The following is a 71,930-nucleotide window of genomic DNA, read 5'->3' as shown; positions in this document are numbered from 1 at the left end:
TCATATACTTCATGTTGAAGATATATACATCAGTCATATGTATAGAAGTTGAAGTTGCCAGTTGAACTTGCAAACAAAGACTTGAGTAAGCCGAAACTTGGCAGTGATGCGACAAAATTATGAGAGTGTTGACCTCAGGAACATCACGGTTCACGAAGAAAGATTGCATGATGGTGATTGGTGATGCTATCCCGCCAAAAAGCCATCTAAAGGGTATGATTGCGGAGTAGAATTGGAATGTTTAGTGGCAAAAATTGAGTAAAGGAGAAAGAAAGGCAAGGATCATCATCATACAAGACTTATTATGGTGTTTTTGGGAACCGGCTATAGATTTTACTTGCTTGTGCTCAGGGCTCATGATATGCATACGAGAAGGGAAGATAATGTGGCTAAGAGGATCTCAACGTTTTGTCCCATTGTTTATGTTGGCTGGTGTTCTGCATTCTCAGTGCTACCTCCTTACATGATTGATTTGTTCACTTCAATGGGTATGTATATCCCCACATATCCAAATTCACCAAACTTCCAATTCATTTTGTCACTAATGCTATTGGAATAGGATAATATGATTCACTCACTAATAAGAATTTGGAAGGTGGATCCACATATGGTATGGTGGTGGTGTGTTCACTATGAATTGGGCCACAAGAAATATGTTTTAATTACCAATTCATGGAGATTGCAACATAATATGAATGCTAGAGAAAGCATGTCTCTCTACTAGACCAACTTAAATTTAAGAGCATACGAAGAATTCATCTCATCAAATTGTTTAACTTTCAAGCCTTTTCCTTTTTGCTACATTGCAATATGTAGCTAACGCCTGAATAATTCTTCAAGGTCTTTGAACTCTTGAAAAGTGAGACGGAACAAACTAGTGGATCATTAATTCAAAAATAAAATATCATATTATTTAGCATACATTTTTTAGACCGTAAATATACTCTATTAAGGAAAATTATATTTGAGTCGAGTAAAATTATTAGTTAATTTAATTAATATATTATTGTAATCAAGATCTTGACTTCAATTTTTGTAAACATACAAAACTTTTTTTATATGAAAATTACCTTTATGTTCAAACATAAATAAAATTACGTTTTATAAAAGATATATGCAATTTAAAACAATATTATATGAATATCTATATTTTTTTTCAGGGAGAAGTCAATACAATCAAAGTCTAGAAAATAATATTTACGGTAAAAATTGTCATCTTTCTTGTATTATTATTATTATTATTATTATTATAGAGCTTCAAGATTTGAATATTATTGCGTCACACCCTCGAGCATATTTGATGTGGGCCTTCAGATTTTGCTTTTGAAAATGGGGTCAATTTTATTTTAAAATAGATATATTAACATATTCTATATCTTCGTTTGAAAATGAATCAGATGTGCTGAAAACTCAAAAAGGAAACAAAAAGTCAGATTATGATGCAACTTGGATAAGGATTTCATGTTTAAATTTGCTATTTTGACGAAGAAAGCGTCTAAGTATCACCAAATTAATAATTATTCACCGTCAAAGAAAACAAACATTTTCAAAGCATGTATGGAATGAATATTTAATAATACTTATCATTCGCATTTACCCTGATTAAAAAACGGAAGAGTACACTAAAAGTAAGAACCATCCACGTCACAATAAAATATTCTGTATGGATAAAATAAAAATGAATAAAATTTTTAATTTTCAAATTCCTTTTAACTTATTTTTCTTGATAATAAGTTTTAGTATGTAGTTATATAAATAATAATTTGATTCTATACAGTTTTTGTTTAAAGATTCATAATTTTTTTCCTATAATTATTGTTATTATTTTCATCATCACCATTTATCATTGGCATCATTTTCATTAAATTTTTTTATTTAAATTTAATATATAATATTAAATATTAAAACTTTAAAACTACCTAAAAGTACCAACCGATGTTGATTTAAGTGGCAAACAGCTTGGTATCATTTAAACAAAGTCTCGGATTTAAGTTTTTGCATATACAAAAAAAATTTTAGTAATAAACTCACTCATCACATTTAAGTGTGCGACCTAAGTTAGACCCAAATTAAACCAAACAGAAAACTATATATATATATATATATATATATATATATATTGAAATAAATATAAAACTGAAAATTAATTTTAATTTAGAAAAAAACTTAAAATTGTCATTTATTCTAAACAAGTCCTTAGATTTTGAATTTGCGTGATGAAACAAATTAATATTATGAAAACTAAGAAATATTATATGCATTATAAAAATATATTAAATGTTGATATAAATAAAATATATAATTAATTTTAAAAGTATATGAATTTAAAACTTTTCATTTTCAAATATTTGAAAAATTAGTTTAATGTGAAGTTTATTATCTTAATTTGATTAGAAAAATATATTTTAAATTAACTGAATAATCAATTAAAGCAAAGAAGTGTTGATTTCATTTATTTAGAACCTTAGAAGGTAAATTTACAAAATATAAAACATACATAAGTACACGAGCCGGGGAATTTGTATAAAGGTTATTTCATTCTCAAATACAAAAAAATTATAACATAGGAATCAATATAAAAACTCCTTATTAATCTCATTTAACATTTTAAGTTTTTCAAAAAGTCAATTCATGATAAATAAACATATATACAACTTGAGATGAAGACACTAGAAGGTCAAGAAATGACTATATTCATTATTGTGCGTCATGTTAGAAAGAAATTTCAAAGTCACAAAGGTTGAATTAAAATGGTAAATATTTTTATTTAATTTACCGTTCTGATTAGTATTTTATGAGTAATTATTAAAGAATATTAAATAAATTCTGTTTGCTTTATTGCTTTTGGTTTGATGTATTTTTAGTCTTTAAAAATATGATATTTTAATTTTAATTTTTTTTGCTATTAAATTTTTTTTTTAACCTTTATATTTAACAAAATAAAATGATTTTGATCCTTCACTAAAGATTAAAATAATATTATTTTTACCATAAAAAATAATACTGTTTTTATAACTTTTAGATACAAAATATAAATTTTTATAGAAATTAAAACCAAAACTATCTTATTTTCAAAGACTAAAAATATATTTAAACATTTCTTCTCTCTGTACTTTATAAAAAATACATCCAAATTCAAATGTTTTTTTAATCCTTCAGGTTTGCCCCTGTTTAACGCAATTTGTCTTCCTCAGTTACTCACACCCATGTGCCTCAAAAACATAAAATGAGAAAGCTGTATGCGACAACAATAACATGCCGTGGGGGCATCGTGAAAACAACATGACATGTTTGTCAACACCATCCTTTAATTTTCCATGCTGCTGCTGTGTCAAAAAAACCCAGTGGAATCAAAGCTAACTAGAGGCTACCTACATATACACATATATAGCGTCCAGAGAAAACTATAATAGTTAATGCATCAAAATGAAAAATTGGTCAGAACCAGAAAGCCACATGTTTTGACCAGTTCTCTACACGTTCAATTTTGTACCCACTTTTTTTTTTTATAAAACCTGTGTTGGATTTCGAAAACTATTAGTGTATAGCATTTGGTCATTTAATAAGTTTTAAGTTCATTGACTAACACTTGCGTTTTATTTGGATCACCGGTACCAGATCGAAAGGAGTAATGAATTATATATATATAAATGATTTAGGGGTGTGTTTGGAACAATTTATGGAACTTAATTAACTCATCACATCCTGAATTTGAATAATAGTTTTTAAGTTTAGACAACTAAGTGAGTTAAGTCGAATCACTCTTTATATTTTTAAATTAGACTCTCGTTCAAAAATTAAAATGTCTTAAACAATTTAGAATAATACGTACAAGTTGATTAGGTACTTGTAAAAGATTGACGTTGTCACCATACACATACTGAGTTCCATTTCTATTATCGTGAATTGCTAGAATGCAGAAGTTGCAATTTAGGTTCAAATCAATCACAACCATAGAATTTACCTTTTGCGTTTGGGATTTGGGACTTGAGATTTGAGTTCAACATTTTATTTTTATGAAATAAGTCCTGCTTAATTATTTGATAAATATAGATAAAAAAAAATCACTTTGTTTAAAGAAACCACCTCATCAATGATAAATTTAAAATATTTAATTAAATATATTATTATTTCTTCCCATTAAAAAAATATTATTATTGTCATTTTTCTCCACAAGATAATATCATAAATATTCTTTTCACATTAACCATTTAATATTGTTAACGTAAACATTACGAACGTATAAAATTGACAATTCATACAATCCTTTTTTGGCCATTGTGACTATCATTTGATGTCATAAAAAATATTCGTTAGAAGCAATGTCGAAGTGAATATTAAATGCTTTATTTTCAACGTCAGGTTTCTTAATATTCACAAAACTGCATGGAAAGTCGAGTCAATTATCTAAATTTATAGAGCGTTTAGCTTAATATACGTTCTTCAATTCATAAATTTATGGTTGATATAATTATTACTATTAGAATTTATGAGTAAAAATTAAGTAGTAAAATAAATAAATTTATTTTTATAAACAAGAAATAATTTTTATTTATTTATTTTGCATAAGTTCTTTTATTTAAATTCTTTAAATTTTAAGAGTATAAGTTATTTTTAATTTATGAAAGATTTATTTATTTTTTATATTAATTTTTTTATAGGTATTTTTTTTATAAGTTTATCTAAATTGAACCATATAATAGACAAAATTTGAATTAAAAAAGTATTTTTGTCTTTCAAAATTTTGTCTTCTAACTTTGTTTTAATTTATTTTATTTTATTGACTTTAAAAATATTTTAAATAGATCTTTTTCATCAAAAATTCTCTTTTAATTTTTATTTCTGTGTTACATACTTCTTTATATCTCCAATATACATTATCTTTAACCTCTTTTCTTATTCTTTTTCCTTTTTATCATCTTTCTTTCTTCTTCCTCTTCAAACCACACGTAGTGGAGAATGACAGTGTCATTAGTGTCTGTTGCTACCTTGTTAGAGATTTTAAGCTAAATGTCTTATTGATCTTGCCAGTGGCAAAGGGGATGAAAGATCAGGTGAGTTTGAGAGTTATAACCTAAAAAGTTGGAGTGATAGGAGGACATTTTAAGATGGAAGACTTCTCGAAAAAGGTGTGATAAGTCATGATGAACATCTCATATGCAATAAGTGTAAGTTCAAAATTAGAGAAATTAGCGATGAGTTAATTGAGTAAAGAGGAAAGGTCGTGTACTCGAATTTTTTAATGACATTATTATTGTAGTAGTAGATGCAACAATGTTTCTCTTTTTGAGTAGTGATGACATCATCCTTTTATTTTATAGAATTTAGAAAGGAAGAAAAAGAATAAAATAGATAAGAAAAAGAACAATGAAAGAGAAAATGAAAAAAAATATATGGAAAATAATGTAAATTGAAGTCATGAGAAAAAGATAAATAACACACTAATAATGTATGCGGAAGAAAAAGTTAAAAAAATTCAAATGGAGCTAATGTTTTTAATGAAAAAATTTTATTTGAAACATTTTTAAAAGTTAAAAGATTAAAATAAAATTAAATAAAGAAATTGAAATTTACATTGTAATTAGAGAATAAATACACTAATTTTACCATAAAATAAGATATTTTATAAAAACTATTATACTTTTCTTTTGAAAATTGATTATGTCTTTCATGAAAATTAATGTGTTCCTCGTTTAAAGATTAACTAATATTTATTATAACAAAAAAATAATATTTATAATTTTTTGAAACTAATGTATAATAGTTGTAATTAAGAATTAATTAATGTATATTAGGTTAAACTTTTCATTGATGAAACTAAGATCTTACTCTTATTGTCAATTTTTTAATGTATTTTAAAAAAATTATTAGTTAGCAATGGAAACATGGGATTTTATTGAAATTATTCTTCCTTAACGATTATTATTATAATGATATTATTATTATAATGATATATGCCTGTGAAATAGTTACATTTAGTGACAACTCTTGTATTGATACCATATGGTATTAAACAAATATTATGTCTCGTGTATTGATACCATATATTAAAATATCTTAAAATTTATTTTTAAATAAAACTCTATTTCGTCTCTTTTCTTTTTAATAAGTAATGATTTACTATTAATTTTTTAAAAATATTCATCATCAAATATTAAATATTTTTAAATATTTTACAATAAAATATTTTAAAGATATATAATTTTATGATCTCTTACAAAATAAATTTATTTTTTAATCATAAAATGAAATATCACATGAAAAACATCTTGAAATGATATAACTTAAGTGCATTTATTTCATTATGTTAAATAACATATTATATATATATATATATATATATATATTAATATTATAAAAACAACTGTAATTTTATCGAATTTACTTCTGGTTTTTCAATTATATTAACATATTTTGTGAATACATTGGAAAAAAAAAAGTATCATAATGCAAAAATAACTTTTGAAATAAAATAAAATAAAAATCTTAAAATACAATAGACAAACTTCTTGTTCTAATTAATTTAATTTTATCAAAATAATTTGTTATCTTTATAGTTAGTAAATTTTAATTAAATTCTGTGACATAATTATATTGGTTATTATTATTTGTGAAAAAAATTATAAGTAATCAAACTTTTTCTGCGATAAAACGATATTTTAACAAAAGAAAGTCTCTTTTAAATTGTTTTTTTTTTTACAAATATAATTAACTATCATTCATTATTCTTTTTATCAACTTATCATTCATTATTAATGTTTAATATCAAATCATCAAGTTTAAACATGTGTATTCTATTTGGACCGGTCCAATAGATAAAAAAAATCTAGATAATTGTTTAAAAGTTTTATTAACCTCTAAGGGCCGAAGATAAACAGTTAATAATAAAAAAATTATTAAAAAAATATTTATTATATTTTTATAATTTTAATATAATAATTATATATTTTTTTATAAAAAATTTATATTTATAGATATTTAAACTTAGTGGTAAGAACTAAAGATAACAAAATTCTTATTTAAAATCCTTATTTAAATATTACTGATCATCCCTTAGAACAAAAACTATAAATTACTGTTTATCTAATGAAATTGGCATTACAAGATAAAATTTGTGATTGAGATAAATTAAATATTTAATTGATAAAACAATCCGGCCACATTGACTAAGCCACAATATTCAACAGTCCCATCCTTGTCAGATTAAGCCCTGATGAGGTTTTTTTTTTCTAATTAGAGTAAAATTAAAAAGAAATTATTAAAATAGGACATTAGCAAAATAATAAATATTTACTACCCAATAATTATAATTTTTTAATATAAATATTCACTACTGTACTGATACTTGTATTTAAAATAAATAAATAAATATTGATCGAGAAAATGTTTTGCTAATGTCCTATTTTGATAATTTCTATTTATTATTATATCAAGTTTAGCAATTAACTAATTTAAACTTTTAGAACTCTGATTTTTATAAGTGGTTTTTTTATTTAATAAAAATATAACTAATTATCAAAACAAAATTTTTAACTTATTTCAATAAATTTTGCAATCAAATTTAAATAATAAGTTGGTTTACTTGGGTTTGCGTCGCTGGATACAGAACATGATGAGAGAGAGGGAGGTTTCCTAAGAATAATAATTTTGGCATATTCAAGACATAGAAAAATATCTTATAATTTTGCAATAATAAGAAACTATAAATCATTTTGAATTAACAATGAACATGGACGTGCCTTCAACTCTTCAACTACTCCACCGTTTATATGATGTAAGTTTGAGGATTGACCCACCAATCATGCATAATCCACCATCGCCTTGGACTAATCAAAAGATGAAGCTCCAAATAATAATAATAATAACTGACAAAGGACAATAATAATCAAATAAATAAATTATCGGATAATTACATTGTTGAAATATTGGTTCCTAAGTTCTGGACAAGAGTTCATTATTTTTTAATGATACATTTTCTCACTTTCTTCTGCTTTTTTTATTTAGTTCTTTTTTGACAATTCCTTATAATAATAATAACAATGTGATGAGACAAAGGAGCGGCACTATAAGAATAGGTACCATTTCAAGGTTTCATTCACCAAAACACCTTTTGGTTTCCACTTTCCAGTGAGACAGAGTGCAGAGCAGTTTAAGTTATTACCAATGGCTACTAAGGTTTACATTGTGTAAGACATTCTCTCTCTCTCTCTCTCTCCTTATTCTTCCTTTTTCTGTCCTCTATTCTTCTCTTACTTCTACGGTTATGTTTTGATTTCAACAAGCTAAGACTCCAATTGTAGAGTTATCATTTTATGTATCCATGTTATTTATCTGAATTCTGGGTCTACTTCGTTTTTCTCCATATATAATGATCGATGGCATGATTTTTTATTTTCTCTCCTTTGTTGATTGGTTCAGCCAATTTGCTTGTTGTGGTGTTGATCTCCTCTTTCATCTTGATGCTGTCTTATAAATTTTGGTGTCCGTGGTGATATGCTTCCTTTTTCACAGTTATTTCAAAGTATTGGACTGAGTGTACTTGTTGAATTTTTTGTATAGATCTGCTTTTATTTCTTTATCTTGTTCTCTTCTCTCTCTTTTTTTTTTTATCTTTTGGAAAAATGAGGGAGAAAATTGGGTGTCTATAAGAAAATTTTTTTGTCCCTTGTTTGAGTAACATAATGCTTGCAGATAAAATATTGTTTTAGATTCTTCTATGCAAGCCACAGTTGGCACTTGTCAATTGTCATTATTGATGGTTGCTCCAGCTGCATCTCTGATAACTAAAAGGATCGGTCTTTATTTTCTTGGCTTGTTGCAATTCTGCTAAAAGTTGAATTTTCAGAAATTTTTGTTCTCAAATCCCAACATTTACTATTGGTATACAAAAGAAGAAAGCTTAATAAAATGATTTTTTTATCATAAGAATGTAATCAATTTCATCATGTTTTGTCTGGCACTACAATGGTTATAGTTAATGTATTAATGATGGGAAGGAGTAGTAATATTTCCTGAATCTCATCTTATATTTCGGGTTATAGTGACTGATCTTAGGCATTGCTAAACCCAATTTAAACATTTTCAGCATAGCTTATTTGTTTAGTATCATAAGACCAATCTCATCTTATAGAATCTCCTCCTCCTGAAGTTATAACTAATATGTACTATATTGCTCTGTCATGAATCTAATTGAAATTTGCATTACTTGTTTAGTTATTATTCTATGTATGGACATGTTGAGAAGCTAGCTGAAGAGATAAGAAAAGGGGCTGCTTCCGTGGAAGGAGTAGAAGCAAAACTCTGGCAGGTTCGTAATGATAGTCTCTCTCTAGTGCTTCTATCAAAATTGGCTTCTTGCACCAAAATGTTCAAATATTAATTTGTCTTTTAAGATGATTTAACCATTTTATACCCTTCATATCCTTATAAGTCAGAACAAATGGGAATTTCCTTTGTACACTCGCACAATATATATATATATATATATATATATATATATATATATATTTATTTATTTATTTATTTATTATGTATATAGGTACCTGAAACATTGCCTGAAGATGTCCTTGGGAAGCTAGGAGCACCTCCAAAGAGTGATGTTCCAATTATTACACCCAATGAACTTCCTGAGGCAGATGGTGTGCTGTTTGGTTTTCCCACAAGGTTTGGAATGATGGCTGCCCAATTCAAAGCATTTTTAGATGCAACTGGAGGACTATGGCGCACACAAGCACTATCAGGAAAGCCTGGTGGCATCTTCTATAGCACTGGTTCTCAAGGAGGTGGCCAAGAGACTACCCCGTCAGTTTCTCAATTATTCTTTCATGTTTCCATATCACTAGTTCTTTTGTATCCACTCAGCATTGGATATGAAACTAACACAAAATTCAGAGCCAATTTAGTCACTTTTCTATATTGTTAAGATGTCTATATTAGTTAGAAACATAGCTAGAATATTCCTTATAAAGTTTGAGTAAAACCTCCTCTTTGAATTAATTTTTGCAAGTGAATTAGGCCTAATTTTTTAACACGATATCAAAGCTTATCTGAACACTCCTTACAGAAGTAAATCTCTTCTTATAAGCTAATTTTTTAGAGTGAATTAGGTCAATTTTTTTAACTTATAATTTTTATCTTACAATTTTACAGGTTGACATCTATTACTCAGCTTGTTCATCATGGAATGATTTTTGTGCCCATTGGATATACATTTGGTGCTGGCATGTTTGAGATGGAGAAGGTTAAGGGTGGGAGCCCATATGGTGCAGGAACTTATGCTGGAGATGGCTCAAGGCAGCCTTCAGAATTAGAATTGGCCCAAGCTTTCCACCAGGGAAAGTACTTCGCCGGCATTGCAAAGAAGCTAAAGGGATCCCAATGATTTTTATTCTCCATACATCTCCCACAGCATATTATGTATCCAGTTACCATATTGTCAAACAAAATAAGATGTTGGTAGGAAAAAAAAAGGTTGAGAAAATAAATTAATATTTCAAGTTAAATACAATTGCTGTCATTCCATAATGTATCTTGTGCTATGATAACAAGAATATGGTAATTAATATTGAAAGCTTGGTGTTAATCAAAACTTATCAGTCATGATCATTATCTAACTATTTTGATTTTTGGTAAATTGATTATCTATCTAATTTCATCAGCCATATTTCAATGGTGTGCAAAGTTGGAGGGAATAATTCATTAGAATGAAAGAAGGAATCAATAGATTCTTCTTTGTTTGTTATTGCTATGAATATGAATATATGATGAACCATTAATAGTCAGACGCAGCCGTAGAATAATATTTTAATCTTCTTCCTTGTCCAACCAGCTGGCCATTTCGTAAATCTTTTGAATGCAATGACAATGTACTTGCTAAACTATTAACAACAATGAAGCGCAGTTTGTAATGGGATTTAAATCATAACCATATATCATTATAAAAAATGAAGGAGGAAAACTAAACTAAAATTTATAAGTTAATATTGTGGATAAGCAAAAGCTGTAGAAATCAATCAGATATCTAATAGTATATCGTATTGGTATCTTATATTCACAAATAAAAGTTTTGGTTATGTACTATTTTCCTAACCATAAAGTATGATTTGTTTCAATATTGACTTGAAGCTACATTAACCATGCAGGGAGAAAAAGTGAGAAGGATATAAAAAAAATATAATATATTAAAGAAAGGAACATTGTTTTGAAATAATGTCTTTTTTCTTTGGTGGGAAAGGATATCCTCCTCAAGAAGATGGCATTATAGGAATGTCGTATTTATGATGCAATACACTTGAATAAAAATATTTATGATGCGACAAAAATGGGGGAATTATTGCTACATGTGGTTGATACAAAATAATTAGGTTAGACAACTCTCTTTCTGTACAAGTTGCAAGTTCAATAGCTAATGATGTTACATAATTTTTACGTTTCCTTAGCTAATAATTTATCTTTATTTCAATGATAGTTTATCATTCCATGCTGATACATAATTTTTAAATTTTGTCTTCAACTTGACTCTTAGAATATGTTTGGACGAAGAAAGGGGTTTGGAGAGAAAAGAAAGAGGTCGTTAACTTCTTAATTTTAAATTGGGAGTGATAAAATAATCTTTATTTTATTTCTTGTTTAAAAAAATTCAAATAAAAAATTATTGATTATATTTAATTATTAAACTTTTCTTTCATTTTCCTCTAAAAAGATATGAATATTTTCCCATCATTCTTATTTGTAATTAAGAATTTTGGTCATGAAAGTTAAACATCCATTACCTTTAATTAATACCATATTGTTCTTACACAATTTTTGGGTCCAACTTACAGAAATTTTACGAAGCCCAGTTAGGAAAAACTTCTCCACTGTTCTGGACCGAAAAAAATTATTGTGGGCATTTATGTTACATTTTCATTAATTATTAAATAATTTTAAATTTATAATATAAAAAATATTGTTAAATGTAAAATTAAAAATATACCTAAACTAAAAATAAAGACACAAAGGTGCTTACTTACTCCATCTCATTAGGCTTCATCATGTTCAAACCCGTTTTGTGGGCACTTACCCACACTAGATTCAGATCCTCATGAGTCAAGCCCAAACGTCATATTAAAAACTTCAAGTGGCCAACCCAAACTCAATATATATCTTTGACCCAAAACCAAACCCAATAATGTGCTAGACAAACCTGGACTCAAAAAAACAAAAATAAAATAAAATTAAAAGGAATGTTTGCAGAATTTATCTCTGTTTTCACTTTCAGCCCCAAGTTTGGCATACCACATTCCTAATTATTATTCTTATAATTTGGGATCAATAATCACTGTCAAGTAACATTATGCTTAAGTCATTTAGGTCCTTTTCAAATGAGAACATTTCATTAAGGTCAAGCATGAAGCTTGATTACACTAAAAAGGGTAAAAAGTTTTCAAAGGAGAGTTTGTTACCCCAGGTATGAGCTATGGGAGAATCTGGCAATGGTACAAGGACACCCTTTCAAAGAATTTAAGCGATATTTTGATGTGTGAATGGATTACAAAAATCATAAAAGAAGGAACCCTTTTCATGTTGGAATGAAAACTTGCATTACAAGATTGAAACACGGGCTTTCATATTGATTAGCCTAAACAACAAAAGAAAAGTTGTGTATCAAAGATAGATGTGTGAGGAGTCATAATACGCACGCTTTATTAATATCGCAATGATGCTTCATGTCTTTTTCTTTCCTACTTTATGAAATTCCTTTATGTATCTTCATTTATATCAAGTAACCACACCTTTATAAAGAAAGCCAAGATTTGATATCCATGGATTACTCCAGAGAGAGAGAATAAAAATGATAAGCGTGTGCCAAGAGATACTAGCCATTACATTTTTAATTGCTAAAGTACTACTTTTTCATGATTAGTCACTTCTCATACACGGATTCTTCAGCTTTAAGCTTATTTCTCTTCTCATTATTTAAGTTTAATTATTTAGCCCTATCATTGGTCCACCGTTATTATATCTACACTTCATATAAGCTTTTATACATGGTTAATTTTTTTTCTCCCTATCCATTCATCTTTCACTCATTCTTTTTTGTCTTATATATATTATGCTCCATGGAATGCTTATTGTAATTATCATTATGTTAAAATTTTTAATCTGTGACGAGTTCGGTATACTTAAATAATTTACGAGGTTTCTAAAAGGCATACATGTATAAGCAACATGCATACTTTTATGTGTATTACGTACCCATAACTAAACTGAAAGCATGTTAATATACTTGCAATGATCTCTTTTTCTTTTACTGTCTGCAATGATCTCGTTGATCTAATTCGGTCCACATAATATCCCTGAGCACTCCTGCAATATTATTTCCTATGATAACAAAGAAATAATAACGACATATTTTTTTACAGATTAGTAAAAAAAATGTGCTAAACAATAAATTATTGATAGAATATTTCCTTCTTGTGAAATGACTAAAACATGCATACACATCTATTTCGATTAACTGAAAGAGAGAGTATTCATTTCATGTATTGCATCTTATATTTGTCATGTGTCAGATCTTTCTTAAATGAATATTTTCATCATGTGTGTTACATATTTACTTTACTTTATTTAGTATATAATAATATCAAGCACTTTTTCTAAATAACAATATTATAGTGATCGTGTGATTCAGAATGTTTTTGTTTTAGAGTTATTCATATCTACCTTTTCCTTTCATCTTTCTTACTTCTCATTGTAATAAATTTTTTACAGTTGTATACATTAATATCACACAATGATAGAAAATTTGTATTAAATTTTAATATTTGCATATTTAAGTAAATTTTTGAATACCATGGGATGGGAATTATATATTTTTATGGGAAAATTACATATTAAACCACATCAATTTTCAGAACAAAATGATTAAATATTTATATCACATGAGGTGGAAATTTTTACCTCATGCTGTTAATTTATATATTATAAGAATAAATATTTACTTCATATGGTATTAGATTAAACACATTATTTTTTAAATGAAAAAAATAAATATTTAATTAAATTACGTGTGAATAAAAACTTAAAAATATAGTTATATGTAATAAGAAGTAAACACACACGCATACAAAGATAAATAAATATTTATATCACATGACACATGACGTTAAAACATTTAAATGAAAACATTATAAGTTTTAAATTCGAAAAATAATTTTTCACATCATATATGAATGAATATGTTATTTAAAAATATATTAACATATAAATCACGACTATATATGTGAAAATTTTACATAAGATGATTGGTATCTAAACAGATCACAAGTGAATAAAAATTATACATAAAAGTGCATTGATATGTGAATTATAAGATTAAATATTTATCTTATGAGAATAAAAGTTAAATGAAAATATATTAATATATTGATTATAAGATAAGTATTTGCTTCATATATTAGAAAATAAATATCTTCCGTAACACCATATTAATATCTAAATCATGTAAATAATATTTAATTATTTATAAATAAAAATTTTACAGAAAATATATTAGTATATAATTTAAATCATATATATGAATAAAATTTTGTTATATGTAGAAAAACATCGCATGAAATATTAACGTATAAAAAAGAGGTAATGTTTAGGTATATATAGTGCACGGTATTTTACATTTCTACTCATAATCCAAAAGATGGAAAACCTATGTACGAAATACTAATGTGAATTAATACCAATGAGGAGCACTTTGTCATCGCACGAATAAAGTAAGGACTCATTGGATTGAGTATATATATATAAATAAGGGTAAAATTTGCTGAGGCAAGACATTTCAGGAAAATTAAACATCAGACAGGTAAGAAACAACACAATGGTTTTAGACAAAACTAATAACATGATAAAGGAAAATATGGATGAAAAGCCAATTCTTATTAATGAAATTATGGTTGATATTGTAATATTTAATTTCACAATATCATACCCTACCTTGGGACGTGAATATTTCCATGCGTATTACTATTAAGTACAGAATGGTTTGGAAATGGACTTACAGTAATTGAATAATAACAAATTACGATGGGTATTTTGTTAATAATGTGAGAGTGCGAGATCACTGACCAATCTGTATTTTTATATAAATTTCTGTATTTCTTCTATATACATCAACTTTTGTACTGGAAGCATTTCCATATTCTTACATACATAAGAATTGTGATTTGGAACATCAGAATTAATTGGAAAATGTTTTGTAAACATTTATAATGTAAGGAGCCTATACTTTAAGTGGAATAGATAAATAAATAAACAATACATGTGATAAATAATGCAGTAAAAAATAAAACGTATTAAATAAATGTTTGCACTATTAATTGTTTGATTATTTATGAATTAAAGTTAAAATTAATTTATAAGGATGAAGCTGGAGCATAATGATTCACTCCTATAAAGACAATGATTTGATACGTGCTTGAAAAGCCACCGCCGCGTGCCGTCATGGATGATTTATAAACACACTATTTGAGGATAACAAAAAGAAGTAACCCTAAAACAGGGAAGTGCCGAGTAATTAAGACACTAACCACCGTCCCATTTCACTCAAATAAACAAATAAAAGAGTAAATTAACCCAAAAGCAATGAATATTAAATAGCAGAACATATGATCCACTTTGTTCATTTGTTTTTCTTTAAATAATAAAATTAAAGTGGGTACGAGCCCTTTAATGATTTGAAATATATACTAGAATAACATTTGGATCAGCAGGAACAAAAGGCGTTTTAGCTGCGAGCCCCATCTGCTAAATTCAGGCATATAATATTTTCTCTCCAACAACAACACCTCGAAAACTCTATAATCTAATATGTAAAATGCCGCTGAATTTAGCACTTGTTCCTGCCGCTCAATGACTTTAATTAATTAATTAAAACACTAAAACTTGGAGCTATTAATCTAAAGGCAACTATAGCTAACTAATCTATATATTCTCTTCCACTAGTCACTAATCAATTTTCCTGTCCATCTTTGAAGAGTCATTTTCCTTTTTTTTTTTTCTTTCCCTTTTGTTCTCTTCAGCTTTAATTTTCTCTTTACCAATCTCGTCTTCTTCTTCCTTTTAGTTTATACATACATATAGTTATTATAGTCATGATCAGTGCTCCATTGGCAGAGTCTCTTTGGCATGAATTAGCTTTCACTACCGGCCAATGAGTGTGCCCCCGAATGTAGGTGTCCAGAAATCAACAGTGGTCTCATTAGCCACCGGGAAAGTGCTTGAAATCGGTACCAAACACAGCCCTCGGCTTCTCAGATCTTGTCTAGGCCCTTCCGAGTCCATCAGATTATCACAACCCTTCAAACACACAGATATACAAATATTTCAAAATCCTCAACAGAAGTATTTATATTCAGTGCATGTACTCGGATTCGCTACAGTCAAATTCCGACACATTTGCTGCATTTAATGAAGTAGTGCGACATAAAATATTGAATGGACAAGTATAAAATTTTCCAACAATTTATGTTGCGACATATCATTCCCTCTAGTGATTTTGACTGTAGTGAATTTGGAGGCCAAGTGCACGTGTGAGTTGCTAGAGCCAAGAGATAAAAGTATTTGGTGTACCTGCTGCTGTTGAACGGGAGCCCCATTTTTCATATATGGAGTGCTCAAAACCTGAAATTAAGAAACGATAATTATATTTAAACGTGCACTTAAGAAAATTTCTAATGTTTAAACTTCCCCTTTTGAAGAATTTAAATATATGCGCCTAGCTAATATATAATTAGGGTTTTCTATAAAACAAAGTTAGAACAGTGGAAACATACACTGACTTGGTCATGAAGGAACTTGATGTACTCGATGGCTTCGTGAAGAACTGATGCCGTGTCCGTCTATTAAGAAAAACAAGAATATAATATCTGGTTAGTTTTTACCCTTCAACGTCTTAAGAAAGGTAAAGGTTTAAATTCAATCATATCACAGTCAAAACTGCTGTGGATAATAAACGAAAGTGAAATTAAGAACATCCAAAAAAACATTCACCTTTCCGAAAGGTGAAACCAATTGCTGAAGAGCAGTGATGCGGTCCCCCAGCTTTTCCTTCCGAACCTGTCCATGTACACATATCAACTTGCTGAATTCTAAAGATTAATTATTATTAAAATTGAACTAAGTAGTCTTGCACAGTCAGAAAACTTTGATAATAAAAATTAAACTTATAATATTACACTACCTTAAAAGTTGGTAATGGGGACGGAGTCTCAATTCTTGGCCTCTTGAAGGCAGGTTCAGAAGAATTTTTCTTCGTTGCTGATGTTGTGTCTGGAGATTCTTCTCTTTTGAGCTGCACTTAAACCAATTCAACTTTAGTTCCCCCAAAACCCTAGCTTGCTAGCTATGGATTGTTTATAGTTTATAAACTTGGAAACAGTTAATTATTTAATTACCTTGTTTAATTGAGTATTTGGGCAATTGGGTTTCTCTTCAAATTTTGGCGTCTGATATTGTGCTTGTGATGAAGCAAAAACACCTGCTCTTAAGTCATTGAGTGCCTCAGCTGAAGCATTCCAGAAAGGAGTATTGTTCGAAAAGTGCAATCCACTAAGTTGCTGCTTTGGCATTGAGGGTTTCAGAAGGGAAGAGACTTTGGACCATGTTGGTGATGGTTCATTGGAACATGTCCCATAGTTTGTTGTAGATGAATAGGACATGGTGGGGTTGGTGAAAAGGGAGTTCTGTGGTTGTGGCTGAGGCTTAGGGTCAAATAAGCTTTGTATCAATGTTGAGGGGTAACCATAGGAAGCAGACCCAACTGGGAAACCACCAGATAATCCAGTGCTGGTAACAGAATTCAGACTTTGCTGATCCAAGGAAAACTCTTGGTTCATTGGCTTGTAAGCATCAACGGTTGACACTTGGCTTCCACCATCAGATGAGAAATTCTTTGGGCTCCAATCATTTTGGATTTGTGAATTATTACCACCCATGCCTGTTTCTTCTTGAAATACAGAATGGAAACTGCTCTCTTGCCTTCTGAAGAGAAAGATGTCATCAAAAGATAAGGATATGGCAAGGAGAATCCAATATGGATAGAAATAGTGAAGTACAATACTCATACATAAGTTGATAAGATGAAGTTCCTCTTCTTTCAAATGAAACAATGAGAAAAAGCTTTAAAAAAAGAGATAAACTTTTTCTTCCTTAGTGGAATCTTTGGACCACAACAACAATACCATATATTTGTTTTGTGAAAGATATCAAATTCTGAAAACTTACAACAGAGATTGATTCCAATTCGATGAAGTAGAAGATGACATGCCAAAACCCATCATTTGCAAGGGGGAATCGATCAAGATGCTACCAGTTCCACTAGCCGAGTCACTCTTCTGTGCCTTCTCAGCATCGAGAAAACCCAAAAAACTATCCGAAACCAAGTTGTTACTTGCTCCTTTCAAATCCATGAAATCAGTTTGCCAGGTGCTGTAGTTACCAGCATCAGCTGCAGCCACGGAACAGGTTGATGATGAACTCATCATCAGAGGGAATACACTTCTTGCTGAATTAATATTCCACCAATTTTCACCACAAACCGCAGCAGCTTGAAACTCCTCAGCCATGGCAAGATTTGATGCTATATGTTTATCTACAGAATCTGTGTAGTTCTACTGAATTTGCTGATTTGTTTGTATGAATATCTTTGAGCTCTTCTTCTTGAGTTACTTGCTCTCTATAATAATGGCTTCAGAACCACACACTACAAGCTTATTGGGATATAAGCTGTTAGGGGGTTGGGAGGTTTTATATATGAAACGGTTAGAAGGGTACGGAGTGGCGAGATTAGTGAAACGCGGTTGACATTACAAGAGGATGATTTGACAAATGAAGCAAAGAGAAAGAGAGAATTTTGAATCCAATTCTAATTCTCATTTTTAAAATAATAATTTGTATATGTATCTATGATTAATTAATTGTCCCTGATTTGTTTTCTCTATCTTACTTTTTGTTTTAAAAAAAATATGGAACAGTATCTGATGAAGAATGATGATGATAACTTGTGGACAATTTGTTTCTTATGTATAAAGTCTTGTGGGCATGATGGTATTGACTATAGTGGTGACAGTGATGGGGTTTGATCTACGTGCCATATCTTGGATGTACAAGATCATAAGGTTGAAATCCCTTGGTTTCTAAAATGCGGTTTATAAAAACAAATAATTTGTGAACAACTTTTTGAAAAGTCAAATCGAGTAAAATGGAAATATAAAAATGACCCAAAATAAATAACTAATAATTGATCAAATCATATAATTAATTAACTGTTTATTAATTATTTAACGATTGATCGATTTCCTACTTATTTGAATTTCACCCATTCATTTTTTCATGAATGGTATTCAATTATCATAATTCAAAAGGGTGTGATAAACTTGAGGACCATTTATTGGTCCAAATGTTTATCATTGAAAACGTTGTAGTACAACTACCAAGATGAATTAAAAAAATTAAAAAGAAAAAACAGTAGGTAAGGGAAATGCACTAATATTTCAATTTTTAAATAAGTACTGGGCGGCCAAATCGCTTTACGTAGGCGCGTGCGCGTCACACGGGTTAGTGAAACTAAAACACAAGTATGTAACTAATACTTGACCTAACATAACTGTAGCAGGGACCAAATGCATATGTCAACAATGACATTGTTCCCTTGTAGAAATTAGCTGATAGATAACATTCCACACTGAATGAATACATATTTGGCTTTAGGTAGTCAATTTAATAATGTAATTGTTTAGATACTTTCAACTAATGCAGAATACTTGTGTTTCATGTCAAATACTTAATAAATGTAGCACTCCCTTTTTGGGAAGAAGAAAACTGAGAAACCTACGTAATTAGATCAATGTCAACCCCTACTATTTGCCCTCCACCTTTTGTTCTATGTCTTTCAGATTATATTGCGAAACATAATCTCATCATTTTGACTAAGGTCTATAATTTGGGACATACCTTTGTGTATATTTTATTTGCACAATTATATAAATTAATTATAAGTCATATAATACCACTTTTAAATTTTAAACATAACATGATTATGTAACAAAAAAATGTATATAAATTATTATCAAATACTAATAATGATGATGATATATTCTAGAATCGTTTTTTTGGAAATTACTATATCTTAATAATATTCTTAGTTTGATAGGTGACCACTGAGTACATTTAAATTGATCTAATCCAACATAAAGTATAACAATTGAAATTAAAACTAATCAAATTAAAACTAAAATAATTTTTATTATATCAAATCTAAATTTAGATTAAAATTTGAATATAAATTCAAAATTTATAAACTAAACTTCTGCCATGTAATTTTATTTATGTAATTATTTACAACTTTTGATTTATAATAGTAGATATTCACAAAAATAATTATTATATCAATTACATCATCTCATATTTTGTATAAATTTACCAATTATGAATTAGTTTTTTTTTTGTTATTTCTTGCTCTTTTTATTACATCTTTTGTGTTTCATGTTTGAAGAATAAATTTACGACGAAATAGGTAGAAAGAACAAAATATGAACAAGATATTTTGAACTAACCCACAATATAATTTTAGGTTTTTCCTTAAAATGTTATATTGTGTATTATAATTAGTACATTTGTTTTTATTTTTTGTTAAATGCTGGGTTGTGTATAGTGTGATTATGACATTGATGATATGTTGATCTTATTTGTGAAATAGTATTAATTTAGTATTTTAAATAATATTAATAAAACAAGAAAAAAATTGAATCATTCAATGTATTTTAAATAACTACTAATTAAATTTAATTGAATTATATTTAATATTGTAAACTAATATAAACCAAATCTTAGTTTTTTGTACGTATCAAAAGATTTGATCAAAACAATTTTTTGCTCAAAAACCAATTTGAATCAGACCGTAAGCACTCTTAAATTTCATAGATTTTCCTGTGAAAAATACTGTTTGAAGATGAAAATTGTTAATCAATTCAATCTACACAATTGATATAAACTAAATTTACTCCAGAATTTCTTCTATAATTTAACGTAATGATGTACTAACATTCTCTTGTTTGTCTTTAAGAGAGGTAAACTGGCTGAATAGTACAATTAGATTTATGGGTCCTAAACTCTTGTCCTTTGCATAAACAAATAGCATGCAATAATATAACTTATCTGTAAACAATATTTTACAAATTGATAACTTAGATTTTTTAACATTCTCTTTTTTTAAAAATAAATTGATATATGTAGTTATATAAAATATTAGGTAGTGTTCCATATATAACATAATATAACAGGAATATGAGATTAAAATTGTCCGCATGATTACTACGTAAACCAATAAATTCAACAGGCGAGTTGCTGAGAAATTAAAATTCTAAAGTTGAAAAGTTGCTCTGAACCATCTGAAACAAGTATACTTTGTTTAGTTCAAAGTAAACTTCACCCATTTGAATAATCACACAGTTTCTTACAGGTCAATATCCTGCCAATTTCAAAGAAAACAGAAACTTATGGATCTGACCTAACTTCTGTTATTGGATCCAAATCAACTCACACCTTTTTTAATTTATTTTTCTCCTGTTCTTGTCAATTTTATATTTATATTTATATTTTATTTTATGTTGAAAATTTTGTTGTATAATGATATTAGTTAGGAATTAATTATCAATGGGTTTCTCGTAGCACTTAGTAGTATGTGAAGACAACATTACGCACTGCACTTGAGATGTGTACTTTGAAAGCCAATACAAATATATTCAGTACGCACTCTTCATAATATATTTTTTATTATTAATTAAAATTTATTAAAAATTATATAGATCTTATTCTTAAATTAATTTTAATAAATAATAAAAAATATGTTAAAGAATTTGTTACTAACGTCACTCTTTTAATTTGCCGCTGCAACATGAGTCTTTTGCTAACTTGGATGCATCCAATAATCCAGTTAAAAACTCTACAAGGACGTTCAATTGCTCTTATATGCAAGTTCATCCCGGTTCTTCTAGTCTCTTTTTTTATTTAATTGCTTTAAAGTGAGGTAACGTATAAATTAAGAAAGTACTTAATAATTTATTTATGGTTAAAATTAATTATAATTACAAAATATATTTTTTAATTTTTTGTTATTTAAATCACATATATTTTTTATAGGAAGTAGTATTGTTCGATTTAAGCAATGCTACTATAAATCATAAAGTTTTCAAAACTGTATTTAAATATATATTTTAATTTTAATTTATGATACATAAATTTATAGTTTTTAACTAAAAAATGTTTAACTTTTTTAGTTTGTACATTGCTACGATAAGAAATAAAGTAACATATGTCATTTATTAAATATTTTGCTTTCAATTCATAATATATAAATTTGTACTTTTTTATTTTACATATCTTCTATTTTAGAAGCGTTAAGTTTAGAATAATTATATCTAATAAGATTATAAAAAATATATAATAAAAAATGTGATCTCAAATGTATATATGCAGGCATGAATTAAGTTACTTTAGAACTAAGTTTAACACTAATTATTATAACTCTTTATAAATATTAAATAATTTTCATCCAACTATAAAATATTATTTTTATATTTATTATATATAAAATTTTAAATAAATAATACATCTATAAATATATAATTTTATAATTAATATTTATTTATATTTTTAAAATATATATTATACATGAAAACAAAGTTACTTAAAAATTATTCATTTGTATGATTATTTTGTATATTTAATTTATTTAAAAAAATAATAATAATTGATTAAATTAACTAAATTCAATATTTATAGAGTCATTAGATAAAGTAATTCGATTTTTTTATGAACATACACAAGGATGAATCAAATTACATTGGTATAAATTATATAAAAAATAAATTATTTAATTATAATTTTATTATTATTCAATTTTAACAAAATTTAATTCAAATATATAATTATGGTAATATTTAATTATAAATTAATGTCATATATGTAAAAACAACATTTTGTATCAAATATTACATATATATATATGTTGTATTCTTATGTAATTCCTTATGTTGAACACTCGATATATAATTCATTTATTGATAAAGTATTTGTGCTTTGTATTTATTTAATTTTCAAAATAATTATTATTTACAAATTTCATTTTATTTCAAAATTTTCATTTTTTTTAACTAAGAAGATATTAATTACTTTTAAATTTTTTATTTGTCATTTTTATCAAGTCTAATAATGAAAATATTAATGAAGAGAAATATTTATTTAGTTATAATAATTTTTCATTTAAACAAATCTTTAAAAAAATTTAAATGATTATTATTTTAACTTAAAAGATCGATAGAGTGATTTAAGGCAACATTACATTACATGTGTAATCAATTTATTTAGTAAGATGTTTGGTGTTTGAATATTTATCGTGTTCGTAATTTATTTAGATTAAGGGCAATTATAAATTACGAGTTAAGATTAGTCTTGAATGTTTTAAATCTATGAATATTTTGTGGTTTTTTGTTTGCCTTAATATATATATATATATATATATATATATATGTATATATATATATATATATATAATTTAAAATAAAATTTATTTATCCTCTAAAAAATTATTAGTGTTGTCAAATTTAACTTAAATCACGATTTTGTTTAGATCAGGTTGCCTTGTTATATTATGAAAAAATTAATCAAAATAAATAAAGTATTTAAAAAAGAATTAAGTAAAATAAAAAAATAATATTTAAATTTACCAGTATATTTTACTAATTCACTGTAGTTTTCATTCATTTTTTAATTAATGTGCTTCAAAGACACGTTTGAAGACCTTATAGTACTATTTATTAGTCTCTCTAAATGTAATAAACAAAGCAATTACTGGTCCAATGTATTCTACAGACGGGGAAAGTTGACGTCACGCTTATGACCTCGTTGAAGCGGTAAGAGTCAACAAGGGACCCACAAGCATGCGCGCGTGCAACAGGAACGTGGGGCCTCTCTCATACCACCACCAGTCAAAGGCTAGGGTTGACTCTTTAGTCTCCACAGTCACCTAGTTTTTTTTTTCAAAAAATAAAAAAACAATTCAGCCTACCTAGTTACCAATTTATTTCTATTTCTATTTACGTTTTTTTTTTCATTTAATACGACTACCTTTTTTGCATTGGCAACAAAAGTCATTTCATATTGAATGTATTCATGTGATTCTTTTCCATAAAATATTTATTTATAAAATATGCAAGAGAAGTTATTTAAAATATTAGATACGTTGGTTGATGTAGTGAATTAGAGATTACTTAACCAGGAACCAACAAGCAATTATTTAAGGGTGTTTGGTATAAATAATTTTTAAAATTTTATAAATTATATTTTTGGGAATATTAAAAATATATTTGTATTTTAAAATATTTTTTAAAATGTTATATAGTTTCTTTTATCTCATATTTAATTTAAATATTATATTTTTAAAAGTATTAATACTTCTTTCAAAAATATTTTATTTTTCATGATATATGATAATTTCTCTGATTAATTTTTGAATTTAATTGAAATGGATTGATTGTGAATTTTTTATGGTGTAATCTAATTATAAAATATCATATCAATTGATAATGATGCTATATGATGTTGGTACCTAAGTTGATTAATAATAGCAACCCAGGTTACACAATTTTAATTGTGATGGTTCTCCAAATAATTTCAATTATAACAAAGTTTTGTATAAATGAAAATAAGATAGTGAGATAAAATCATTGAGGCTTAAGTTTAGAAATATTTGTATATTATACTCTCTTATTTATTTTTTTTTTGCTTTTATAAGGATATTTTTTTTTGTATAATATTTTTTTAGGAAATTTAATTAATAAAAATAAAAAATTTTAGTTTTCTAAAGACATTTTTAAATCATTTATACCAAAAATATGAAAAGTTTAAATTCTTAACTTGCAGCTCTTAAATATTTTTAATAATTTTCCAACCAAATACCTATTAAAATCAATATAAAACATATAGTATTTTATGAAAACGGATTTCCTTGTTTTAGTTTTTTTTCATGAAGAAAACAAAACTTAAATCGAAGTTAGTTTGTTGGTTCTGAAGTGCACTCATAAAAAAAAAAAGTAACGTAACTCAACTGCCATTTTATTTAGTTGTAAGATAACTTGAAATACAGTGATTTGATTAGATTTTGTGTTTATTATTTTTAATTAAATTCAAATTTTTGTATTAAACATAAAATTTTATTTTTAATTAAAAAAATACCATAAATATCTAAATTATTATATATACATTTGTTTCTTTTGATGTGATTAAGAAAGATGTAGAATGAGAGGGTCTAATCACTTAAAATTTTAATATTCTTTTTATTTTAGGACCAATAGATTGTTTTTAAATAAAAGCGTATATAAAGTAACTAATATAAGTAATATGTTAATACTGCCGTATCTTATCCTTGATAATATTAAATATTTTTTCTTTAAAATACTACAATTATATACGATGAGTTAATAGGTATGAAAAAGTTTCATATTAAGCATAAATAGAAAAGTTAAATAATATATAAATGAAAAGGATTATAATTTAATGCTTTAATATTATTTTATTGAATGTGAAATTCAAATTTATTTATACAATTTGCTTATGGTTCATTAATAGATATCTTCTTTATATTTTAGTTCCTCATATAATCTAATAAGAAATATCAGAATCAAATATTTATTTAAGTGATTAACTCAAGACATGTATTGAAAATTAGTGATAAATTAATGGGAAGAGATCATAAATTTAAAAGTCTAACTATCAATGTAGGCATTGATTATTTAGAGTCTATTAGAAAAAAATATATAGATACGTACAAAGAAAAAAGTTGAACGGTATATAAATAATAAAAATCTATAACTTAATCATTTTTGAATTTAAAGTAAGATTGAAGTATATTTATATGATTTACTCAAAGTATATTTTACCTTTGGATACTCTAACGATATATTATTAAAGAAAATAACTTAGTGAATACATTTTTATATACGTAGGAGAGTAGGTACGGAAAAAAAATTAGAAAGAGGAGGCACCACATATATTTTTTATTAAATTGCATCCAAAGCTTTTTTTTTTTCCCCAAAAGACGTATCGACCCCGTTACATATACAACCTGAGCATAAGAGGAAGTCATTGATTGTCTAGATGATTCCGTCACTTTCTTACTCGTTGTTTAGGACTTTAGGTGATGACCCTCCAACCCTTTTTTGGAGCTTCTTCGTTGTCTTCTTTTGTTCCCAAAATGTTCCTTCCCTTTTCAGAAGATAAAATGACCATTCTGGACCCCTTATTTTGTTAACATGTCATCACCTGTTCAACCTTTACTACTCAGTATAATGTACCACATTTAGTAATCATATAATTTATTATCAGTAAGAAAATGTAATCCTTACATTTGTGTAATTATGCTCACTACAATCAAGTAACAAGCCTATCATTCTTTTATTTTTATTTTATGCCAGATCCGAAATATATATATAAAGTTGGAATAAATTTAGTTCATGAGTATGTCATATACAAGCACGTATTTACGAGTAGCAATGTAGCCTATACGTTGATGTCATGCTTATGTCATATTGAGGTGGGCAATATGACAAAATTGGAACAGGAACTTTGAGACGAAATTGAGAAAACAATACACTATAGAGAGCTAGTGATAAGAGGAATTTTTTCAAAATATTATTTTCTACATTATATTTTTTTACCTTCATCTTATCTATATTTCTTACTTTTTTTATCGTATTATTTCTTTTATTCATTACTACTTATTGTTAATGTTTTATCTTTCTTCTTCCTGTATTATTTAGAAAAAAAAATACAATAATAATGTATTTTTTTATTTTATTAACAAAATGTAAAAACAAGTTTAAATGGATTTTTAAAAATTTATTTTAATTTTTCTCCTTTAATTCTTTATTATCTCTCGAACAAACAGACAACTAAGTTGCATTATTCATATTTGGGCGTAAAATTTTCGAATATGAAAAATTTATATTTCACACAACAAGATGGATCGCGTGTTATGGAGGTTGGTATCTGTAAGAGACGCGTATCACAGTATGGGCGTGATTCACCGCCATTTTCATGATAACAGGGAATATAACATTATTAAAATATGTCAAAAGAAAAAGGAGAGTAAAGAGAAAGAAATGGCCAAACGAAGATAAAAGAAAGAAAAGAATGACACATTTGTGGCCACGAGTTTTGGACTTGTGGGGGCAAGTGATAGAAGTAGTATAAGGCGGTTTTTCAAAATAATCCCATTTTCATTCACAAAATTTATGTATCTTTTATGAAAATAATATTTATCTTTTTCCCTTTACTCTTGTTTTTCACAAACACGTGTTTTGTAAGCTTGGTGCGAGTCAACTCCAACTCCAAAGGTTCCTCTTATTAGAAGAGCCGCCCACTCATATTATAATAGTCTAGGTATCCTAACTTACTTTGTCTTGGTTGTTGCACATTCAAAATATAAAGGAAAATTTAAATATACAGAGCCATCTTTGCACTCACTAGCAAATAGCTAATATTTTAAGAGCTATGCGTTTTGGATATGTATGTTACCATAAACTCTAAAAGTAGCCCGAAATTGTTAACGAGAGAAAGAGATTATACATAGAAATCCCGGAATGGAAAAGAAACCAAAATAGTTATGCAACTAAACAGTGGAAAACAAGCACATAATTGACTATCATAAACCAATTTAAATTCATTTTAAAGATACTGGATCGCTTCTGCTTTGCGTAATCTAACACAAATTACATGTTTCAAATAAAATAATATTATATAGATAAACATATATAATTTAGGGTTTATTTCCACTCGCAGCAATCCCTATCAGAATTGACTTGCTTGATATGAAAGTCTGTCATGTGTTCACATTTCACACGGTTATCTTACATTCCAAAGATGACAAGTAGTCTTTCGTTAATCATTGATTTTGTGGACAAAACGAAATCTCACCAAATTTATCTTCGCCTATGTGGGGTTGACATGGATGCTCATTGACCCCTGTTGATGCAAACATTCCCTTTGTCAACATTTGGTCCCACATTGTATATTAAATATATAGTAATTCTCATGTTATAAATTTAATTTTTCAGTTAGACCTAATTTTATTATTTTTTAACATTGTTTTATACTTTCTACAAAACAAATTATTAATTAAATTTATTTTTTAAATTAAAATTCCTATTTTTAAAATATTAACTGTAATTTATTTTTGTATTATTTCTTCAAATTAAATATCCGTTCTTTATATTTTTAAACTAGTTCTTGTTGAGTTTTATTATTTCTCCAAAAATCTCAGGTACTTGTATTACTCAATGCTAATACTTTTATATATTTTCAAATTCTTTTTAAATTAAAATTTCTTTAATACACAATATTTACTAATTTCTTCACGCTCATTTAACGGGCCTGTCATCTCAAATCTCTGAGTTTATTTTTTTATTTAAGCTTAAACGAAAGTTGTTTTTCGTCAATTACTCTAGCTAGCCGCCGCAAACCCTGTTCCATTTTCTTTGTTCAACTTCTACTTTATAAACTCTTGCATTATCAATTGAATGCGTTTCTAAAATAAACTGAAACCGGCTCATTTCGTCATTCTAAATATAGGTTTTTTTTTATGTGATTTGGAAAATTCAACAAACTTTTGTAATTTTCATTAATATATTCAACTAATTTTATAACGAAGAATTGTAATTTTTTTTAAAAATATAAACTTTAAACTACAATGTTTAAATTAAAAATTTATAAAAAAACCCCCTTCAAGGGAAGAGTGAGTGTGTGTCTCTTTTGAACGGGGAATCCAATTTTATGATATCATTACTGCATCAGAGGGTGATGTTTTTATTTTATTTTATTTTCTAATATTTTTTACTTTTTACTTTTCAGTATAGGGTCAATTATACGCTAATGGATCAAAGGACTTTGAAATGTGCAGAGCAAAGTGGTAAAATGGAGTTGAGCAATGTGTTGAACGCACGCATTCTCCTTTTATCTGTTTGTCATTATTGCTGGACAAAGAATGAGCTTACAGAACCGCACATACTTCTCTCCCTTCTGTTTACTACTTATTTCACATCTGCCACGTGTAAATAAATAAAAAGTAAAATTATAATTTTGTTCAAAAAATTAATTTAAATTTCAGTTTAGTTCCTCAGTCTTGTATTTAATTCAATTCTTTAATTTTCTATGTTATTTTTTAAACTTTTTTTTTATTAAATTTAATCTTTTAAGTTGTTTTATTATGCTAATTTTTCTCTATTTTTATTTTTTTAAATTTTTTTGACTAATTAATGTCGTATTTTGATGCTTGATATGAATATGAGTTTATGGTAAAAGTGTTAATGGTGATAAAGATGAATATTTGAGATTTATGCAATAATAATAACTTTACAGTTTACAATATTTATTTAGCATAAATGAAGAAGCTGGAATCTTAATTATTAAAAAAAAAATGCTATTTGTGGATTGGTAAGAAAAAAAAAATGAACGATTAAATTGAATAAAGAATTAACTTAAAACTTATATTGAATTTAAAGAACAAAGGTTAGAATTTTATAAAATAAATTGTAGAATGGTCAAAATAAATTATAACAAAAAAAAAAAAGGAAAATAAATAATTTACATTTGTCTACTCTATTTCCATAAATTTAACTTCTTAAAATACCGAAATGTCAAATCGTGCTCTTGCCGTCTTAGGTCAATGTTAGAACCTTCCAACGGGGCCCTTTCAACTTCTATCAAATATTTGTTCTCTTGAAACATCGTAGCAAAGAGAGTTGAAGTCTTTTTTCTCAATTAACTAGTTAAGGTATTGTTTTGGTATTTTCTGAGATCTAAACGTTATCCTCACTTAACGTATCTGTGCAAAATATCCTTATGAAAATTTAGAGATTCCCTTAAATTAATTATGTTGATTAAATATTAGTATTTTTTAATATCATTATGGATGATTGAATATTTAATATAAATGCTTTTAGTTTTCTAAAACTCTAAATTAAAATCACTGGATAAGTTAGAGTAACATTAATAATATAAATAAAAAAGTTTAATTATTTAAACAATGTTTTTTTAATTATATCATATTTTTTTTATTATGTATGATAATTGAATAATATATTATAATTGAAGAAAAAAATATGAAAAAGTGTACAAAATAGTAGTTAAAATTATAATTATAATTCTATATCTATATATATAAAGAAAAGAGTAGCGATTGCTAAGAAATTGGGATTGTTACCAGTGAGCCATAACCCCATATGAGACTAAACATTTTGACTAAAGGGACTTAAACTTTAAAGCAATTTATTTTCTTAATTGGTATTAAGTGAACTTAAACGCAACCATAGAAGCAAAATACGATTAGTTAATTAATCTTGTATGTTTATACTCACAAACCAAAGAGCTTTGAGAATCTGAGATTACTTCTTCTAAAGAAGACGACAAATGTTGCTTCTTTCTTCCAACTACTGAACTCCAATTGCCCCGTAAAGAAGTCTAAACTGCTCCGCCCTATCCATTTACCAAGAAGGATAGTCTATTATAAATTTATAAATAAGAGGATTAGGAGACTGTTATTGCTACTCTCGTGTATCTATTATTATTTTACGTAAAATACTTATTATTATATTATAAATGAGACAAAAAGATATTTTACACATAAATCACTTAAAAAATATAATAAACATTTAAGAATAATAACAGACAGTTAAAAATAAAATTGAATAATGTGCTATCTTCTGATTATTTCAACAAGTTGCCACAATGAATTAACATTTAAGAATTAATGGAGGTCGTAATAAGAAATTATAATTTTTTTTATTGTAAATAAGGATGTTAATTATATTTCTTACTCTTTGTGTTATCTTTTTAAGTTGACAGATAAAAAAAATGGAATAAGTCAATAAACTACAATGAGAGGCATTAGTAACATTAACTGTTACACATTTCAATAAATTTTATAGAGTTTTTAGACACTAATTAACTAACAAAAAAGGTTTCAGAGTGTTTTTTACGTTTGCTACTGTTGCTTCTTCCATATATCTTGAATGTCCTTTAAATTTCAAGTAAATGTTTGATATCTGGTTTGGAAACTCTCAAACCAAGACTTGAGCCAACTTATCTGTTGTAACTTCTAATAAAATAATGATTTTAGGATTCTAAATGAAACTAAACATATTATAAAAATTTATATTTCGAATGAGACAAAACCTTGATTGACATAATAAGTTGGGGAAATTTTATTAATTTTGTTGGATTGATATTTATTATTCTTCTTTTCTAACTTGCACCTAATCTCAATATCCTGTCTGGACTCAGACTGAATAAGTTAATTTAGTCTTAGAAAATCTGCACTTGTTATTTGCTGAGCTCTTGTTGTCGTTCAGTCAACTGCATAAGGCCTGGGGTAAGTTACTTAAACCATGCATTAGAACTTGGATATATTGAAAGTGACTATATGTGACATCAGAACCATTTTTTCCATTCAAGGAAAAATAAATAAATCAATAAATGAATGAAACATTGTTTTCTGGATTATAAGCTAATTGCACACAAATTGAGTCTTTGCATTTTCCTCTGTATGTCTATTATCTTTTTGGTTTCTGTGATGGGTAATTGATATTACTATAATAATGTTTGTGGAAAGCATGCATGAAGACTTCAGTTATTCTATTGGTAGATCTTTAAATCTTCTTTCAAAATCACGCAATGATGTAATAATCTACAAAGGCCCATTTCTGGTACAGTCCTTAAAATTTGGGTTGATTGGCAGCTTCATCATTCGCATTACAATTTGGGGATTTTATTTTCATTTATAGAAATTAATTTTTGAATATATTTCTTAAAAATGATTAATATAATTAAGATTTTGCTTTCAGAAAAAAAAAGGTAGTGTAGTTAAAAAAGAATGGTGAAAAAGAAAAAATGATATTACGTTCACGAAGCTTCTGCCCTTTTTGTCCAAGCATGTAGAAATCTCGGGCTGTTTAGGCCATAGAAAATGACCCAAAATAACAGGCCCAAACAGCCCATAATCCAGTCCACGATGACCAGCAGTTTGATTCTCTGTGACGACGCCGTATCAAATTAAAAAATCTTAACATCCTTGTCCTGGACCTTATCATTTATCATCCACATTTCCGCTGCAAGCACTCTAATTTGGGTTCGGTGTCTGTTGAGTCGTCACCGATTCTACAATGGCGACGTTTACGTTTTCTTTTTCCACTAAAACCCTAACCCTACCCTCTCACACCAAAACCCCTACGTTGAACTTCAACAAGGTAACGAATCTTCGCCTCCCTCATCCTCTGGGGACCCGAACCCGAACCCGAACCCGAACCCGAAACCCTAGTGGGATTCGGGCGACGCTAGATGGGGAATACTCGGCGAAGAGGAGCAGCAGCAGTGAGCAGAGGGAGACGATAATGCTACCTGGCTGTGATTACAACCATTGGTTGATTGTGATGGAGTTTCCTAAGGACCCTGCACCCACACGCGAGCAAATGATAGACACTTATCTCCAAACTCTTGCCACTGTCTTGGGAAGGTTCTCTCCTTTTACTCTTCTTCTCATTCTTACCTTTCTTTTAAATGTTGAAATATATTTTTCAAATTGGAATGGATGTGGAATTCACATGTTTTATGTAGCTCCTAATAATTGTTGCTGCAGCTTCTGATATTCGGTGTCTGTTTTTGGGGTGGTTGAATTTTTCAGAACCGAGTTTTTCTGTGCTGTATATTTATAGTATGAATTTCACTGTTGTTGAAAGAAACTCAAGTTTTAAGATGAATGAAAGGTCTAATTGTTTAATGAGTTATGTTTTAAATTTTCATTATGTGTTTGTGTATCAGCATGGAAGAAGCTAAGAAGAATATGTATGCCTTTAGTACTACCACGTACACTGGATTTCAGTGCACGGTTGATGAAGCAACGTCAGAGAAATTCAAGGGTAATGTTTGGATTCCGAATTTATCTTGATAACTTAGTTTTGTTGCTTGTTGAATATTGTTTTTTTCTTATTTATGCTTGTCCTGCTTGTAGGTTTGCCTGGGGTTCTTTGGGTACTGCCAGACTCTTATATAGATGTTAAAAACAAAGACTACGGAGGTTACTTTTAAATTTCTAAACTAATTGTGTGTCAATATTCTACAGCTTGATAATATCGTCACTGAATGCTTATTGTTCTTTGGTTTTAGGTGACAAATACATAAATGGGGAGATCATTCCTTGCAAGTACCCTACCTATCAACCAAAACGTAGCGGACCAAAGAATGAGAGTAGAAGGTATGAGAGACGGAGAGATGGTCCTCCCCCCGACCGCAGAAGGCCAAGACAAGAGGCGGCTGCCTCCGATTCATCCTCTACGTGAGGTAATGGATCGCATTGTCTATTCCACTCTTTGGATGTTATTGGTCTCCCCTTATCCAGTGTGTCTTAAAATTGCTACCTGAATCTAGTATTACAGATCCACAGCTTCGTTTTTAACTTAAACTGTATGTTGAATGAAGTTTCTTTAATTTTTTCCTATGCCTGTTGTTCATGAAATCATGTCAAGTTCTGCAATTTTCTTCTTACTGTTGCAGTCTTGCAGGTGATTTTCTGTTTTGCTGAGATTAATGTCGAAAGAAAGCTGCTGCTGCTTATCATAGCTCTATAAGGTGCATGCTCATTTTTACAAATAGAAGATTAAACTTGTATTGGATTCTCATCTGATACAATGTTATGGAATGTTTTTGGCAAAGCTCAGACGGCTATTTTCACGATTCATCTTGAGGAACATGTGATTTTTGGACAATATGAATATGACATCTGAGACGGGTAACTGGGTACTGGATTTTTTTGTCTGTAATTTGGAGCTACTTACCGTGCAACCAGTTCGTTTGTGTTAAACTTTTACTCCCAAGTTTCATTGCAGTTTGAGCACACGAAGTGACTAATATGTACTGTACAATATCAATATGCTTAGATAATGTGCATATTTAGCCCTTCGACGTAAGAGCAGGCAAGTAATAAAGCTTTGAAGTGCAGCACCTTAAGGTGTTTCTGGTTTTGTTTTGTTTTGTTTTGTTTTGTTTTTTTTTGTTTTAACTAAATTGAAGTTTCACCTTAATAATTTATCTAATAGAGATCGATATTAAAAGTAACAGTTACCAAAAGTAGTGGTGAAATTTTGTCATGAATAAAATACCAAAGCAGTAAAATTATTCATTAGAGTAATATAGTTGGGGGAGATGAGTGCATTGGATGTTGGAGATAGTTGCTTTTAATAAAAACTCCTGATTGGTAAATAAATAATTGGTGCTTTCTTTGGGATAATTATTTTAACAGCAGTAAAGAGGGAAAATAGAGCTGATTTAAATATGGAAGGGATGCAACATTTATGCTTCGTTCGGCTGTTTAGAGAAATTAAAAGAAAATGAACATCAGAGAAAATAAAGAGTAGACAGAAAAAAAAAAAGAAATTTAACAAGAAAGATTGGTTTGGTTGAACTTAAAGGAATGAAAAAAAAAAACCTATAAATGTGTTAAATAGTTTTTATACTTTTAATATAATGGTTAGTATATTAAATATAGGAGAAGATAGAAGTCATTTTGATTAGTTTTTTTTTTTTTATTTTCATTTTTTTGAGGCGTGAGTTTTACATATTTACTTCTTTCTCAAATTTTATGAATACAAATACATGCTGAAGTTACATGCTGAACGCAAATCTATCACTAATACCCAAATTTGTTTTGACTCATTTTTACTCGAATCATAGCATTAATGATTTGGAGAAACAAGTGCCTATTGCCATCCCCATCCATAACCACCGTCCACCGACAAAGACATATATTATCAGGACATAAGTTTTGTTGTAGGAGATGATCATGGGCCATGCCTTTAGACGAGTCATTAACAATGATTTATTTTCATCAAGGTCCCAGTTAATGAATGTTTTAAAATAACTTATTAAAATATATATATATATATATATATTTATATTGAAGATTATGATAGAAATATATTGGTAACCGATAAATATATACTTTTTCTTACTTTAATATTTCAAGGATAATGATTAGTATTTTTTTTATTAATTGTTTAAAATAATTAATTTATTGATTGAGATGTTGTTGCTTGCATTTATAAAGAGAACACATAATGTTTACAATTGTAATTGAATGTAACTAACCAACTCTTTCTTATGTATATTTTGAGAGATATTTGCTAATATTATTCTTTTTTATTAATGTTAGTGATTCTTCCCTGTTTTTTAATAATTGTTACATTTTGATCATTTAGAACTTGATTAATAACTTAGGATTATATTGGAAAATATTCTTCAGGTTAAGAGTTGGAACAAATCACCTAACGAAGTATGTTGCTAGGAATATGAGATTATTTTATTAGTTTTATTAAGCATAATACTTAAAAGCGAGAACCTTACGTAAATATTCAAAGAATTGATATTTGTAGTAGTAATTTAGAATCTTAATGTTAAGGTATTAGGTGATAAATTGTCATTTTGTCATACTACTTATGAGATTTTTTTTTATTATTAAAATTATGATTTTATCCCTTAAACTAATCATATTTCTCTTGGTTTTATTGTAAGAAATTGTGGCAATGCAACTTCATTAAAATAAGTCAAATCAGGAAGAAAGTTGTAATGAGTAAAAATAGGTAGATTCTAGATTTGAAATTAAAATTAAAATTTAGATTTTAAATTTTGAATTTAAATTCTACACTTTATGCAGAAAATCTTACTTTATCTAATAATAAAGATACATAACACACTTAACCTATCATTCTCTCATTCTTTTTTATGGAGTTGTGTTTTCATAAGAGTAGATTAATCAGAGAAGTTTTTATTTTATTTTATTTATGACTATGCATGTCTTGTATTTAGTTATATTTATTTTTATCTTTATAACTATATATAACTAAATACCTTTTGTTATGAGGTTGAGGTAAATTCTTATAATGTAACATTTTTAAAATATAATTTGATATTATGATGTTAATATTGTTTGTCAATTATAATTAACTTTTTGATGTTATTATTATTTTTGAATTGACCACTAAAAGGTAAATCTTACTTAATTAATTGATATGTGATCATACCATTATATAAGTTAATAGAACTAAAGTGTAATTTGAGTTTAGGAGTTAAGATAATTAATTTATCATCAAGATTTTTAATCGATTAATTGAGTTTAACAAATCTAATATTTCTTAATATTCTTATTCATCTTTTTATTTTCTATGATCATTAGGGTAACACATAGATAAGAAAATTGTCATTATTTCTTGATCATTGGATACTAGTAAGAACTTATTACATTATTGATAATTGCTCTAACACAATTGGAAAAAATTGAATTGGGAAAAATATAGGTAATCACACAAAGAAACTGATGTCCAAGCTTTTATCCATATCAAAACAACTTTGTGATTTTTCTATTTTTTATTTTTATCAATTTTTAATTTTTATTTTAATTTAAACACTCTCAACCTTTGAATTGGCTTAACATCTAAGTAATAATAATAGTAGGCGCTTGCAATATATTCTCCATGAAAATAATATTGGGAAGGTCTCAAATGCTCTCTTTTCTACAATTTACGGTTTAGTTGGTTGAAAACCTTTTAAACATTTAAAGTTTGCAACATTTAGGCCAAGAGGATATGTGCGTGTAGGTCTTGAATGCTCCATTTTTACTACAACTTACAGTTACACTTGCTAGTTGATTGAAAACCTTTTACAGTGTGTATGTGTATGTTTTAAGATATACATGGGAACGTTGCATGAAGTTCAATCCCAATGTTCCATTTCATCAATATTTTATCTCATTAGGCATATTCTTATATTTGTCAAACGGATTTCACTTTGCGTACACAATCTTCAAATGTTATGCTTGATAAGTGTCAAGTTTTAGTAAATGATAAATTGAATTAGGGCACTTATTGTCTTTAATAAATTGAATTTAATTTTTAATCTCCTTCTAATTTAAAAGAATTTAAAGTAACATATTTATTTTGACTAAGAGATAAAGATAAAGATTCTTCTTGCTCATTTTTTTGTTGAATTTTTGTTTTACAAGAACCTAGGAAGGCAAGGAAGAAAGAAATGAATGAATCTTTCCATTTTTTTCTTGAGCAAAAATCACTTTTTAACTAGAGCGAGAACATTTTCGCTCAAGTGACAGAAATTTGTTACTGCCTGATTTTATCTCTAGCGGGAATTCTTTACTTGAGCAAAAATTACTTTTTAACTTGAGCGAGAATATTTTTGTTTAAGCGACAAATTTTTGCTTAAGAGAAGATGCTCTTACTTGAGCGAGAATTTGTAAATTGAAAGTAGAGTCTTTGGAGTATTTTTTTGCTCAAGCAAAAATGCGCTGCTTAAGCAAGTACTCAAAAAATTGAAAGAAGAAAGCTCTTTGGAACATTTTTACTCAAGAAAAATTGTCCTTGCTTAAGCTAAAATCACAAAAATTATTTTTTAAAAAACAATCACTTGAGCTAAATATCACAAAAAATGTTTTTAAAAAAAATAAGGAGGGGGTTCATTTGTTTAAAAATCTAACCCCTACTCCCTCAAACTCTTAGAGCACTCCTTTCCCAACCTCACATCACTCTAATATTTGGTGCTTTCATCTCACAAAACTCCTTCTTCTATCTTTATTCATCTAAAAGCCATCCATTACTTAGGTACATTCTTCATTTTCATTTATTCCTTCTCTATGCATGTTTGTTTTTATTTGATGTTGAGAGTGAAGTTATGCAACTAGAGATTATGCTTGTTGTTGAACTAAATAGATTGTGCAACTAGGAATACAATTTTTAGATTGTTGAAATAGGTGATTTTTGTGAATGGGTGCATGTAAAATTCATTTGTTTGTGATGAATTCCCACCAAATGTTTGATAAAATACTCCAACTACAATTTTGTGCTTTATAGTGATATTTCTTTACAATTTTGAGATGTTCACATTGGGTGAGGATTACAATATGTGATACATGGTCTTATCATTAGTTAAAACCCTAATCCTCACGTATTGATCTTATGCATATAGTATGGTGTGAACCATTACCCTAGTTGCTAAGTGTAGCAATTCATTTTGAAATGGAGTTGGTGTTTTTAGGAATGAGCAAAAAGGCTCTAGTTGTAATGAATAAGCCACCTATAGACAAAGCTGTGGGAAAAAAAGGATAAGAACAGAACCTTCTAGGGCTGGAGCAACCTAACCATTTAACATAAACCTCTTTTGAGACCAAGAAAGACAAAAGTATTATGAGACCATCAAGAATTGGTCTTTCATCCTAGAGAGAAGGGTCATTTTGAATCTAGGTGAGTTCATCGATTTCTTTGAAGAAATCACCTGCAAGGCATGAAATAAATTGGCTAACTTATTACCCAAATGAATGCCATAAATGAATCCTTAGACAAGCTCGTGGCTCAATCTAGAACAATTTCCAGCTCACGTAGTATAGCTTGGGGACAAGCCACTTTTTTTTGGAGGGAGTTAGGATCTGAATAGACAGGGTAAATGCTGAAGAAGGACAAGACAATGATAAAGAGGAAGATGTAGATGATATAAACACATGGTTTTATTGTTTTATATTTTAATTTACCACTTTACTTTTGATATTTTGCTTTATGTTTTAGTCACTTACGTTAGTTGGTTTATTTTAGTTATAACTACTCAATCTTAGACTTTATCATCTTTTGGTGTAGATAATAAAAATTATCTTTTTGGAAATTTGTTAAAAGTTTTTTGGATGATCTTTGATTTGAAAGGAATACAATGGTACAATGAATTTGTTTGATTAATACTAAGTTAGTTGGTATTCTTGTGGATAAAAAAAAATCCATTTTTTATTTTTGTTTTGAAACAATTTTTTTTGGGATTTCACTAAAAAAAATTTCTTGTTGAAATTGGTTGAAAAGAAATTAATGCTTAATGCGTGATTATGAACCTTGAACGTGATAGAGATTTTTAAAGATAGTAAAAATTATGGATATACTCGATATTTATATATAAAATGTTATGCATGGAGATATGCAAAGATTAATAACTAGAATAATGAATTGACTAGGTCTAGGAAGTCAAACTTGAAAGTTGGGTATTTATGTGTGCATCTTAAACATCCAATTATGATTTAAACCAAGGCTAAACAGCCAACTTGATTATTGAATAATCCCTTGCACCTTATGTGAGCAAAAAAATATGAAGATTTGATCTTGAAAACCTTTTTGGTACAGAAACTTAGAAAGAATGGAGAACACTCACAATATATGGAATTATTCTTAAACTTGCTTAATGATAATGACATAGCAAAGCACTATATTTATACTAGTCTTGGAGGGATAAATTTGTCCTAGAAAATTAACAAAAATATGGTAAAAATTAAACCTAATTAGGATGAATTTTAGAGTTACAAGACAACCTATTAAAGGGTATTTATTGAGGCTGCCATGGTTATTGTAACTTATGCAACTGAAAATGATTATTCATGGTGTCATTCATTCTGTAGATGAAGGATTCATAGGCTGGGTCTGAGTTTTTACTTCTTGGGTTTGGTCTTTAACATGATCCATGTTTCCTTGGTGGATTGAACCTTCATCATCCTCCCCATGTTGGAAAGAACTTGCCTTCGAGTTATATTCTACCTCATCTTGAAAGTATGGAGATAAATCTGCAACGTTAAAGGTGGCAGAGACTCCATAGGTATCGGGTAACTTGACCTTGTAGGCATTGTCATTATTCTTCTGTACAACTTTGAATGGACCGTCAACTCTCGGGGATAACTTGATATTTTGTTGCTTTGGGAATCATTCCTTTCATAGATGAATCCATACTAAGTCTCCTTTGAAAATCTTTAGTCTTCGATGCTTATCCTGTTGTGTCTTGTACATAGAATTCTGCTTCTTGATCTTATCTTGAACTTGGGCATGCAACTTCTTAATTTTTTCCGCCCTTTGATTTGCATTAGCACTATACTGTTGTTTGTTGGATGAAGAGATCAAGTCTAGCAGCCTAAGGGGACGATTGCCATAGACCACCTCAAATGGACACTTTCCAGTGGCTTGATTAGTGGAGTTGTTGTAGACGAACTCAACTTAGGCAAGGATAAGATGCCACTATCTCAAATTCTTTCCAACAAAGCTCCAAAGTAGATTTCCTAGAAGCCTATTGATAGCTTCAATTTGACTATCTGTCTGAGGGTAACTAGGACTACTGAATTGTAGCTTGGTACCCATTTTCTTCCATAGGGTTCTCCAAAAGTGGCTTGAAAACTTCACATCTCAATCAGAAATGATGGTCTTAGGAATTGCATGAAGATGAACAATCTCTTTAAAGTATAGAAAAGCAACTTGAACAACATCATTGGTCTTTGGGCAAGCAATAAAGTGAGTCATCTTCAAGAATCTATCAACGACTACCATTATCAAATCTTTCTGGCATTGAGTTCTTGGTAGTCCAAGAACAAAATCCAACTTGACATCCTCTCAAGGTGCTTCTGAGACTAGAAGAGGCATGTACAACCCTGTGTTTAGGCTCATGATTTTGGCCAAATGGTAGATTCTACATCATTGAATGTGTCTATTAATATTTCTTTCAAGTCTAGGCTAATAGAAGTTTTTCTTGACTAAGGTCAGTCTTGTCTCTCCCAAAGTGGCTAGCTAATCCTCCATTATAAGGCTCCCATATGATTGCTTCTTTTAACAAGCTTTGAGGAATGCAGAGAGCTTTCCCTTTAAATAGAAATCCTTCATGCCTATAGTATATACAAAAAGACTGTGATTCAGTAGCACTTCAAGCTTCACGATAGTCTAGATCATCTTGGTACATCTCCTTGAGGATCTCAAAATGACAACTTTTGTTTGGATAGTAGATAGTAAGACATAGCATTTGCTAAGGGCATTTGCGATAGCATTCTGAACTCCCACTTTATGCTTGAGTAAGAATGGGTAAGTCTGCAAAAACTCGCTCCAAGTAATTGGTAATTTAGGAAGTAGTCCTTCTAAAGTTAGTAATTTAGGAATTAGTCCCTATTGTTTACCCTCCCTCTGTTAAGTGCTGAGCTGACTATAGCCAGCCAGCACTTCACGTGACGCCACGTGGCATGTCACATCATTTTTTTTTATTTTTTATTATTTATAAATAAATCCTTACACGTATTTTATATAACTTCATAAAAGCCCCTCAAACTTACTTTCTTTTACTTCCCGTACCCCTTCTTACCTTGTCCCCCAACTTTACTCCTTCCCCCTCCCCCAGAACCTCTTTTCTTTTCCCTTTCTCCTTCCTCACTCCCTCGTTTGGTCCCTTTTACAGCTTGTGACTCACAACATCATCATCACCATCAAGATCATCATAACCATGCTCGACGTTTCAACCTTTTAGCCACCACAACTCAACCCTTTGTCACATTCCACTTTTTGGCATTTGAAACCCCATTTTCCCTTCTCCTTCACCCTTTCCCCTTCAAAGGGTGCCTCTTACCATAGACCCCTCCGCATTCACGCCATCGATGCGGCCCAATTTTTTGACTGTGAATCTAAAGTGGCCTAAAAGTTCCACGACGCTCAGAAACTGAAGATTGACATAGTAGGTCTGGGAAACTTCGGGTAGTTTCTTGTGTGAACCCTCGTGAATTAGGGCCACACCGTCTTGGTCCATGCCCGCTCTTAGCACAACACATGTTTCTCATGCTCCCTCTTCAGCAATTGAAGCGTAGCACATTATTCGTTGACGTGCTTTTCGTTAAAGAGTTTCCCAAACACCTTTTGCTGGAACTGCTTCCCTTTGATTTCGACATTCTCTGTTCGCACCCCATGATTGGACTTGAGAATGCCAGTAAAGGATGGAGTAGCCTTCCCTTCATTGTCATAATCACTTCCAAAGCCCCAATCTTCATGGTCAATCTCATTGACCCTGTCAATTAAAACACTTCCCCTGAAAACTTAGACAATAAAATCCTTTCCTTGAAAAAAATATTTAGGTACATAAAGTTAATCACTAAGGGTATGTTTGGGAGAGAGTTTTTAGAGGGGAAGGGAGGGGAGGGTTTATTTTTATATTTTAAATAAATATATTTAAAATTAATAATTTTTTAAAATAAAAGATATAAATTAATATAATAACAAAAACTTAATGTATTAATAATATATTTGCCATCCTAAATAATATATAATTCTTTTAATATAAAATTAAAAAATAAGCCCTACCCTCCCTTCCCCTCCAAAATCCCTCTCCCAAACATATCATAAAACAAATTTGGCGTAGGGTAGGTGATTTTTTTTCTTGAACTATGATCCAAAGCAGAACTAGCACCCAAAAAATAGCTCTCTTATTTGTTACAGCCTTGCAAACCATTCAAAGAATGAAAGATAAAAATATTATTTTGTAGTGTAACCATATACCCCATCTTTGTTGCTCAGGTATACTAATCGTACTCTCTTAAGCCACAAAAGAAGTTGAAGCTCTCAAAAAATGATAAGGAAAACAATATGCAACGTTATACTAATGTCATTCTGACAACCCCTCCCTTTCCCCTCCCCCACCCTTGTGAGGTATATGATTTTGTTTTGGGCGAGAGAAGAGAAAAGCTAACCTAAAAAATGAAGAGAGTAAAGTGGATAGGTACTGATTTGCAAATATATAAGATATGTTTAAGGATTTATTTATAAATATTTATTTTATATAAAAAAAATAAAAAAATGATGTGGCATGCCACGTGGCGCCACGTGGAGTGCTGAGCTGACTCTCCATTAGGCAGCTTAACACTTCACAGAGAAAGGGTTAACGAAATGGACTAATTTCTAAATTATTAACTTTAGAAGAACTACTTCCCAATAAAAATATTTTTAGAGACTAATTACAAAATGGTCTACATTTATAGGGACCAATAACATATTTAACACGAACCCGTACCAAATACATACCCGGTACCAATATAGTTTAAAATTTCACGTACCCGTGCTTTGGAGGTACTAACTTGATTTTTACTCCATCCTTCACCAAGGAGTAAGTGTTGGAATAATTGTCATATAAGGCAGGATGATTATATTGCCAAGATCTCCCAAAAAGAAGATGACAAGCGTCCATAGGAATAATATCATACTATACCAAAATAGTATAGAAACTTAGAGAGAATAAAGAACACTCTCAATATGTTGGAATTATTCTTAAACTTCCTTGATAATAATGACATAGCAAAGATGTCACAACCCCTTTTTTGTAAAGAATCGATGACATTCTTCATTACCTTTCCTAATTCATTTATGAATTAAACATAGGTAAGTAAAAGAGTATAAATTTTTAGAAATTGAACTTCAACAGCCAATTTAACAAAATAACAAGCCTCAAGGGAATTTTTATACAATACCAAAAATTTACATAAATTTATACATTTACGTCAGCTATTTCAGCGAGGAAGTCAGAATACAAGTGTTCAAAACATAAATTACATTCCTTGGAGGATTTGTAATCCAGCAGTTTAGAACTAATACCAAAATCTAGGCTAACAACATGATTAACACTATGATCTCTCAACATGCCAACTCATGATGTCTCTCAGCCAGACCGTCTAGCTTAAGAAATAGATGCATTGCCTGTGACTTCTGCTTACATACCAACGCATGATAAATGTTACACACATGTTAACACAAGATAACAACACAAGAGTGAGCTTATAAAATCGACAATCTTAATAGTGAAGTATGAGTGAATATAGATACAATTATTTAAATAACTTATATCATTCATAACAATCAGCACACAACTTACATAACTTTAAATCAAATAATGCAACATGTTCAGCCTATTCTTAGCCTATCTAATGAAAATGCAGCGATTCAGTTTCCATCTGGTTTCATAGCCTAAGTAATCCAGATGATTTGCTTTCCGATTTAGGAGTGACCCATCCTGGTATCTGGATTTAAACAAAACACAACTTAGCATCCTAATCAGCTCTAGTATGATTATGATGCAACACAATGAGATTAATATATTATAGCACAACAAATTTTTATTTTCAACTTCAACAATACAGCAAGATATACAATTTCATTTAGCTTTAACAACTTAACTATATATATTTTCATGCTAAAACCAAGCATTTATGTACATAGTACACAATGAAACTAAGTAGCTTAAAATATTAATTGAATATTCCAACATACATTAACACCCTCGACTCATATATCACAACATTCCAGCACGTTATATTTCATCATGGCTTTTTAAATGCTCATTAAACAATAAATAAATCTACTTGACTATACAGGCTCTGGGGTTCTAGTCCAAGGTTAACTTATACAGCTAACTATTCTTAGGTAGAATGAAATTATTTATATAAACATCTCGGTCTCTACTAAATGAACTAGATCAGATCAGGTAAGCTCCCCTTACCTGGAACAAGTTCCAAGATAGTGCTCTTAGTGAGTTTCGCAGAGATAGATCAACCGTTTGAGTATGAAATACAGCTTGAACGGTTCAGATCTACTCATAACAACATGGTATAAATCTCTTGAAAAAGAAAGAGAGAATAAGAATGAGTAAAGATCGAAAATTAAGCTCCGAGAACTCACCTAGATCTTGATGAGATAAACGATCTCACTTTGTTTGAGAAGGAATTCAGCTTCGAGAAGGTTTTCTCTAAGGATAAGAAGTGAAAGAATAGAGAGAAAATGAGAGAGAAAAACTATTTGGTGAGAAATGAAGTTTTTGGGCTCTGAGGCCCCTTAAATACCCCTGTGTTCTCGCTTAAGTGAATTAATCCTTGCTTTAGTGAGCTTACCTTTGCTTGGACGAGAAAACCAGACAATAGAATCTCTCAGATTTCTGCTATTCTTGCTTAAGCGAGGACACCTCGCTTGAGCGAGCTGCATCTCGCTTGAGTGAGCTGCATCTCGCTTGAGTGAGCAGCATTCTCGCCTTAGCGAGATTGGGTCCAGAGAGCTAGCCATTTTTTTTTCTGTGACTCCTCGCTTGAGCGAGGTCACCTCTCGCCTGAGCGAGATCCCTTCTCGCCTAGGTAAAGGGACAGCTGGGGTGATCCTATCTGTTCTCGCTTGAGTAAGACTGCTCTCGCTTGAGCGAGATACCCTGCACCTAGAACTTTGAATCTCTCTCTCAAATGAGATTATATTGGTTCTCGATCATATTCCCTAGCTTATCTCTTGTACAACACACTTAACAACCAATTTTTAACACGTAGTGCACATCACACTCGATAACATCACAATACAACATTCGAGAATATACTGCTTATTACCCAACAATCATACAACTTTGAAATTCATATTCCAATACATGAATAATTCATAAACTTTAAGCATACACAACACAATTCAAATGGAATAATGAATATACATAAATACATCGATTTGACAAAAGTATCCTATTTATACTAGTCTTGAAGGACTAAATTCGTCCTAGAAAATTAACAAAAATGTGGGAGAAATTAAAGATAATTAGGATAAGTTTTGGAGTTACAAGACAACCTATTAAAGGGTGTTTATTGGGACTGCCATGGTTGTTGAAAATGGCTATTCATGGTGGCATTCATTCTACAGATGAAGGATTCATGGGTTGGGTTTGAGTTTTTACTTCTCGAGTTTAGCCTTTAACATGATCTATGTTTTCTTGGTGAATTGGACCTTCATCACTTTTCTATTTTTGGACAGAAATTTATCCTTTACCTTACATTTAAAAGTTAAAGAAGCATGAATAATTTTGAATGTGAGGAAGTTATTCAAAAGAGGTGTAAATCTCTCTCTCTCTCTCTCTCTCTCTCTCTCAACACACACACACACACACATATATGTGTATATATAATTCTATGGAAGAGAAAGAAGAAAAGAAAAGAGATGGGTTTAAAATATGAAAGAAATGAAAGTGTTGGGTAGATTCTCTGGACTTGAAAAATTGAAGAATGATGTTGGGTATATAACAAAAAAAAGAAATAAAAATCTAAGAATCAATCATTGTTATCTTCAATTTTTTAAATGTTAATTTCTTATTAGAAAAACTAAGGTCATTTTAAGCCTAACTACATTACAAGTTTGAAAGACCTTGGTTATCTGGACCTTGTTTTGCAATTATGATGATATGGAAATGAATATCAATGTTGGCTTACATGCAAAATGCAATTAGATGAGAGACACACTTACCTTGATGAAGAATTGATTTTATGAAATTTTCATTATGAATTGTGAGAGTTGTTAATTGAAACATGACCAATCAATTGTTCCTCTTATTCTTTTTTAAAAATTGAAATGTATTTACATCTCACTTCTACTTGAATTTGTGGACAACATGTTTTTCTATGTGAAAGATATTTCAACAAAATGCATTGTTCTATAATGATAAGACAAAACAAGGTTGATTTATACCAAACTATTTCTAGTGACTCAATTTTAGTAAATTGTTTAGTAAAAATTTAGATATTTTGCTTGAGGGAAAACAAGATTTTAGGTTTAGCAAGAGTTGATAAGTATCAAGTTTTAGTAAATGATAAATTGAATTAGGACAACTATTGTCTTTAATGAATTAAATTTGAATTTTAATATCCTTCTAATTTAGAAGAATTTAAAGTAACCTATTTATTTTGACTAAGAAAGAGATAGAGATGAATATTCTCCCTAATCCTTTTTTGTTGAATTTTTATTTTATAGGAACCTAGGAAGGTTAGGAAGAAACAAAGCAATGAATCTGCCTATGTTTGCTTAAGTGAAGGATTTCTTGCTTGAACAAAAATGCAAAAAATAAAAATTGGACACTGCTTGATTTTAGCTCAAGTGAGAATTTTGTACTTGAGCGAAAATCCCTTATTAGCTTGATCCAAATTTTTTTGCTTGAGTTAAAATTCCTTAAGTCACTCATTAAAAAAAGAAAAATGAAGAAAAGGGGAGCAAAGAGCAGGAAAAGGGAGTTGAGAAGAAAAAGTTAAGTCATAGAAGCAAAAAAGTTAAGATAATATAAATTATTGTAATATTTATCAATTCCTCTAAAATACAACAATTTAACTTATTGCTAAATATGTTACGTTCCAAATTTTATAATATTATTGATTATTAATATAAGTGTTTAATGAGAATATATGTATATGATTGGAACTGAACTGAAATTTGGCTAAGTGTCTAGTGCTGGGTGTTCTTGCTACAGTGAGAGATGTCTCGCTGTAGCGAGAGGGCCTTGGGAGGAAGACGTGAAACTGTTGCCTTCTCGCTGTAGCAATAAAGCGACAATTTAGGGTGTATTTCTGGGTGCAGTCTTGCTGCAGCGAGAGAGTCTCGTTGTAGCGAGATTTTGCAGAAACTAGGATGCATTTTTCTCTGATATTTTCGTTGTAGCAACAGGGGGCGTCGCTGCTGCGAGATATTCTTGCTGTGCGAGCGTGCCATGACCAGAAGGGTTTTTAAAGGGTTAGGGTTCGAGAAATGAGTTATTTTTACATTTTCCTTCCCTTCTTCCGTGATTCTCTCAATCCCAAACTCTATTTCACCGATTAAATTGCCTCCAAAGTCGTTTGGGAGTATGATTGAAGGTTGAAAATGAGTTTGAGGAATTTGGAGGTAAGTTTGTGGATTAGGGTTTCAAGGTTTTATCACATTTTCTTTGATTTCTTGGTTTCTTATGGGATTTTTCTTATATTTAGGACGAAATCCATTTGGGAAGCACGTTTATTGTTGAATTTTGTCATGGGTCTTCATTCGAGGTAAGGGAGGACTCTACCTTATCTTATTGTATTTGAAAATTGCTTAATTTGTTGTGTATTATAATGTGGTTAGAATGAAATATAGGAAGATATGCATTTTGATGAGGATTCAATGTTTGAGTATAATGTAGTGGAGATTGTATAATGTGTGTGATGAAAATGATGTGATTTAAGTGGTTTGTGATGGAAATAATGTGATTAACTACAATGTAGTCGGTGTTGAGTAATACGTGTGTTTAGAATGACTGTTGTACTTGAAATTATATTGGAAATGTTGTGCGTGGAATGTGGGCCAATGTGTCATATAAAGTGAATGATTGTGGGCTTGAATGCCGTGTACTGTGAAAGAATGTGGGCCTATGTTCATTGTGCAATTGAAATGTGTGTAAATGGGGCATGTTAAATGTCGTTATAATTATGTTATGAATGTTTCAGCGATACACTGAAGGTATGGAAGATGGAAATGGTAGAAATACCTTGGGAAAGAGAGGGTGGTGGTGATACCAACAATGAGCGTGGGTGCACCACAGGCCACACACACTCCTCCTGACTAGATCCCTGACCAACAACTTTGCTGAGTGACTCGTGACTACCTACGCGGTATCCGCGAGGTGGGGGATAACCGGCGACAATCCATAGTGTGAATCTGTGATCACAATGCTACAGTAAGCATGACTACGTGCAGTGAGCGCACGTGTGTGTAAAATGCTTTGGTTCCGTGAGTGCATCGGTTGTAAATTGAAATGAATTGCTTAAAAGTGTTGCCTATGATTGATAATACTTGAGTAGAATATGTTAGAATACATGTGAGTGTGCAGGGTGAATCTCTATGTTGTTTGTGTGATGGATAATATAGAGTACTAACCCTTACATTTATTTTTCAGGTAACCAAGACGATCAGCACTTAGCTTAGTGAAAAGATGAATGAAACTATTATAGGGTTTAGTTTTTATTTTAAAAATTTGATGTAATTGAATTAGGCCCGTAGCAGTTATTGATATAAAACTTGTAATTTTTTATTATTTTGAAAAACTTTGATGAAACTTTGTATCGGAAAATTTTATTTAAATGAAATTTTATTATTTCTATTTTTACAAAATTTATTATTTAAAAATTAAATTAAGGTGTTACAAAATACACGCTTGTTAAAAGTTCTAACAATACTTTTTAATAACTTTTGTGCATATTTTAACATATCCTTACTCTTTATTACCCATTAACGAAAGCTTGGTATATTTATCAAACATTTAATACTTGATAGTGCAAAAAGTAGTATACAATTGCTTATTCTTCAATAGAAGCTGAATATCGTATCATCACTTCCACAACCACTGAAACTTCTAGGATTACAAAAACTTGTTGAAGTGTTGGAGCCTCCACCATCTTGTGAGGGCATGGTAGAGTATTATCCTAATATAATGTTATCATCCAAATTTATCTCACTACTTATTATCTTTATTTATAATTGATTAGTTTTAAAAGATTGTTATCTACTTTGTAAATGCTATTACTTTATATAGTAGTTTAACAAATTTTAAGAATTACTTCATATATATATATATATATATATATATATAATATAGTATGTAAACTCATATAATACATTAATATACATAAGTCTATTTTTTTTGTATAAAAAAAATCTTTTCAATGTGAGAACTGAGAAATAAAAATTACAAATAATCTAAATTAAAAAAATAATTTCACTTTGATCAAATAAAGGTACATGATAGTCTTAATCAAGTGTACAAAATAGTATTAACAAATTTTCAAACAATAAAGTAACAAAACTTAAAAATTAAAGAAAAAAATTGAAATAAAGTAATTGTGTAAAATTTAATATCTCACTTAGATTTTTAATCAACATCCTAAGTGTTAAAAATAAAGAACTACGTATTCTAAAAATATCAATCAAATTTCAGTTTAATACAGTAGTGAACAAAACTCAAATGAAAATTTTACGAAAATTGTTTTAAATTTAAACATAAATAACTTTTTTTCTTTTCTCTCGCCAAGTGCTTCTTTTTCATGACAAATTAAATTCCCTCTTAGCCTCTTCTGATCATCATTCACTAATTAAACAAAATATAATACAAACTTATTATTTTGCAGTATCTCTCCACGTAGAAAGCGAATCCAATAACTAATATATTGTTGATGAAATGTTATGTATCTTAATTATTTAAAATTTACTTTATTCACTATTAAAATTTTTATACATAAGGTGTCGAAAAAAAAAACGCTGCGCAGTTAGCAAGACACAATATGTCAACTTCACACACTGCTTTTGCTAGCTACTTGGTCACCCACCAGCGCCAATAGCCATCGTTGATTTCGAATATTGACGTCACCAATGCTTGTCCTAAAGCTGAAAATAATGCCAATGGCCATGGATAGCCACTTAGTTGCTTTGCTGGTTAGAATTGATATTCTCTCACGGTAGTCCCACGAGTCCTATTCAAGACATTAGTTTAACAATTCCAATTTTTATATACTTTCTAAGTATTTTTACCTATATTTTATAGTACCTTTTTTTATTATTTTTATCACATTATATGTTATATCTTTCAACTCTTCTTATCTCTCGTTTTATGTATTACACTTAATGGGTATATTTCAATCATTTTTCTGACTTTTATTGGGTAATGAAAAATTTCTTTTCTGTTATTGGGCCCATTTGGATAATGCTATTTGAATATTTTCTTTTATTAAAGATATTGTGGGCCAATAATATTTTGACGGTTTCACCTAATTTAGGGGGTTTTATATGTTTACGGTTTATGTAACGGCGGAAAAAATTGAAATGTCTCAATTTTTTTTTCTTGTTCGTGATTTCCTGTTTAGGGATCGGCGAGTGTCGACACTTTGACACATGGTACAAAATGGGTTTTGCCTCTTCTGCGTGGCACCCCCAACAATCGTTTTATTGTTCATTAAGCGTCTTCATAAAGTAAACTTTCCTCTTTCCTTGCTTAGTTGCATGTGGACATTTTAGCATAGATAAGAATTCTACGGTTGGTGGGAGAGTCATGGTGCACTAAAATACCTTTCCTTTTGCTACTAGTCAACTGAATACTTCAAATGTGAAGAAAAAAAACATTTCTCTTTAACCACCGAACAGATCTAATAGATAGTAGATATCCACTTGCCTTGCCCTTTCTTTTTCCCAAGAAACTTGATCCTGTACTCATGTCATAGTTGCTGTTGAAGTAATTAACCTCTTTGGAAGGTTTCATCTTCAATCTCTGATGAAACATGGCCTACTACACCTCTACCTATTCTGGGTCTGATTATGGTGAGTACAATTTCAACTCTTATGCTGTCAATTATGATTATGCTCAAATTCCATCCTATATGACTTACACTGGCTATGAGTACAATCAACCATATTATGGGTATGATCCAAATTTATATTTTGCTCATAATTACCATGCTCAGAGTTACCAAACCATAGCATACTCAGCCACCACTTTTAGTGACCCAAAATCAATTGTGTATGATCCCAATTATGGTATGACTCAGCTTGTAATCTCTTATTCTAACTTGGAATTCAATGAACCTGCGTTTGATGACTATGACCCAACACCTTATGGTGGTGGGTATGACATTGCTGAGACCTATGGCAAACCTCTATCACCTTCAGATAAAATTTGCTACCCTCGTTCTGGGTCAAGTTCAATTAGTGATCCCTTTGATGCCGTTCCTGCTGGACCCATAGTACCATTGCCAACTGTAGAAGAGGAAATTGAAGAGAAAACAGTGAATGGAACTTCCGTCCAAACAATTGAAGAAAAGCCAGAGTCACAAGATAGTAGCATAAATCAGCCAAGGGAAGTAGAAGATAACAACTATGACACACGTGATCTAGAGTCTGATGAAGGTGAAGAGAATGAGGAAAATCACTATGAAGATGACAACAATTCTAGGTACAGTGGAGGACAGGTTGATGAGCATGAGAAGCAAGTGCCTCCTCAATATCCCAGTGGATATGGGTTGGAAGCTATGGATCTTTGTGAAAGTTTGTTTGGGTATTGGCCTTGTTTGTCACGCATGAAGAAGAGAGAACATTGTTGTGAGGAAGTGACTGATAGAGGATACAATTGTCAGGAGAATATGTGGAAAGGTACTGCAGATTATATATTTGGCAATCCATATCCATATGGTGGAAGAGGGGAAGATGGGAGTGGCTATAGAGGAGACCTTCTCTATGCCTATCATAGGCACTATCCAATTCAATCTCAGTACAGACAGGTTGATTATTCTGATGAATCATGGTAACCCATCAAAACAATTTGTTCAAAAATGTAATAAAAAACAATTGAAGGTGTAAAGCTTGTCTCTGTTGTAATAAATGTAAAATTTGAATTTAAAGATATGTAATAAATGTAAAATTTGAATTCAAAGTTTTAGTTTTTATATTATTGATTAACAATGATCAACTGTTATTTTTTTATGTGGAATTGACAACAATTATCCCTATTTAATATAAATCCTGCTTCATTATAATCCTTATTTATTTCTTAAACATTACGCAAACACCTATATTTTATAAATTTTGGGACAGTTTAGAAGATGAGTTGTAGTTGTCATTCACTTTACCTTTAATTATGCCAATTTTTTTAAACATGAATATGTCCCAAAACTTAAGTTAAAGTTAAAGTGGAGCAAATTAATCTAAATTAAAAGTTTTCATTTTATTTTAAATATATAAAATTTCTCTCCTTTTTCATTTTCTTTCTTTTATTAATTCAGGTTCATTATTTCTTGGACTAAACCTAACTTTCTCTCACCAACCTTACCAGACTTAAGCCTGGCCTCATGTTTATCTTTTGAGAAATTATATTGCTACAATAAAATTATATAATTTATATAATTTTTTATTTTTCTTTATCATATCATTCATCCTATTACATATTTTTTCTTTTCGTATTTCTTGTTGTGTGAATATCTGTAAATTTTTATGTTAGAACATTATATCTCCTATCTTTTTATGTTGTCCACAGAAAGTCCACTGACCACGATATAACATCTTATAATAAAACATAGAAAAATCAAAGTTGTAAAATATAAACGGAAGTTATTATGATTATTATTGATAAAAAGTACACAATAATTTTTAATTATATAAATTTACAAGTTCTATTTAGCAACCCACAAACGATAGTCTACATCTTGTTTATACTAATATTGTAATGACATTTTATCAATGGTTAAACTAAAATAGTTAAAAAAATTAAATTATTGACCATATTTTTTTTTTGTCACAAGTTATTGACAATATAATTTGACTAAATTGATATCTGTAATATTTTTTTAAGATCGAAAAAATATTTAATGTGTTTTTCAGTGGAGTTGAAGGTCTCAAATTGTTTCTCAATATATCCTGAAACTTCTGTAAAGTATTCAACAATGCAAGTACATATGTGATATTTCCATTTATTAGCTCAACTTCTTCCCGTGAGGAATGGTTGGGATTGGATTAATTGTTAGAAAATTCAAATATGGGAACAAAGATAGATAGTGATGAATAACCAAAAAAGGGTAGTTGGAGTTATGTTTTCAAACTCGAAGAAAGTAACTTAAAACTTTAAGACTAAATGAATTAACTACACTAGTGATGAAGCACCATGTGAAAATTGATAAGCGAAATTGGCGACTTCATCTTTATAATAAATGCGTGTGCGCGCATTCCCGCACGCATGTTTGATGGATGATATATGTGTGAATAATGGATCCACATCCTCCACTTGTATTCTTTGCTTAAAGAATTCTCACCTAAATTAGCAGAAGATAAAAAAGAGGATCAAAATAATTGTTGTCTAGAACATTCGGCATAGCATGACTTTGGTGATACTTGATAGTTGATACTATAGAAAAAGGACGAAGAACAAAACAGAACAAAAATGAGTGAAAGAGAGAGGAAAAAAGGTGTGTATGCCCCCCCCCCCCCCCCCCCCCCCCCGGCAAGCGCAGATTAAGGCCAAAGCGCCAAAGACCATATTCAAATCCATCTTATATTTACAACTTACGTACAAAGATGTCATTACAGAAACAAAGCATCAGAAATCGTAAAGGCAAAGTTGTTTTCAACCAGAATCATTATTTATTATATAATAATATAGTTTTATATATCCATCATCACCACCTACTAATTATTTCCATTAAAATAATGGAACGTTATCTTTATTCCATTTCCCAACTTTGGATCTCCAATTTTGCCATGCTTCCTCGTCACATTTCCTTGGTCATTGATTGTAACGCAAGGGTAGTTTCTTCATTTCACATAAAATCCATGTAATGCCAACCAAGAACCTAGAAATTCCATCAACTGTCCTCTCTGGCTCCCACTTCCAATCATAGTGTTCGAAAGCTATGTTTGTGTTACCTTAAAAACCCTCTTAAAACCTCAAAACACCGAACTCCTCATTCAAAAGCTACTTCACTCACTAGCTTCCCCCTTCTCTCATTCTTAACATGTCTATGCCACACAGATCCTTTGAACCCAACTTTCTTCTTGTTCTTGTTCTTCTTCTCGTTGTTCCTTTCTCAGTTATTGGTTCATATTCTTCTATTCATGAGCTTCTCCGCAGTCATGGTCTACCAGCAGGGCTGTTCCCAGAGAGTGTAAAGTCATACAATTTGGACCAAAGTGGTCATCTACAGGTGAATCTGGATGGTCCTTGCATGGCCAAGTATGAAACAAGAGTGTTGTTTGAAACTGTGGTTCGAGCTAACCTTAGCTTTGGTCAGCTTAAGGGGTTGGAAGGTCTGTCTCAGGAAGAGCTTTTCCTATGGTTACCTGTGAAAGATATCATTGTGAATGATCCATCATCAGGTCTTATTCTCATTGATATTGGTCTTGCCCATAAACAGCTCTCTCTGTCTCTCTTTGAAGATCCCCCAGTTTGTAGATCCCAAGGTACTGTTACTCTCTATGTATAGCTATTATTTATTGGTGACTTGTCCTTAATTTCTTTGAAGTTTGAATCTTTCAACTATGGGCTTTGGATGGAATTAAGGAAAAGCATGTGAATGAGATTTTTCATCTATACTAGTTTCCAGGCTGCCAAACTGTGATTGGATGAATCTCAATTCTCATCTGTTTTTATTTCAAGATTTCATTCTATACGTGGAGTTTTGATTTCAAAATTTGAATGCGGCATTCAGGTCTTTCGCTAAATATGGGGGGAAGGAAGAGCATTGGATTTCAAGATCAGAGATGAAAGATTGTTTGTTTATCTGAAAAAGATGGTTTCTTCTTTTCTCTTTCCAATTTTGTTTTCTTTTGTCCTTTATCTTTTTCCTTTAAAAATAATTATATGATGTAATGTGGATAGATCCTGTGAGGCTTGTGATTAAATTAGAGATCAGTTGAGGGAAAAAAAAAAACAAGAAACTGATAGCGGTGTTTATTGTAAAAAATCTTTGCGCAATTTTGTTTGCCGCTTTTTTCTAATGTTTAAGGAAAGTTATTTCATGTCATATCATTTCTTTCTTTTCTTTTTACTTTACTAAGAGAGAAGTTATTCTTTGAAAGAAAAATCTATCTGATCCTATGCTGAAGATATTCAAAGAATCTGCTAACATTGATTGTTATTTGAACAATTGTTGAAACCTAGTTTACCTCTCAAATTTTTAAGTAGGAAAACTTAGTTGCTTCAAGTTAAAATGAAGATTAAGGGGATGTTCATGGCCATTACAGAAGGATCATAAATCAAAATGAGACAGCTAAGGTGAAAAAATGTGGTTCTAATTTGACTAACTTGTTTGATAATCATATGGTGAATAATGTCAGTTTACTATGAATTTCCTTCTGTACATAGCTCCATGTTGAACTCATTTTGGAGTCATATTCTTCTGTACATTGCTCCAGTTTTGTTGAAGTACAGTACATTCTGCTGTACTTGAGGCATAAGTGGACAGCATGATTCCGTTGTTGCCTTTTTATTTTAAGGTTTAAGCAGTCGCAGGTTCTTCTCTCTCTTTCCCCCTTTCCCCAGCATCACTTTTTTGTTGTCTAATAACAGCACAAGCACTGTTAATCAGGAGAACCTTCATTTCTTTAGCGCTTTATCCTTTATGACCTTTATTTAATCTTCATACAGATTGAAGGTAAATAAAACATAAAAAAGGGAGTTATTGCAAACATAAATTATAATATGTTATGTGACTGGTTTTCCACTGCAAAAATATTATGAGCTCACACCATACCTGAATGTAAGTTTACTCATATTATTTTATTCAGTATACTCTAAACTCTTAACTTAATCATACCATCTTTTTTATTGGTTACAAATATATTTTTTAATCCAATTAACTTATTTCAGGTAATAATATAAGTGTCCAGTTAATATTAGCATATGCCTCTTTTTGGAGGGGTTGGAGGGACGCAAGAAGATGAACTGATTTTGTAATCTTTTTAGGGGAATACTGATATCTGAATGTCAGTGGCTAGATGATACTATATTGAATCTGCATTATCCAATAGTAACTGAGAATGAAATTATCTTAGCCAGCGTATAGTTTTTTTTTAATTATAGAACTAATCCTCTCAAATGCTAGTAGTACTGGAATCATTGAAGATGATTCATTCCAACAATAAAACAACTAAAAATTCATTTCAACTTGCTCTATATGTCACTGATTATATCTTGCAACAAATTCTTGGTTCCATGAACTGCAAGTTTTTCACCATCCTTGCCCTGAACAATAAAAAATACCGTAGTTAAAAGTAATGGAAGTGAATATTATATCAGCACGTCATTAAGTTTGTGAAGGTAGCACACATGTATACTATATTATAGTACAAAGATGATCAAAGTTGATCTTCCAAGTCTCTTCTTCTGGGTTTGATAACAAAGCGTGCATGCTACTCTTGCTGAGATGAAATCATAATTACTGGTAGTAAAAAACAAGTTTGATTATTCTTTCACAGAATCACCTGTATGCAGCTGGTAATCAGAACAGCTCCTTTTATGGTTGTGAGATTGGTTTCTATAAACTCAATGCCGAAATTGTTCAGGGCCTCCATCAATTTCTTGAATCTTCCCCGCTTCTTCTCAATGATGATCTTGACCCAGAGTTTATTCACATCTATGTGTGCCACTCTAACCTCTGCCTGTAGACAGTAAACAGTGGCAATAACACAAGTCATTAGAATTGTACGGCCTTCATTTTATTCAATTAAAGAAATGACCTTATTGATGACCTGTATCCCCCAATTTTTCATATCATCAACAGCATCAATTTCATCCATTTTTGTCTCTGCTGTTTCCTTCGAGGTTGCTTCCATTTGGTGAAGCTCTTGACTGAGACTATGGACTTTGTCTTGCAGCTTCATGATGTAGGTGATAGCATCTTCAATAATTGTTGCTTTATTCATCTGAAACAAAAAAAATTTGAACTTTATAATCACTTTACATTCCAAAAGTTAATGTAACAATCTGTATACTAATCCATGAAAGTGGACATTGAATAAAGTAAGGATCAAGTAAGAGGGTGAGGGCTTTGAGTGTTTGCATTTGTGATGATAGGTACTAAAGAGCGCAGCATCAAGAGCCTGCTACTTAGCCTTTCCCTCCTCCTCCTTTCAGTCTCAAGATTCTTGGATTTGTACTCTTTTGTGTCATCATCATAGTTCTTCTTCCTACTCATCCTTTCCTTGCTACTACCATTTTCATTTGATAGAGAAAACCCTTCCATACTAATAGACAAAAGGGTCTTGGAGAAAGGGGGAAAAAAACAAGTATTGAAGAAACGTGTGTCAGTTCAAGGCTTTGTAAATTGAGAATTATGTAAGTGCCTCTCCTGTCAGAGAGACAGGAGAAGAGAAAGTACATTGATGTGTGTTCTGAGGGCCTTTTCTATGGTCCCAGGTTGATTCAGTTCAGGTGTGTTTCGTATGACAGAGAGAGAAATATATTCCTGTTTGGCCATTTAAGCATGTCTTTTACTTGTTGGAATCTTCGTAACAGAATGTGATCATGATTTATGATTATTTGGTCATAAAATGCAATTAGAAATCGTATTGGTATATTTTAGTTAATAACTTCTTTCTTGAGGTTAGTCTAATTAGGGCTTAAAAAATAAATTCACCACAAAACAATATAAGTTTAGATACAAATCATCATTGACAAAATAATGCTGATCAAAGACAGTTCACTAATTCATACCCTCTGTGGAGGCAAAACGCTGTAAGCTTCAGCAAAAGTGAAAATAAACTTTCATGTGCATTTTGATGTGATTTGTTAGGTCAGGTCTTTGGCAGTTTGGCCTTATTGACTGAAACTGCAATAGCACAGTTGATTAAAGTTGTTAGAGAAGAGGCATATTTATGGCCTTCCCGACTCAAATTTTCTGTTTGGCTTAAATATGTTGCGTCTCTTAACATATGATTTTTAAAAATTTATTTTTTATTTTTTTAAAAATTAAGAATTGTGTATCTATAGTAACGAAGGACTAAAAAGGTAGCGTTTTTAAAATACAGACATATTTGTAACTCCGCTTGGCATGCAGGGTACCGACTCAGAGCAGACAAGAACCCTTGAAATCACTTGCGGGCAATTTGACTGATGCATGGTTCATTACTTGAGCATGCAAATTATTCTGTTGTTTTATTAAACCACAAGTCCACAACCATTTTACCATAAAAGCAAACTTATGATATAATTGAGTTACTGCGTGTTTAAAAATTCGCTCAAATCACGGTAAATCATGAATTGATTTAATCTAGTGTTAGAACATATCTATTTATTAGAAGTTCGTATTTTTCAGACGGGTTTCAAACAATATTTTAGAAAACAAAATAGAAATTACTGTGACAAATTATTTTGGATCATCGTTTGATTAATTGAACCGATGATGAATAGTTCAACCGACCTGAACCAGTCAGTGTAATAAGAAATAATGTTAATCTGACAGAAAATAAATCAATTCATGGATTAACATGTTAAAACACGACAGGTATTCAATTTTTTCAATAATATTTTTGAAGCTCAAATTGATACTAGTGGCTAACGTGTTGATCCAGGGGATCATTTTGCAAGCTTGTGGTGGATTTATAGAATGGGAAAACCAATCGCCACACCCGCTGCAAGCTAAGCTTTGCCGAATATTAGTTATTATTTGTTATCTCAACATTAATAGACTGGACAGGCTTGGATTGCTACGGTAGTTTATATATATATTTCTGTTTTTGAGATTGAGTGTTACAATCTATGATGGTATCACTTGTATAATTCTCCTTGATTTGTTGCACGCACTCTGCTTCATTTATTGTTCTCCATATTTTTTCTTTGTTAATTTCCTTCAGTTCGTCCTACCATGGAGAATATTACTATAGATAATTCTTTGAGTCTCTTTTTTCTTCATTCCTCATATCACCCTGTTTTGATTTTGGTGTCTCAACCAATGGTAGGTGATAACTATAATTCATGGAGTCATTCCATGAAGATTGCTCTTAATGTTAAAAACAAATTTAGTTTGTGGATGATTCACTTCCTCAACCACATGAAACAAATGTTTAACGTTTGCTTGTTTGAGAGAGAAACAATAATATAGTCAATTCTTAGATTCTTAATTGTATTTCCAAAGAATTGGTGGCAAGTGATATATGCTGAATCTGTAACTTCAATTTGGGTTGACTTAAAGGAACGTTTTCAACAACACTCAAGACCAAGATCGTATCAACTTTGTAAAGGATTAATACATCTTACTAAATGTACCTTGACTATAAATCAATACTTAACAAAATTAAAGGTTATTTAGGAAGAATTGATTGATTTTCACTCATTCTATTCTTGAACATGTGGAGGTGCACAAACCTTGATTCAATATGCAAATCAAGAATATGTGATAGCATTTCTCATGGGCCTTAATGAGCAACACAGTCAAGTTCGAAGTCAAATTCTAATGCAAGATCCTTTGTCACCTATTTTTCGGGTGTTTTCTTTGGTTTTACAAAATGAAAAACAACAAGAGGTTAGTACTACCTCGTCTATAAGTGATGCTCCCCTTACTTTTGTTGTTAACTCTAGACAACACAATAATGGAAAGTTATAAAATTTAAAAAAAGTTGACCCCAATACACCAAATGCGGACTTCTTGGTCATACTGTTGATAGATGTTACAAAATTCATGGTTATCCTCCTAGATACCTCAAAAACAAATCCAAGAATTAGTCTGGTCTAACAACTATTCATCACATCAATGCCCCATCACGGCAACCCGAGAATAATCTCTTTCTACCTCCAAATCAATGCAAGTTATTGATGTAACTACTAATCCCCACACATGTCACAGACCATTACCCCTAATGATAACTCAATTGTTAATGCAAACAATCAAGATCTCATCCTTTCCACCTTTCCTTATTCAAGTTCAGTTTTTTCTTCTTACACTTGAATCATCAATTCAGGTGCCACTTGTCACATTTGTTGCAAATTATCCCTTTTTAGCAATTACTCCAATATATCAAATTCTTTTGTTACGTTACCCAATAAGTCTAAAATTTATGTTTTAGCTATTGGCACTGATTTTCAGTTTACCTTCAAAGTGTTCTCTATATTCCAACTTTTCATCTTAACCTTATTTCTATCAATTCCTTACTAATCCTGATATATCTCTTACTTTTTCTAACAATTCCTTTTTTGTACAGGACCACAAACTTCTGAAGATGATTAAGAAGGGTGACTTACTCAATAACTTATGTTTTTCATATTATTACCTCTGTATAGCTGATAATAATTCAATAAATAGTATATGTTGTAGAACAAATAAAGTTCAGCCATGGATATGGTCTCATAGACTAGGACACCTGTGTCATAAATATCTAAAATTTTTGAATTCAAAATTTTGTTTCTGTATTCCTAACTTATATTTTTCATATTCATGTAACATTTGTCCTTTGTCTAAAAAAAAGAAGTTATCTTTTGTCTCAAACAATCATTTCTCTTCTCATTTATTTGATCTTATACATTGTGACATATGAAGACCATATCATCACATCACTCATGATAATAAACAGTTTTTTCTTATTTTTGTTGATGATTATTCTCGTTTCACTTGGTTATACATGATACAACATAAATATAAGGCTCCACAATTAATTTCACAATTTTTTAAAATGGTTGAGATTTAATTTAACACTTTTATTAAACAATTTAGATCAGACAATGCCAAGGAACTACACCTGGCTGAATTTTTTGCAAGCAAAGGAACCATACATCAATTTAGTTGTGTTGAAAGAACACAACAAACTGTTATTGTTAAAAGGAACCATACATCAACATCTCCTCAATGTGGCTCTTGCATTATTTTTCTAATTCAAAGTTCCAATATCTTTTTGGGAAGAGTGTATTAAAACAATTGCTTTCCTTATCAACAGAGCACTTTTGCTGCCTTAAAAATGGATACACCATATAAATTGATTTATGGTAAGGAACCTGAATACAACACCTTACAGACATTTGGATGCCTAGCCTTTACATCTTCATTTCCATCCCAAAGAAATAAATTTTCTCCAAGGGCAATACCCTCTGTCTTTATTAGATATCCATTAGGATACAAAGCATATAAGCTTTATAATTTGGTAAGTAAATGTTTCTTTATTTCCAGAGATGTGGTTTTTTCATGAATTCACCTTTCCTTTTCAAATTTTTCCTCAGGACACAAGTTTACTGGATCCTTTCTATAGTATTGTCACACCTAATCCTGTACCAGATGTTTTATTTCAATTGGCACCTTTATCAATGAAGTCTAGTCCAACAATTATACCACAGTTTGAAGTAGAATCTTCACCTTTAGTACATACAGATTCACTAATAATTAATCGGAATTTAAGATGATCTACTATAATAAGTATAACCTTATCTTATCTACAAGATTATCAATGTAACATGGTACAACCATATGCTATTGAAAACTTCATCACTTACAAAAACCTTTCTAAGTCATATAGAAACTTTGTCCATCAAACAACAATTATTCATGAACCACAGTTCTATCATTAAGTAGCAAAATTTCTTGAATGGCCGCATGGAATGAAGAAAGAATTAGATACTATCAAAGAAAATAATACTTGAACAATTGTCTCTTTGCCCAAAAACAAACATACCATTGGCTGTAGGTGGATTTACGAAGTAAAAACTAAATCAAATGATACTATAGAAAGACTCAAGGTAAGATTAGTTGCCAAAGGATATACTCAACTAGTAGGAGTGAATTTTAAGGACACCTTTTCACCAATTGCCAAATTATCAACTGTAAGAGTGCCTCTGGCACTTGCTACAACAAAGAAGTGGCTGAACTTGACATTAATAATGTCTTTCTCAATGGAGAATTATTTGAAGAGGTCTATATAAATCCTCCTTTTGGGTATCACATTAAGGGAGAATCTTGTTTGTAAACTCAATAAATAAATCTTTGGACTGAGGCAAGCCTCAAGACAGTAGCTTACAAACTTTTCTACAACCTTAGTTTTAATGGGTTTTACTAAATCAAAATGTAATTACTCACTTTTTACACTTGGTGCAAGTAATTATTTTGTGACTTTATGTTACATGGATGACATCATAATTGTTAGTCTAACATCTACTTTAATCACTAAAGTGCAACAATAGCTAAAGAGTATATTTAAACTTAAGGTACTTGGCAATTTGAAGTACTTTTTGGGTTGGAAACTCGCTCATTTTAAGAAGGTTATATTTTTTCATCTTAACACAAATATACTCTTTTTCTTCTTGATGATACTAGTTTTATAAAGTATAAACCAACTTTAACTCCAATGAAACCAAATATTAAACTCAACAAAAATGATGGTGATCCTCTATCAAATATTTCTTAATACAAAAGATTGATTGGTTACATATTATATTTAACAATTTCTTAACTAGATATATGTTTTGTTGTTAATAAATTAAGTCAATTCATGATTGCTCCAAGAACATCGTACTTAAATGCAGTATATTAGATTCTTTGCTATCTGCAAGCTACACCAAGTCAAGGTCTTCTATTTCCTACCATATCCTCCTTTAATCTTAAAGTTTATGTTGATGCAGATTGGGAAAGTTGTCTTGATTCCCGAAGATCCACTTCTAGTCATTGTATTCTTTTGGGAGGTTCTTTAGTGATAAGTATGTATTTTGTCCCACTTTTATAGCCCATACATTGATGTTTAGCCTTTATTTTATTTTGAATTTATACTGATTTATTTGTATATTGTGCAGTTTAGTATAAAAAGGCCACAACTAGGTTTAAGACGTGTTTTGGACCCAAATTAGTTGTAAAATAGAGCTTCACAACAGTCAACAGACCTAGACCCTATCATCAAACACACGAGTGCTTCGAACACATGTATGGTCGTGCATATTGACCAGCACGCCCGTGTATCAAGTTTAAGCACAACTGTGCTTACCTGTAAGAAGCCCAACTATGAAACAATTTTAGGATTTTCAAAATCTTATTATTCAGAGAGCAAGTGTACCCGTCGAGAAGTAATAAAGGGTTCTAAAATAAGTTTCCAAAATATCGTCCTACAAAGATTATTTTTCAATTACTAAGAATTTTCTAATTTAATTGTTTAAGCTAAAAGGATATGAGATGAATTAAAAATAAGAATTTAATTATAAAATCAATTGTAAACTCATAATACAATGCATATTTTGGTTGAACTTATCGGAGAGGAATTTAGGACATATGAGTTTTCTTATTCAATCCTTTATTTTATTTTTCTGTTTAGCTCTAAATTTGATTTTCTTGTGATTACTAATCATTCATACAATTACTATTAATATCCAATGGTCATGCAATATTAATATTCTTTTCTCTAAACTAACATCCTTAATGGTCATGCAAGATATTAATTCAAGAAAGCTTAAAGCACCTAGGAACTTGTTAATTTAATAACGATTGGAAAAGAAAGATTAGTGTAGTTCACCTAATCTTTTGTCTCGTTTTATCTTATAGATCCATTAACTAACTGAGGTACGGTCGTCTGACGATATAATTAATTAGGATTAACAAAGAAGCGAAATAGGATAAAATCTAATCACAAACAGAAACCAAATTTAGATTCAAATATCAAAATTTCATAAATTCATGAACAAGAGTTCTCATAGCCATAACTATGGACTTAGTTACTCATGCTAAAAGAAAGAAATAGAACAATCGTAAATAAAGCCATAGAGAAAAGCAAACTAGAATGAGATAAGTTCACAGTCTTGAAGTACGGTCGCTCGAAGCTCCAAGTCCCGCCAAGAGTGTGTCAACAATCTTGTGCAAGAGAGACGAGATGAAAATGTGTATCGAAGAGCAAAAGAAAAGATGTAAAAAATGAGCTAACAGGATGCTTAAGGTCTCTCCTTATAGGGTTTGAAAACCCTAAAAGCTCTTTATAATTGGATTTCTCGCAAATAAGCACAACCGTATAAGGCCAAATGCACGACCGTGCATGAGTTTGAAGCACCCTCATGCTTGTTGAAATGGTCTGGATATGCTGACTGCTGCGAAGCTTTGATCTTCTATCAATTTGGGCTCAGAACGCACCCAAAATTTACTTGTGGCCTCTTCATATTAAACTGCACAATTAACATATAAATCAGTGTAAAACTCAAATAAAATAAAGATTAAACATGAATATTTAAAGGAACCTTAGGGGCAGCAATTAACCATTCTGTTTTACATCGTTTACAACTTATTTTACACTTTGTCTTTGATTTCTCTTGGTACATTATTGGTGAAGGTTGGAACTTTGAGCGACCGTACTCGAAGATTGTGAACTCATCTCATTTTTAGTTTGCTATTTCTTTTGATTATGACTTTGTTTATGATTATTTCAATTTTTTTTTGTAACATGAGTAACTAAATTCATAGCTAAGGCTATGAGAATAATTATTCATGAATTTATGAGATTTTGATGTTTGAATCTAACTTTGGTTATCGTTCGTGATTAGTTTTTATCTTATTACGCTTCTTTATTAATCCTAATTAATTATATCGTCAGACGATCACATCTCAGTTATTTAATGGATTTATAGGATAAAATGAGACAAATGATTAGGTAAACCAGACTAGTTAATAAGTGTTTTATACTTTCTTTGATTGATATTTTGCATGACCATTGTAAATGTTAATTTAGAGAAATGAATATTAATATTGCATGACAATTAGATATTAATAGTAATTATATGAATAATTGATAATCACAAGAAAATTGAATTTAGAGTTAAACAAAAAAAATGACATAAACGATAGAATGAGTTAAATAGAAAAATAACATAATTGATAATTAATTTACTTTTAATCCTTGTTTTTATTTATTTCACATATATTATGTTCAAATAATTATGTTAAGAAATTTTTAGTAATTAGAAATCAATCCTTATAGGACAATATTTCAGGAACTTACTTTAGGCCCCTTTATTACTTCTCAATGGGTACACTTGCTCAACGAATATTTAGTTTCATGGAAATCAAAGAAATAAAATGTAGTCTCTAAATCATCTGCAGAAGCTAAATACAAAGCATTAGTTAATATAACAAGTGAGATTGTTTAGTTGACAGAATTATTAAAAGACTTTGAATTTACATCTGGTCCAACCTTGTTGTTTGGTGACAACTAAGCAGCAATTCATCTTGCTTCCAATCCTTCATTCCATGAGAGATCTAATACATTGAAATTGATTGTCATTTCATTCGTGAGAAAGTGAATAATGAAGCTATTAGCTTAGTACCAATTTGATCAACACATCAACTTGTAGATTTCCTTACTTAACCAATTTCTGTAAAAGCACTCCAGGTTTTAATTTCTAAGCTTGGTATCATCAACATTTTGCTCCATCTTTAGGAGGATTTTTATGATATTGAAAATTAGTTAGTTACTAACTTGTTAAACTTATTCTTTGTATGTATATGTATAAGTGATCTATCTCAAAGGAAAGAAAGAGATTTTGGCTAGATACATTCAAAATATTAACTGTATTTCTGATTTTGAAATTGAGTGCACAATCTAAGGATTTTAGCAGCATCGAGGTAGAGATTGGTATATGGATTAGGCCTTAACATTTCCCAATTGAGACATTTCCATTCACTTGATATCACCCTAGTTTACCTACTATGACATGACTAAACAAGTTACTAAACCAATAAAATAAAAAGTAGCATGTCCAACTAATATCACATCTAAAAATATCAAAAAATGTCTCAATTGTAACACTTTTTCTTGAGAGTTTTCTTGATCACTCCAAGTCTTGATATGAGTACTTCAAATTTTCCCTTGGAAAGAGCCTTAGTCATGATATTCGCAATCTAATTTTAGAGTTACAGTGCATGAGATTAACTTCTTTAGACTTCTAAGCTTTTCTAATTGCATGATACTTCACCTTAATATGTTTTGATCTACCATGCTTCACAAGATTTTTAACAATTGCAATGGTTGACTTGTTATCAAGTCATATGACAATAGCTTTCTTTTAGATTTGCTTCACATTAAATAAGACTTTTCTAAGCAAAATAACATGATTTGGGGCTGGGATATACTTAGTTAAGGATTGGGCCACCACTTCCTTCTTCTTCTTTTTAACTCCATGAGAAAACACCACTACTAAATGAGAAAACATAACTAAATGTGCTTTTGAATCATCTATACTTCTTGCCTAGTCACTATTTTTATAACTATGAAGTAGACTTTCATTTTTCAAATAATACAAGTCACAATTAAATGTATCCTTATATATCTCAATACACACTTTGTAGCATTATAGTGAGCTTAACTAAGGAAATGCATAAATCTAGATAGCAAGCTTTTTTTTTGCAAAAGATAATTATCAATTTTGGTATGTCAAATGCTAAGTGTTTCCAAGCCATATAGAGCTTTATGGAATTTGTAGACTTTATTCTCACTTTCCTGAACTTGAAAACCTTCAGGTTGATGTACATAGATGTCTTCTTTAAGTAACCTATTTAAAAAGGTCAACTTCACATCAAAATGATAAATCCTACAACACAATTTGGCAATCAAAGCCACTAGCATCTTGATTGTATCATGCCTTGCCACAGGAGTAAAAGTATCTAAAAAATTAACTCTTTATTGTTGATGATAACCTTTAACAACTAATCTAACCTTGAGTTTATTCACATAACCATCAAGATTAAGTTTGGTTCTATAAGCTAACTTAAGACTAATTACCTTTTGATTGGTTGGCCTATCTACTAGTTGTTAGGTTTTATTTTTTTCAATCATATTCATCTACTCCTGCATAGACACCTTGCAACCTTCAATCTTAGCAGGTTCACAACACCATTTTGGTTCTAACACAACAACATTGCATCTTTCACAAAATTTCATAACTATCATAATCTTACCCTTTATCCTTAGAATTTTGATCTTGGAGATTTTCTTTTCCAAGTCTTCCTTTACTTGAGACTTTAACATTGTATTTCTCCTAATTTCATTTAGAAAACTCATCAAACTTTATTCTACAAACAAAAATCTTCTCTATCAAAGGATTGTAAATTTTATAACATTTAGAGTTACAACTGTTCTCCAAGATAATACAAACTTCTCACTTGTGATCCATCTTGTCTTTCTTTAATTTTGGAAAAAAAGCATAACATACACATCTAAATATGTTAAGATGCTTTACTAAAGGCTTTCTTTCATACCATGCTTCAAAAAGCGTTTTGTCTTTCAAAGCTTTGATAAGAAACAAATTTAGCAAGTATACTGAGGTGTTAACCGCCTCAACCCCAAAAGTTTTTGGAAGACCTTTTTCAAAGGACCAATACCTAGGCATCTCTATAATTGTCTTATTCTTTCTTTACTCACTATATTATGTTGAAGAATATAAGGAACAGTCAATTGATGCTGGATTCCAGTATGTTCACAGAAATTTTGAAACTCCTTTGCTATATACTCAGTTCCATTATCATATATGAACATTTTAAATTTGCATTCAACCTCATTTTCAACCAGAAGTTTCAACTTTTGAAATTTTGCAAATACTTCTAACTTTAGCCTTAAGAAAAACACCAAACTCATTCTTGTAAAATCATTTATAAACAACAAAAAATACTTACTGTCATTTAAAGAAGTTGTGCTCATTAAACCATACATGTCGATGTTTATAAGTTGAAATTTTTAGTGACTCTCCAATTTGCTTCAACAAAAAATGACAACTTACTTTGTTTTTCATACTACCATGCTTCACACAAATTAGTATGCCCATGAATGGCAAGCAAAATTTGCACCAAATTAGTTGACTTCATTAGCTTCAAGTTTGAGTAACTAAAATGATCAAAATTTTTGTGCCATAAAATTGAATCATCTATTGTACTTGAAATGGCATGAATAGTTGTTTGTTTCCATTTTATTGAAAAACTTTTATCTCTCATTCTTATAGTTATTAGTTCACACCTAGAAGGATTAAATATGGTGCAACTCATATCTTCAAAATGCAAGGTATAATGTCTTTCAAGCATTTGTCCCACCCTTAAGGTTTTGATTTATCTCAGGCATAAATAAAACATCTTAAACATATTTAGTACCGGGGAAAATTTTAACTATAACTACTCCTTTGCCTTTGACATCAACACTTGCTCCATTGTCTATGGTGACCTTGGAGAAATAGAATTGATCGAGTTCTTTAAAAATACTAGCATAAGTAGTCATATAATTTGTATAGCCACTATCTATAAGCCAAGCTTGTTTGCTACTACTTGCTATATAACAAGAAGAAATAAATAATTATTTTTCAATATGTTCTTGATGCTTGACAACTTGAGCTTGTTGTCCTTATTGTTTTCCTTTATTTTTGTAAACTTTCTCTACATGACCAATCTAGTTACAAGCCCTACATTTGACTCTAGGCCTAAACCAACAAAAATAATTTGTATGATTTTTCTTTTTACAGTGAAAGCAAAGTGGATACTTTTTTGTCCAACATCTTTTTTTTTGTTGCATTCTTCCTTTTTTTTCTTCTTTTGTCTTTCTTCCCTCCAAATGACTTTTTTTAGAGGCATTGCAGCCTTGAGCTTTGCCTTTGGTGTAAGCCATAAAAGCACATTCTACATTTTCTTTCATTCTTAAAGATCTTCTCTATTTAGTGGTTTGCAAAGCATTAACAAGCTCTTCAAGAGATATATGCGAAAAATTCTTGTTTTCTTTAAGAGAAGAGATCTTTGACTTAAATCTCTTCGGAAGATACATTAAGGCTTTCTCTACTACTTTTTTATCACTAAGCTCTTCACCTAGTAATTTGATTTGTGTAACTACCTTAGAGAGTCTATTAAAAAACTCCTTCACTATTTTAAAATTTTTCCTTTTAATTTCTTCAAACTCTCTTTTCAAATTCAACATCTTCATCCTCCTTGTTCTCTCACTACCTTGGATCTCCTCCTTGTGTTTGTCCTGTCCCTTTTGCAGTTTCAAGATTCAGAATCTTAATAAAAACAGCATCATATAGTGTTACTTGTATGATGGCAAGTGCTATACCCTCTTTAGCTACTCCTTCATTGTGAAATATTATTTGAACTACTGATGGGTTGTTTGGTATAGGAGCTAGATTGCTTTCTTCTTGCACCACATCCCACAAATTTGAGCCCTCAAATAAGTTCTCATTTTTCTAACCTACAAATCATAGTATTTTCTAGCAAATGTTGGATGTGGAGGGAGTTGTTGGATGATATTTTGGTGTGTGAATTTTTTTAGTAAATAGATTTTCTTGCTGGTTTTCTCTTCTTACAAACCCATAAAGATTAATCAAGCTCTTGATACTACATAAAAAAAATAGAACCAAAGGAAAGGTAGAAAAAAAATAGAACACAACTTTTGTTTTATAGTCTGTTTTTACTTTGCATTCATACATATTTCTCTTACCAGAAGAAATACAACATTACAAGCAAAATGAAATAGACATCAATTACTTTGTAGACCCACACCTTAAATTTTGTTGTTATCACCCTAGTTTACCTATTAGAACCTAAATAAATATGTTACTATATCAAGAAAATATAAAAGTAACATGTCCAACTATCAATGTCTCAATTCTAATTGTTGTTAACATATGCCTTAGAGGATGAGAGAAAATAAACTAATTTTATAATTTTTTAAGGGAAAAAAATACTAAAATCTAAGCATAATAAATGATAGTATATTAAATCTGCATTATCCAACAAAGAACAAAATTATTTTGGCAAATTCTTGGTTTGATGAACCGCAAGATTTTCATCATCCATTTCAACTTGTTCTATATTTTACTAATTATATCTTGCATCAAATTCTTGGTACGATGAACTGCAAGATTTTTATCATCCTCATTTTCACCATTTTTTTCCTGAACAATAAAAAATCCCAAGGTTAGAAGTAATTAAAGTAAATATTATATTAACAAGTTGGTAACTATATGAAGGTAGAACAAATGCATACTATATATTATATCAAAGTACAAAGATAAATGAAAGTTGATCTTTAAGTCTCTTCTAATGGATTTGATAACATGCAATGTATGTTACTATGATGAAATTATAATTAGTAAAAAGCAAGTTTGATTCTTATCTTTCATAGAATCATCTATATGCAGTTCGTAATTGTGGGTGTGAAATTAGTTTCTACAAATCTTCTACTCTTGTTCTCAATGATCCTAAGTTTTTTCTCATCTATTTGTGCCATTCTAACCTATGGCTGCAGAAATTAAACAGTGGCAACAACATGACATTAAAATTGTACAAGCTATTTGTTGTGATTATGATCAAGAAACCCAAACACAGAGAAGAAAAATATAATCAACAGAACAATGCAATAAAACGAGAGAGAAAGATAGAGAGAGCTGTGATCGAGAGAGAAAGATTTACACAAAGATTTACATGGTTCACCCTCTGAATTTTGGGCAACATCCACGAGAGAAGCAAATCATTGACTTATTATTTGAGTAATGTGTGTATTATTACAGTATAAGAGAACACCTTATATACAGGAGGAAATGCATGTATATAAGTAATTAACACAACAGATTGGTAACTGTAATATACACTGAGTGATCCTAAGGCATCTTTTAATAATCTCTACCTTGACTTAGGAACTCTAGGTATCAAAGAGGAAAAAAAAAATTGACTTTGCATCCTCTAGTCTCAAAAGACTATTTCCAACTGTCAATATTGAGCAGGTCCAAACAGTGCATGAACTTGCTCCTAGGGACCAATTTAGTAAACATGTCAGTTGGATTGTGCAAAGTGTTGACCTTTTGAATCTTGATCCTGTCTTCTGTTCTGATGAAGTGATATCTCACATCAATGTGCTTGATTCTGTCGTGGTGAACTTGATTTTTAGCCAAACAAATTGCACTGAGACTATCATAGAAAATTAGAGCATGTTCGTGATGAACTCCTAGGTCACTAATAAGACCCTTTAACTAGATCCCTTCCTTGGTAGCTTTAGTGAGTGCCATGTATTTTTCTTTTGTTGTTGATAGAGCAACCGAAGGTTATACGGTTGCCTTCCAGCTAATCAAACATTTCTTAGAGTGAAAGCATATCCTGTTAGAGATCCTCTCCCATCTAGGTTTGCAACATAGTTTGAATTTGAATAACTTGATATAAGGCAGCTTGAACTTGAGCCATAGATCAGGCCAACATCAGTAGTACCTTTTAGGTATCTGAATATTCTTTTGGTTGCTTGCCAATGCTCCCTTTATGGTTGGTTTAGGTACTTGTTAATCATACTGACAACATATACTAGGTCAGGTCTTATACATACCATTGCATACATGAGACTGCCTAAACACTTGCATAGGGTACCTTAGACATTTAGTCCAAGTCCTCTTGTGTTTAAGGCTTAATAGTTGTTGAGAGTCATTCTTTTGCTAATAACGGAGTGTTAAGTGGCTTTACACTTGCCATTCCAAGATGAGATAAAATCTTCTGAATGTAACCCTTTTATGATAATAAAAGCTTCTTTTGATATCTGTCCTCGTAGATTTCCATCCTTAGGATCTTCTTAGCAGCTCCAAAATCCTTTATATCAAACTCTTCACTTAATAGGATCTTCAAATTTTATATGTTTGACATATTCCTTGCTGCTATGAGCATGTCATTTACACAGAGTAGGAGATATATCATAGAACTATCCTCCACTTTACTGTGGTAAACACAACAGTCATAGGAACTTCTTTTGAAACTT

General features: G+C 30.1%; 6 protein-coding genes across 12 annotated transcripts; 4 read left to right on the top strand and 2 right to left on the bottom strand.

The window, feature by feature from the left end:
• The first annotated feature begins 5,471 nt into the window (after positions 1 to 5,471).
• Positions 5,472 to 10,419, top strand: LOC113864732 (probable NAD(P)H dehydrogenase (quinone) FQR1-like 1). Of its 2 annotated transcripts, none has more exons than XM_027498802.1 (4): positions 5,472 to 5,491; positions 9,214 to 9,307; positions 9,539 to 9,801; positions 10,150 to 10,419. In XM_027498802.1, the coding sequence occupies exons 1-4, from the start codon at positions 5,481 to 5,483 to the stop codon at positions 10,379 to 10,381; spliced, it is 600 nt and encodes a 199-aa protein (XP_027354603.1). In that variant the 5' UTR covers positions 5,472 to 5,480; the 3' UTR covers positions 10,382 to 10,419. The 2 variants fall into 2 exon arrangements, with proteins under 2 accessions (XP_027354603.1, XP_027354595.1); XM_027498794.1 differs by lacking the exon at positions 5,472 to 5,491 and adding an exon at positions 8,054 to 8,186.
• Positions 10,420 to 16,039: 5,620 nt separating this feature from the next.
• Positions 16,040 to 18,940, bottom strand: LOC113847533 (transcription factor bHLH112-like). 3 transcript variants are annotated; one of them, XM_027476705.1, is made up of 7 exons: positions 18,259 to 18,940; positions 17,430 to 18,015; positions 17,216 to 17,326; positions 17,026 to 17,091; positions 16,809 to 16,874; positions 16,606 to 16,656; positions 16,040 to 16,332 (listed from the first exon to the last, which is right to left on the bottom strand). In XM_027476705.1, the coding sequence occupies exons 1-7, from the start codon at positions 18,597 to 18,599 to the stop codon at positions 16,177 to 16,179; spliced, it is 1,377 nt and encodes a 458-aa protein (XP_027332506.1). In that variant the 5' UTR covers positions 18,600 to 18,940; the 3' UTR covers positions 16,040 to 16,176. The 3 variants fall into 3 exon arrangements, with proteins under 3 accessions (XP_027332506.1, XP_027332514.1, XP_027332523.1); XM_027476713.1 differs by having other exon boundaries at positions 17,430 to 18,012; positions 18,259 to 18,876; XM_027476722.1 differs by having other exon boundaries at positions 17,430 to 18,000; positions 18,262 to 18,876.
• Positions 18,941 to 32,163: 13,223 nt separating this feature from the next.
• LOC113872558 (multiple organellar RNA editing factor 9, chloroplastic) lies at positions 32,164 to 34,474 on the top strand. Of its 4 annotated transcripts, none has more exons than XR_003505891.1 (6): positions 32,185 to 32,596; positions 32,902 to 32,999; positions 33,092 to 33,157; positions 33,247 to 33,420; positions 33,634 to 33,708; positions 33,798 to 34,095. XR_003505891.1 is itself a non-coding variant. In XM_027510205.1 (5 exons), the coding sequence occupies exons 1-4, from the start codon at positions 32,247 to 32,249 to the stop codon at positions 33,417 to 33,419; spliced, it is 687 nt and encodes a 228-aa protein (XP_027366006.1). In that variant the 5' UTR covers positions 32,164 to 32,246; the 3' UTR covers position 33,420; positions 33,642 to 34,191. The 4 variants fall into 4 exon arrangements, 2 of the variants coding, with proteins under 2 accessions (XP_027366006.1, XP_027365998.1); XR_003505892.1 differs by having other exon boundaries at positions 33,642 to 33,708; positions 33,798 to 34,091; XM_027510205.1 differs by having other exon boundaries at positions 32,164 to 32,596; positions 33,642 to 34,191.
• A 16,299-nt stretch (positions 34,475 to 50,773) lies between these two features.
• On the top strand, positions 50,774 to 52,039 carry LOC113852493. The gene is made up of 3 exons (XM_027482782.1): positions 50,774 to 51,595; positions 51,632 to 51,939; positions 52,015 to 52,039. The coding sequence occupies exons 1-3, from the start codon at positions 51,017 to 51,019 to the stop codon at positions 52,037 to 52,039; spliced, it is 912 nt and encodes a 303-aa protein (XP_027338583.1). The 5' UTR covers positions 50,774 to 51,016.
• Positions 52,040 to 54,064: 2,025 nt separating this feature from the next.
• On the top strand, positions 54,065 to 55,289 carry LOC113852915. Its single transcript, XM_027483314.1, has 2 exons — positions 54,065 to 54,680; positions 54,929 to 55,289. Exons 1-2 carry the CDS (start codon positions 54,236 to 54,238, stop codon positions 54,982 to 54,984), a joined length of 501 nt encoding a protein of 166 aa, XP_027339115.1. The 5' UTR covers positions 54,065 to 54,235; the 3' UTR covers positions 54,985 to 55,289.
• A 1,306-nt stretch (positions 55,290 to 56,595) lies between these two features.
• LOC113853209 (transcription factor DYT1-like) lies at positions 56,596 to 57,449 on the bottom strand. Its single transcript, XM_027483707.1, has 3 exons — positions 57,281 to 57,449; positions 56,970 to 57,143; positions 56,596 to 56,879 (listed from the first exon to the last, which is right to left on the bottom strand). Exons 1-3 carry the CDS (start codon positions 57,413 to 57,415, stop codon positions 56,691 to 56,693), a joined length of 498 nt encoding a protein of 165 aa, XP_027339508.1. The 5' UTR covers positions 57,416 to 57,449; the 3' UTR covers positions 56,596 to 56,690.
• Positions 57,450 to 71,930: the final 14,481 nt, after the last annotated feature.

This window comes from Abrus precatorius, unplaced genomic scaffold (assembly GCF_003935025.1).
Source record: "Abrus precatorius isolate BTA unplaced genomic scaffold, Abrus_2018 Scaffold10, whole genome shotgun sequence".
Taxonomy (NCBI): Eukaryota; Viridiplantae; Streptophyta; class Magnoliopsida; order Fabales; family Fabaceae; genus Abrus; species Abrus precatorius.
The sequence above is the reverse complement of the archived record's forward strand: the minus strand, read 5'-3'. Positions and strand labels throughout refer to the sequence as shown.

Bases quoted from the DNA above. Each gene is read 5' to 3' on its own strand.
- LOC113864732 (XM_027498794.1), top strand. From the start codon at position 8,164: ATGGCTACTAAGGTTTACATTGT. The intron at 8,187-9,213 runs GTAAGACATTCT...TTACTTGTTTAG, and splicing joins GCTACTAAGGTTTACATTGT to TTATTATTCTATGTATGGAC. The intron at 9,308-9,538 runs GTTCGTAATGAT...TTATGTATATAG, and splicing joins TAGAAGCAAAACTCTGGCAG to GTACCTGAAACATTGCCTGA.
- LOC113847533 (XM_027476705.1), bottom strand. From the start codon at position 18,599: ATGGCTGAGGAGTTTCAAGCTGCTGCGGTTTGTGGTGAAAATTGGTGG. The intron at 17,327-17,429 runs GTAATTAAATAA...GTTTAAGTGCAG, and splicing joins CAAATACTCAATTAAACAAG to CTCAAAAGAGAAGAATCTCC. The intron at 16,333-16,605 runs GTACACCAAATA...GTGTGTTTGAAG, and splicing joins CTCCCGTTCAACAGCAGCAG to GGTTGTGATAATCTGATGGA.
- LOC113872558 (XM_027510197.1), top strand. From the start codon at position 32,247: ATGGCGACGTTTACGTTTTCTTTTTCCACTAAAACCCTAACCCTACCC. The intron at 32,597-32,901 runs GTTCTCTCCTTT...TTTGTGTATCAG, and splicing joins CTTGCCACTGTCTTGGGAAG to CATGGAAGAAGCTAAGAAGA. The intron at 33,000-33,091 runs GTAATGTTTGGA...TCCTGCTTGTAG, and splicing joins AACGTCAGAGAAATTCAAGG to GTTTGCCTGGGGTTCTTTGG.
- LOC113852493 (XM_027482782.1), top strand. From the start codon at position 51,017: ATGGCCTACTACACCTCTACCTATTCTGGGTCTGATTATGGTGAGTAC. The intron at 51,596-51,631 runs GTAGAAGATAAC...CGTGATCTAGAG, and splicing joins GCATAAATCAGCCAAGGGAA to TCTGATGAAGGTGAAGAGAA. The intron at 51,940-52,014 runs TGGGAGTGGCTA...GTACAGACAGGT, and splicing joins TATGGTGGAAGAGGGGAAGA to TGATTATTCTGATGAATCAT.
- LOC113852915 (XM_027483314.1), top strand. From the start codon at position 54,236: ATGTCTATGCCACACAGATCCTTTGAACCCAACTTTCTTCTTGTTCTT. The intron at 54,681-54,928 runs GTACTGTTACTC...TGCGGCATTCAG, and splicing joins CCCAGTTTGTAGATCCCAAG to GTCTTTCGCTAAATATGGGG.
- LOC113853209 (XM_027483707.1), bottom strand. From the start codon at position 57,415: ATGAGTAGGAAGAAGAACTATGATGATGACACAAAAGAGTACAAATCC. The intron at 57,144-57,280 runs GCAAACACTCAA...TTTTTGTTTCAG, and splicing joins TAGTACCTATCATCACAAAT to ATGAATAAAGCAACAATTAT. The intron at 56,880-56,969 runs GTCATCAATAAG...TACTGTCTACAG, and splicing joins TGAAAAATTGGGGGATACAG to GCAGAGGTTAGAGTGGCACA.